Source organism: Somniosus microcephalus, unplaced genomic scaffold, assembly GCF_052327205.1.
Source record: "Somniosus microcephalus isolate GS21.2 unplaced genomic scaffold, FLI_Smic_1.0 unresolved_chr6, whole genome shotgun sequence".
NCBI classification, from domain to species: domain Eukaryota; kingdom Metazoa; phylum Chordata; class Chondrichthyes; order Squaliformes; family Somniosidae; genus Somniosus; species Somniosus microcephalus.
The window spans coordinates 50,631,450-50,703,538 of record NW_028225184.1 but is presented as its reverse complement, the minus strand read 5'-3'; the positions used below and the strand labels follow the sequence as shown (position 1 = coordinate 50,703,538).

At 43.4% G+C, this 72,089-nt stretch overlaps 1 protein-coding gene across 1 annotated transcript; it reads right to left on the bottom strand.

Moving 5' to 3' along the window:
- Positions 1-12,814: 12,814 nt before the first annotated feature.
- On the bottom strand, positions 12,815-47,689 carry LOC147087289 (Fc receptor-like protein 5). The gene is given in 9 exon segments (XM_085978146.1): positions 12,815-12,994; positions 14,776-14,942; positions 18,515-18,730; positions 18,733-18,810; positions 20,270-20,560; positions 23,151-23,444; positions 42,472-42,765; positions 44,667-44,951; positions 47,677-47,689. Coding segments are annotated over 9 exon segments (1,818 nt in total).
- Positions 47,690-72,089: the final 24,400 nt, after the last annotated feature.

Below are 72,089 nucleotides of genomic sequence, written 5' to 3'. Positions count from 1 at the left end.
CATTGAAAATGACGAATATTTTTCAGTGATATTCCTTTGCAATGTGCAATTGCATTGCAAATGACTTTTATATTGCAGAGTGATATTTCATTGCCAAGCTCTATTGCAGTGCAAATGACGATTATATTGCAGTGACATTCCATTGCAATTATCTATTCCATTGCAAATGATGATTATGTTGCAAACTGATATTCCAAAACAATGGCCTAGAAATTCAGTTGCGTGCGCCAGCCGTTAGCGCCTTAAGAGGAGTAGACTTCGAGCGCTAGGCACTTAGCGGCCGGGCGCAGCGTGATCTGTGCCTACGCCCAACTTCAGTAGACATTTAGCGCCGGCGCAAAGTGTTTGCGCACGCTCAGCTGCGCGCGCAGCTTATGACGTCATTTCGTCATGCAACGCCCTTTGTGCACCCCAAACCGGAACTTCAGTCGTGCCCGCCCAATGTGGGCATGGCGGTGCTAAGAACTGTGAAGTGGAACGCAGCAGAGGCCCTGCGGGCCTCAGGGAGCGCTAATTAAAGGGCACTTACACTGAACTGTAAAGGCCAGCCATTTTGCTGCAATGACTTTTGTGCAACGGATTTCTGGACAGAGACCAAGGAAGAGACCTTACTGATTTGTCCCAACATAGGAGAGGTATTTTTGGCTTCTGGCCAGAGCTTGGAAATTTGCCTCATTGTGATTTCATTGTTTGCCAGTATATTATGGGGGCTGCATGGGGTGCCAAACCTCAGTTCCAGCATTATGTGCGAAGGGCTCGCAGACGCTGTGTGAGAGGGGCAGCCATGCCTAGATGCAGAGGGGGCATCAGGCGTCGGCAACATAGGCCTTACCCACTCAGGGAATACCGCCAGCAGGTGTCCTATCTCACCATGACTGCCGCGCAGTGTGTTAAGAGGCTGCGCTTCAGAAGGGAGGTGGTTGCAGAGATCTGCCAGCTGCTTCACAGAGATCTGCATCCACAGCTGATGTGCAGGATGTCTCTGTTTGTGGAAGCGAAGGTCACGGTGGCTCTGAACTTTTATGCAGTGGCTCCTTCCAAGCCGCTGCTGGGGACATAGCTAACATATCCCAGTTCGCGGTGCATCACTGCATCCGGCAGGTCACCGATGCCCTTTTCACAAGGAGACACCAATTCATCTCCTTCCCCATGACCCTGGAGAGGCAGGAGCAGCATGCAGTCGGATTTGCGAGGATCGCAGCCTTCCCCATGGTGCAGGGCGCCATTGACTGCACGCATGTGGCTTTGCGGGCACCTATCGACAATGCCGAGGATTACCGCAACCGGAAGAGCTACCATTCCCTCAATGTACAGCTGGTGTGTGACAACAGGCAGCGCATCCTAGCTGTCAATGCCCACTTTATAGGCAGCAGCCACGATGCATTTATCCTGCGCCAGACTACTGTGGCTGACATGTTCCAGGCACAGCCACCCCCAAGAGGATGGCTTATCGGGGACAAAGGCTATCCTTTGTGTACATGGCTCATGACCCCGCTCTGCGCGCCCAGGACCCCTGCTGAGGAGGCATACAACGAAAGCCATCAAGCCACAAGGAACATCATAGAGCAAACGATTGGCGTCCTCAAGCAATGGTTCCACTGCCTGGAACGCTCCAGTGGATCTCTGCAGTATTCGCCAGATAGAGTCTCCCAGTTCGTCGTCGTTTGCTGCATGCTGCACAACCTGGCTATCCGCAGGACTCAGGCACTGCCACCTCACGTTAGACCACCACCTCAGGAGGAGGAGCAGGAGGACCATGAGGAGGAGGAGGAGGAGGAGTACCAGCCCAGGAGGGAGCCACAAGGTCCAAGGGCCATCCGTCGGTGGCTTATTGAACGACACTTCTAGGCCCCCTGTCAGGGAATGGCTTGTGGCAATGAAGGGACATGAATGCAGCCGCTCCGCAAGCCCTCAGCTGGTTAACGCAACAACCACTTCAAACATCAAACATGGACAAGCTGAATAAAGAAAAAGCTTTATTGAACAAACTCAGGGCCCTTCCCACATGAAACCCAAAAACAGACAACACCCCCAAAAAACAGTGAAACACATGACTCACTCCCACAACCTGGGGAGGAATAACAAAACTTTTCCATCCAAATGGCCTTCATCCTCGGCATTACCAAAACAACCACCCCCATAGACAACACAACCACCCCCATATAAAAAAACATTTGGCAACACCCTCTACTTTGTGTGCCGAGAGGGCGAGTCCTTGTCCAGCCTTTTCCGGCCCCTGGCCGACCTGCTGCTCCGCCTCAACCTGGGCCCTGTGGGTGCTGCAAGGCTGAGGGAAGGCTCCTGAGGGGCACATGGCGTGATGGCAGATGCCCTTGGGGGTCGGCCTAGACGAGCTCTGGCCCTCGAGGGGCCGGCTGCTGACTGCTGCAGCTGTGGCTGGGCAACAATGGTCTCTCCAGCAGCTCGTGGCAGCTTCACTGGGGGAGTGGCAGTGGCGGCTGCAGCAATGTCGGCAAGCTGGCTGATGCCAGGTGCTCGCTGCTCACCTGAGACACTGGCACTCGGCCGGGCTGGCACTGCAGCAAGCGCAGCAATCTGCTGAAGGCCAGACCGCTGTGCTGCTGCAGCGCGGCGGGTGCCCTGGCGATGCCTGGCTGACACAGCGAGTGTGGCAGCAGTGAGTGCCCGTACTGCCCTGGTCTGTGCCCACATCAGACCAACCAGTGACTGCACGGCACCACTGATCAACTGGCCACTCGCTGCCTGTGCTGTCCTGAAGTCGTCCCGACTCGTGTCCTGTGCTGCCCTGAATTTGGCCCGACTCGCGTCCTGCGCTGCCCCGAATTGCTCGAAACCCCTGGCCTGTGCTGCCCCGAGTTGCTCGAAACCCCTGGCCTATGAGTCCCCGAAATCGGACAAACTATGAGCCAGGGACTCGATGGCCTCAGGCAACCGTGCCACAACCCCCATGAACTCAGTGTGCTGGCAATCTGAGTCTACGGACATTTGATCGAGGAGGCGCACCTCCTGGGTTAGGACCGCCTCCAGACTGGAGGCCGGACTCTCCCTCTGGGGAGAAGGCCGCCGCGCTGCCCGACCCTTCCCGCGTGGCTGGACGCCACTGGGCCCAGCAACTACACTCCCCTGCAACACTTCCCCCCTCTGGGGAGAAGGCCGCCGAGCTGCCCGACCCTTCCCGATTGGCTGGACGCCACTGGGCCCAGCAACTACACTCCCCTGCAACACTTCCCCCTGGCTCTCCTCCAGGGAAGACGTATCTCCTCCATTGCCATCCCCTGGCGTGGATGAGGGTTCCCCTGATGGGCCGCCTTCCTCTTGCTCCTCCTCGTCCTCCTCTTCCGATGGACTGTCACTGGCAGCTGCAGGGACCTCCTCCTCACCAGCTGAAAGCAGGAAGGCACAAGAGTAGCTTTAGAGTGAGGACAGGGCGTCAGCAAGGGAGGCATGAGTGGTGGCATTCAGCGCATTGGTCGGACAGTGGCAAAGGATGTAGATCTGAAGCGCAAGGGGAATGAGAGAGGTCCAAAATGTGATGTCCTTACCATTGGGGCCCAGCACAGGGTCGGCATCTCCACATGCAACGGGGCCAATCAGCCGGCCACCCATGAGTCAACCCATGCGCTCCTCCAGGTCACTAAGCTGCTGGAACTGGGGACGGCCTCCCCCGGTGTCAGCCCGGCTCCTCAGATACTGGGCCAGCTTGGCCTGCAAGAGAAAGGACGGCCTCAAAGTACAGTGTGGTGCCCTGTTGTTGTGTGCACTGCCTCCCATGGTCGAAAAGCTTGGCCAGTGTGGTGCCCTGCTGTTGTATGCACTGCCTCCCATGGTCGAATAGCTTGGCCAGTGTGGTGCCCTGTTGCTCTATGCACTGCTTCCCATGGTCGAATAGCTTGGCCAGTGTGGTGCCCTGTTGCTGTATGCACTGCCTCCCATGGTCGAATAGCTGGGCCAGTGTGGTGCCCTGTTGTTGTATGCACTGCCTCCCATGGTCGAATAGCTTGGCCAGTGTGGTGCCCTGTTGCTGTATACACTGCCTCCCATGGTCGAATAGCTTGGCCAGTGTGGTGCCCTGTTGCTGTATGCACTTCCTCCCATGGTCGAATAGTTTGGCCAGTGTGTAAAGTGCAGAAAGTGCAATTGATGTTCATGCCAGTGCCATAGCTGCTGGATGAGGGCTGGCCATTAGGGCTTTGAGGTCCCTTTGCCCATAATGTGAGGTGCACATGCAAGGATGAGGAGGACACTGGAAAGGGTACTCACCCTGACAATCCGAGTGAGGTCGTTAAACTTTTTCCGGCATTGGACACCAGTCCTGGGGACATCGCAGGTGGCTGTGACCCTCTGGGCGACATCCCTCCAGGCTTTCCTGCACACCCTGGTGGCAGCCGTCTTGCCACTGTCTGGGAACAAGATATGGCGTCTCCTCTCCAAAGCCCTAACCAGCACCTTTAAATCATGGGCAGAGAAGCGCTGCGCTCGCTCACGGGCCCTCTGCATCCTTCCTGACGCTATTTCTCTCCAGCAGCAGTGTTTAGGCCTAGCTGGAGGGCTGCAGTATCCAGGGCGTGGCAGCAGACCAAGACGACCCTTCCCCCTTTAAGAGCTGGCCGGCGCCAGGGTGTCTGCTGTCAATCAAGAAATGACCGCACCTGCGCTGCGCCCGGCCTCGGAGGTATCGCTCTGCACCGCCGGCTTAGCGCCTAAAGATAGCCATGCATCGCCAGTTTTAGCGCTCGAGCAAACTCCTTGGCCAAAGCTACTGAATATCGGCGAAGTGGCCTCCACTTTGCGCCGGGCGCAAACTTTAGCGGCCGCCCGACTTTACCGCCCCAAAAGTGGCTATACTGAATTTCTAGGCCAATGTTCCATAGCATTGCAATGACTTTTACGCTGCAAAGTGATATTCCATTGCTATATTCTATTCCATTGAAAATGACGATTATACTGCACCGAAATTGCATTTAAATGTGCAATTGCATTGCAAATTGCGATTAAAATGCAAATGACATTCGGTTGCAATGTTGAATAGCAATGCAAATGACGGATCAAATTGCAAGGCAATATGCCACTGCAATGAAGTATTGCATTGCAACTGATTATTATATTGCAAGGTGATATTATATTGCAATGTTCTATTGCATTGCAGTGATATTCCATTGCAATGTTCTGCGGCATTACAAATGATTAGTATGTTGCAAAGTGATATTCCATTGCAATGGCCTATTGCATTGCAATGATTACTTTATTGAAATGTGATATTCCATTGCAATGTCCTATTGTTTTGCAAATGACGATCAGATTGCAAAGCAATATCCCATTGCAATGTGCAATTGCAGTGGAAATGAATATAATATTGCCAGTTAATAATCCATTGCAATCTCATATCTCCTTGCAGATGACTATTATATTGCAAAGCGATATTCCATTGCAATGTTATATTGCATTGCTAATGACAGTTATATTGCCGTGATATTCCACTGCAATGCGCAATGGCATTGAAAATGAATACTATATTGCAAAGTGACATTCCATTGCAAAGTGCTATTGAATTGCAAATTACTATTATATTGCAAATTGATATTGCAATGCAATGGAATATTTCAAAGTAACATTTCATTGCCATGTTCCATTGCATTGCAATGCCTATTATATTGCAAAGTGATACTCAATTACACTATTCTATTGCATTGAAAATGAGGATTATATTGCAAACTTATAATCTATTGCAATGTCATTTTGCATTGCAAATGATGATCATATTGCAAAGAGATATTCCATTGCAATGTGCTGTTGCATTGCAAATGAATGTAATATTGAGGTGCTCTCTTAGTTTGATGCTTCATATTAGTTTGAGGGGCTGTATTAGTTTGAGGGGCTCTATTAGTTTGAAATGTTGTATCAGTTTGAGGGTCTGGATTACGTTGAGGGGCTGTGTTTGTTTGTGACCTTATATCACTTTGAGCGGCAATCAGTTTGAGGGGCTGCATTAGTTTGGGGGCTGTATTACTTTGTTTGATGTGCTGTATTAGTTTGAGGGGCTGTAATAGTTTGAGATGTTGTATTAGTTTGAGGGGCTGTATTAGTTTGCGGGGCTGTATTAGTTTGAGGGGCTGTATTAGTTTGAAGGGCTGCATTAGTTTGAGATGTTGTATCAGTTTGAGGGGCTGTATTAGTTTGAGGGGCTGTATTAGTTTGATATGTTGTTGTAGTTTGAGGTGCAGTATTAGTTTGAGGTACTGAATTAGTTTGAACAGCTGCGTTATTTTGAGGGACTGCATTACTTTGAAGGGCAGTATTAGTTTGAGGGTCTGTATTAGTTTGTGGCGCTGCATTAGTTTGAGGTGAGGCATTAGTTTGATATGTTGTATTAGTTTGAGGTGCAGTATTAGTTTGAGGTACACTATTAGTTTGAACAGCTGCATTCTTTTGAGGGACTGCAGTACTTTGAGGGGCTGTATTAGTTTCAGGGGCTGTATTATTGGAACGTTTGTATTATTTTGAGTTGCTGTATTAGTTTGACATGTTGTATTAGTTTGATGTACTGTATTAGTTTGAGGGGCTGTAATAGTTTGAGATGTTGTATCAGTTTAAGGGGCTGTATTAGTTTGAGGGTCTGTATTAGTTTGCGGGGCTGTATTAGTTTGAGGGGCTGTATTAGTTTGAAGGACTGTATTAGTTTGAGATGTTGTATCAGTTTGATGGTCTGTATTAGTTTGAGGGGCTGTATTAGTTTGATATGTTGTAGTAGTTTGAGGTGCAGTATTATTTGAGGTACTGTATTAGTTTGAAAAGCTGCGTTATTTTGAGGGACTGCATTACTTTGAGGGGCACTATCAGTTTGAGGGGCTCTACTAGTTTGTGGCGCTGCATTATTTTGAGGTGTGGCATTAGTTCGATATGTTGTATTAGTTTGAGGTGCTGTATTAGTTTGAGGTACTGTATTAGTTTGAGGAGCTGCATCACTTTGAGGGGCTGTATTAGTTTCAGGGGCTGTATTAATGGAGCGTTTGTATTATTTTGCGTTGCTGTATTAGTTTGACATGTTGTATTAGTTTGAGGTGCTGTCTTAGTTTGGGGCTTTATATTAGTTTGAGGGGCTGTATTAGTTTGAGGGGCTGTATTAATTTGAGGTTTTGTATTATTTTGAGCTGCTGTATTAGTTTGAGATGTATCAGTTTGAGGGTCTGGATTAGTTTGAGAGGCTGTGTTTGTTTGTGATCTTGTATCACTTTGAGGGCCAATCAGTTTCAGGGGCTGCATTAGTTTGGGGGCTGTATTACTTTGAGGGTTTGTATTACTTTGAGGTGCTGTATTCGTTTCAGATGTTTTATTAGTTTGATGTGCTGTATTAGTTTGAGGTGCTGTAATAGTTTGAGATGTTGTATCAGTTTAAGGGTCTGTGTTAGTTTGAGCGGCTGTATTAGTTTGCGGGTCTGTATTAGTTTGAGAGGCTGCATTAGTTTGCAATGTTGTATCAGATTAAGGGGCTGTATTAGTTTGAGGGGCTGTATTAGTTTGATGGGCTGTATTAGTTTGATGGGCTGTATTAGTTTGAGGGGCTGTATTAGTTTGAGGGGCTGTATTAGTTTGAGATGTTTTATCAGTTAGAGGGTCAGTATTAGTTTGAGGGGCTGCATTTTTGAAGGGCTGTATCAGTTTGAGGAGCTTTATTAGTTTGAGGGTCTGCAATAGTTTGAGGGTTTGTATTAGTTTGAGGGTCTTTAATAGTTTGTGGGTCTGCATTAGTTTGAGGAGCTTTATTAGTTTGAGGGTCTGTGTTAGTTAGAGTTGGTGCATTAGTTTGAGGGACTCTATTAGATTGAGTTGCTGTATTTGTTTGAATTAGTTGTAATAGTTTGAGGTGCTGTAATATTTTGCAAAACTCTATCAGTTTGAGGGTCTGTGTTAGTTTGAGAAATGTTATTATTCTGAGGGGCTGTATGAGTTTGAGTTACTAGATTAATTTGAGGAGCTATATCAGTTTGATGGTCTGTATTACTTTGATATGTAGAATTAGTTTGAGGGGCTGTATTAGTTTGAGGGGCTGTATTAGTTTGAGGTGCTGTATTAGTTTGAGGTGTTGTATTATTTTGAGGGGCTGTATCAGTTTGAGGTGCTGTATTAGTTTGAGGTAGTATATTAGTTTGAGGAGGTGCATCAATTTGAGGGGCTGTATTCATTTGAGGGGTTGTATTAGTGTGATATGTTGTATTAGTTTGAGGTGCAGTATTAGTTTGAGGTACCGTACTAATTTGAGGAGCTGCATTAGTTTGAGGGACTGTATTAATTTGAGGGGCTGTATTAGTTTGGGGGCTGTACTACTTGGAACGTTTGTATTATTTTGAAGTGCTGTATTCGTTTGAGATGTTGTATTAGTTTGAGGTGCTGTATTAGTTTGAGGTGCTGTATTAGTTTGAGGGGCTGTATAAGTTTGAGGGGCTGTATTAGTTTGAGGTGCTGTATAAGTTTGAGGGGCTGTATTAGTTTGAGGTGCTGTATTAGTTTCAGGTATTGTATTAGTTTGAGGGGCTGCCTTAGTTTTGAGGGGTGGCATATTTTTATGGGACTTTATTAGCTGGAGAGGATATAGGAGTATGAGATGCTGTGACATTTTGATATGCTGCAGTATTTTGACGGTCTTCATTCGTTTGATGTGTTCTAATATTTTAAGGTGCTGTATTAGTTTGAGGTGTTGTATTAGTTTAAGGGGCTGTATTAGCTTGTGTTGCGTGTTTGATTGAGATGCCTTAGGAGTCTGCGCTGCTATTCATTGTGAGTTGCTGTTTTAGTATTAGATGCTTATTTTTCCCGAGCTGCCGCATTAGTGTGCGGGGCTTTACTAATTTGATTGGCTGCATTATTTTGAGGGGCTTTATTACTTTGATGTGCTGTTTTCGTTTGAGGTTATATTTTAATTTGAGGGGCTGTATTAGGCTAAGGTGCTCTCTTGGTTTGAAGCAAAGACTTGCATTTATATAGCGCCTTTCACGATCACCGGACGTCTCAAGCACTCTACAGCCGATGAACTATTTTAAAGTTTAGTCACTGTTGTAATGTGGGAAATTAGTGGGAAATTGCTGTGCGTAATATTTTGAACTGATGCTTTAATTTCGTTATTTTTATTGATGTATTATGTTAATTAGTTTGGGGGCCTAAATTGCTTCCAGGGGCTGTATTACTTTGAGGAGCCATCAAAAGAAAATTCCCACTTTAATTATTAACAGAATGGCTGCAGTTATAGCGATCAGCCCCATCACAGAATGCAGCAGAGCAGCTCTGAGAGGGCATTCAAACATTTGTAATTTAATTACTGACTGGCCAGAGCAGAGTGAAGGACATTGCCGCAACAATATGAGATCTACAGACGGGCCTGATGGTGTTTGAAACAACAATCGCATTGCTGGGAGGCTCCAGCTGGCAATTTCCATTAGTTAATTAATGTAATCAGAATTCTGCAGTCTTTGGGGCTTTCAGTTTCAATCTCAGCACTAAGTATATTGCATCACAACACGGATTTAACTCAGCTGTCGTAATCTGTTTGTGCCATTTTTTTAAAATAACTATTTTGAAAAATGTTGCAACCTCAATGTCCCAGTGGAGAACCCGCAGTGTATAAATTAAATGTTCTGGGAATGTACCGCCACAGAGTATAATTCAGAGTGATTGCCTGCAGCATGAAGGGATACATCGCTGGAAACTAAAAATGCATCGACCAATTCAACATGTCCGGAAAATATACTACCCTATCATTGCCGTCATTGGTGTTCCCGGTAAGTTACTATAACCATTGAGGTTGTGTAAATCTGTGTGTGAGCTTGTCTCTGGTTTTGCTCGGTGACTGATAATGTTATATGCTGATGTACTGAAATGTCATGAATTACCAGTGCGGGATTATTCCAGTGCCTCAACTGAAAAGAAACTTCTGTTGGTAAATTACAGGCTCATGAAATTATCACATTACTGCCTTTAGTGGAATATTGTGTAGTGTTGAATAAGATAATCAGTGCGGGCAAATCTCTCAGAGAAGGTATTAGTGGGAGTATCTGTCACTGTAGGACTGTACTGAATGTGGGTCATTAACCGGATTGGAACATAAGAACATAAAAAGTAAGAGCTGGAATAGGCCATACGGCCCCTCTAGCCTCCTGCACCATTCAATAAGGTCATGGCTGATCATCGACCTCAACTCCACTTTCCCGCCTGATCTCCATATCCCTTGATTCCCCGAGAGTCCAACTATCTATCTATCTCAGACATGAACATTCTCAATGAACCAGCATTCACAGCCCTCTGGTGTGGAGAATTCCAAAGACTCACAACCCTCTGAGTGATGAAATTCTTAATCAGCTCAGTCTTAAATCGCCTACACCTTACCCGGATGTTATGCCCCCTACTTCTGGACACTCCAGCTAGGGGAAACAGCCTCTCAGAATCTACCCTGTCTGTCCCCTTCAGAATCTTGTAAGTTTCAATGAGTTCACCTCTCATTCTTCTAAACTGCAGAGACAATAGACCCATTGTACACAATCTCTCATCATAGGACAGCCCTCTCATCCCAGGATTCAATCTAGTGAAACTTCGTTGCACTGCTCCAAGGCAAACATATCCTTCCTTAGATAAGGATACCAAAACAGTGCACAGTACTCCTGGTGTGGTCTCCCCAAGGCCCTGTACACTTGTAGGAAGACATCCTTACTCTTTTACTCCAACCCCCTTGCAATAAAGGTCAACACGCCATTTGCCTTCCTTGTTGCTTATTGTAATGGCACACTAGATTTCTATGCTTTTTGCACGAGGACACACACATCTCTCGGAACACCAAGATTTGAAAGTTTCTCACCATGTAAAAAATATTCTGTTTTTCTATTCTTCCTATCAAAGTGAGCAACCTCACATTTCCCTACATTATACTCCATCTGGCAACTTACTGCACATTCTTTTAGTCTATCTGTATCCCTTTGTAGACTGTTTGTTTTCTCCTTACAGTTTACTGCCCCACCTAACTTTGTATCATCATCAAACTTGGATACTTTGCAGTCGGTCCCTCCATCTAGGACATGAATATAGATTTTAAATAGCTGAGCCCCAACACTGATCCTTGTGGCACCCCACTACTAACAGCCTGCCAACCTGAAAATGATCCATTTATCCATATTCTCTGTTTTCTGTCCATTAACCAATTCTCTATCCATGCTATTTTATGACCCCCAACCCCATGAGCCGTAATCTTCTGTAATACACATTTATTAAACTGACGCCTTTTGGAAATCCAAATATCCTATATCCGCTGCTGTTCCTTTACCTCCCCTGCTAGTTACATCCTCAATAAACTCTGATAAATTTGTCAAACACGATTTTCCATTCATAAAACCATGTTCCCTCTGTCTAATCATGTTATCATTTCCCAAGTGACTCGATACCACTTTCTTCACAATAAATTCCAGCATATTACCGATGACTGATGTCAGTGGCGATGTATTACTGGGAGTCTCTGTCACTTTTCAATTGTACTGAGTGTGGGTCACTAACAGGAATGGAACAAATTGGTTCTGTTTTAAAATCATTGTTTCAGGTGACTGAGGTCACCCTCCTTTGAACAGCCTTTGTGTTTGGAATCTATGAGAAAGGGGAAGATTTTCACTGTTGCTTGAGGAGGTTTTGAAATTATAACCTCAGACCCGACGCCAACACACCGGATTTTGGTGATAAAATCCCTACCTTAATGTCTGGCCTCAGACATGGAGACTGACTGATCTGTAATTTCCGAACCCTTTTCCCTTTTCTTTTTTACAGTTAATTTATTGGCGATTGTGATCCTGTCTCGGCGAAAGTGCGGACTCTCCACCTGCACCACTCGTTACCTTGTGGCCATGGCAGTGGCGGATCTACTAGTCATTGTTACTCAGGTCATACTGAGGCGGATCAGATGGTATTATTTCCCAGATTCTTTCCTGGACATCACCCCTGTGTGTAGTGTAATCCTTGTGCTGTCCTGTTCGGCCACAGAATGTTCTGTCTGGTTCACCGTCACTTTCACCTTTGATCGATTTGTGGCCATTTGTTGCCAGAAGCTGAAAACAAAATATTGCACTGAGAAAACTGCGGTTGTAGTTCTAGCAACAACCTGCACGCTGATCTGTTTAAAAAACATACCCTTCTACTTTACACGCGAACACAGAATGATAATTGACAGTGTACCGTGGTTCTGCAGAACAATCCCAAGGTATTTTACTGAGCCCGGATGGGTGGTATTTGATTGGTTTGATACGGTTTTAACCCCATTGCTCCCATTCACTTTAATTTTGCTGCTCAATGCTCTGACAGTCAGACACATTTTAGTGGCAAATCGAGTCCGTAAGGGACTGAGGGGTGAGAGCAAGGGAGAGAATCACAATGACCCAGAGATGGAGAGCAGAAGGAAGTCTATGATTTTACTCTTTGCCATATCCGGCAACTTCATACTGCTGTGGTTAGCAAATGTTACAAATTTCTTATCTTATATAACTGCAGGAATAGATAATTCCACCAGCTCTTTATATAACCTTCGACAGGTCGGTTATATGCTGCAGAATTTAAGTTGTTGCACAAACACATTTATTTATGTGGTGACCCAGTCCAAGTTCAGAGAGCAGTTCAAGAGCGTGGTGAAATATCCGGTTACCTCAATTATACAATTAATTAAGAATCAGAACAACTGAGCGCCGCCCAGAGGCGGGTCCCAGTGTTTCCAGCCCAGGAATGTCATATTTAGGCACATAATTCCTTCAACTGAATTACACATAGGATCGCTGGTGATCTGGAAATAAAACCAGCGGCGGGGCAAGCAATGTTTTTAGGACAGGGCACCAATTCTGACTGACAGTTCCAGCATTGTCTTTTGGGACAGGACCACTAGTTTGTTGCATTCTGTCTGAGCTCTTCTGTAAAGAGTCACTTCAGCTATTAAGTGCAGCGATTTACTTGCAGCTTGTGGACTAAGAGCCTCGTCAGTAAGTGGGCAGACGGAGCAGAGCTGCCGACCAGAGGATTACATTACATCGATTATACAGCTAAAAAATCGCCATTCGACACAACTATTCTGTGCTGGTGCTTATGCTCCACACGATTCTCCTCCCATTGCAACTACCTCACCTCAGCATTTCAAGATTTCTTTCTATTCCCTTTTCTCTCATGTGCTCGTCTAATTGTCCTTTCATAACATCGAAGCTATTTGCCTCGACTACTTCCTGTGGTAGTGAAGTCCACATTCTAACCACTCTCTGAGAAATTAAATTGCTCCTTATTTATCTATTGCATTTATTAGTAACTACCTTGTATGTTTGGCCTCTAGGTAAGATTCTCCCACAAGTGGAAACGTTCTCTCCACATCCATTCTTAATTTTCCCACCTATCATTGGATTGTTATGTCCGTGTAATAATAAAAAAGTTACATACATTACATGGATCATCAGTAAATTTGGCCAGATTACACTCGGTCCCTTCATCCAAGTCATTAATATAGATTGTTATCAGCTGAGGCCTCAGCACTGATCCAGGTGGCACCCCACTTGTTTCAGTTAGCCAATCTGAAAATTACCCATTTATCCCGAATCTCTGTTTCTGATTAGTTAGCCAATCCTCTATCCATGCTAACATATCACCCCAAACCCCATGAGCTCTTATCTTGTGCAGTACCTTTTTATGTGGCACCTTATTGAATGCTGTCTGCAAATCTAAATACACGACATCTACTGGTTCCCCTTTATACACCCTGCTCGATACATCCTCAAAGAACTCTAGCAAATTTGTGTAACATGACTTCCCTTTCAAAAAACCATGCTGAAGCTGCTTGACTGTATTATGATATTCTAAATGTCCTGCTACTACTTCCTTAATAATGGACTTCAACATTTTCCCAGTGACAGATGTTAGGCTAACTGGTCTATAGTTTTCTGCTTTCTGTCCCCCTCCTTGCTTGATTAGGGGTGCTACATTTGCGGTTTTCCAATCTGCTGGGATCTCTCTAGAATGCAGGGAATTTTCGTAGATTACAGCCAATGCATCCACTAGCTCTGCAATCACTTCCTTTAAGACCGTAGGATGCAGGCCATCAGTCCAGGTGACTTGTCCACATTTAGTCACATAATTTTGCCTAGTACTTTTTCTCTCGAGTGTAGTGATAGTTTTAATCTCCCCCTCTCCCTATAGTCCTTCATTATTTATTATTATTGGGATGCTTTTAGAGTCTTCTACCTTGAAGACCGATACAACATATTTGTTCAAAGCCTCTGCCATTTCGCTGTTTCCCATTATTAATTATGCTGTCTCATCCTCTAAGGGACCAACTTTTAAATTGGTTAATCACTTCCTTTTTATATACCTGTAGAATCTCTTACTGGCTGTTTCTATATTTCTTGCTAGTTTACTCCCATAATCTATCTTCTCACTCTATTATTTTTTAAGTCGTCCTTTGCTGGTTTCTAAAAATGTCCCAGTCCTCTGGCCTATCACTAACCCTCGCATCATTGCATGCCTTTGTTTTCAATGTGAAACCATCCTTAACTTCCTCAGTAAGACACGGAGTCTTTATTTATCTCTGCAATATATCTTTGCTGAGTTTAATGAAATAGCCACTAAAATGCCTACCACTGCTTATCTACCATCTTACCGTTTAATCTATTTCCCCAGTCCAATTTAGCCGATTTTCAGCAACGGAACAAATTTTTATCACAGCGTCGACATATAATAATGCAAAAATTAATACTTAATTACAGCACGGTGTTAAAAGCAAAATCTCTTCCTTTCTGACCTTACTCTGGAATGAAATATTCGGGCAATCAGCAATTCTTCAAACGGACCTTCACGCTGTTTCTTTGCCTTTATCAGATTGCACTCTATTCCCAGGATAATCACAGTTCCAAGCAAGATAAATACAGCGAGACACAAACGAATTGGGATTGAAGAAGATGTTAAGTAAGATCCTAGAAGATTATAGCAAGAGAGAATTTTAATGGGAAAATCTCCCCTTTTCCACGTCAAACACAAATACAGAGTCACTCTGTAATCATATCTAACCTTCGCCTGGCAAGTATGGAACAATCGTGATATTCTCATTCAGCATAGATTATCAGGGACAGACTTGCTCTGCGATGAATGTAATCGCCCGACTATTGTCTGTGTCTTCGCCATAAAAAAACTTGAGCTCATCCAAAACACTGTTTCCTTTATCCTAACTCAGTCCATGACCCTTTCACCCCTGTGCTCGCTGACCTCCATTGGCTCCGGTTCAGACAACGCCACAATTTTAAAACGTTATTTCTTGATTTCAAGACCCTCCATGGACCTCACCCCCTCCCTATCTCTGTAACCTCCTCCAGTCCTCCAACTCTCATCCTCCTGTTCAAATCCACCGTGGACCTCGCCATGTCCCTATCTCTGTAACCTCCTCCAGCCGTACAATTTGCATCCTCCGTTCAAATCCCTCCATGTCCCTCGCCCTCTCCTCATCTCTAGAACGTCCTCCAGCACTACAATTCTCGTCCTCCTGTTCAAATCTATCCATGGCCCCTCGCCCCCTCCCTATCTCTGTAAACTCCGCCAGCCCTACAATTCTCATCCTCCTGTTCAAATCCCTCCATGGACCTCGCCACCTCTCTATCTCTGTAACCTCCTGCAGCCCTACAATTCGCATCCTCCTGTTCAAATCCGTTCATGTCCCTCGCCCCCTCCCTATCTCTATAACCTCCTCCAGCAGTACAATTCTCATCATCCTGTTCAAATCTCTCCATGGCCCCTCGCCCACTCCCTATCTCTGTAACCTCCTCCAGCCTCTACAATTCTCGTCCTCCTGTTCAAATCCCTCCATGGCCCTCACCCCTCCATATCTCTGTAACCTCCTACAGCCCCAACAATTCGCATCCTCCTGTTCAAATCCCTCCATGTCCCTTGCCCCTACCCTATCTCCATAACCTCCTCCAGCACTACAATTCTCATCCTCCTGTTCAAATCTCTCCATGGCCCCTCGCCACCTACCTATCTCTGTAACCTCCTCCAGCCCTACAATTCTCATCCTCCTGTTCAAAACTCTCCCTGGCCCTCGCCCCCTCCCTATCTCTGTAACCTCCTATGGCCCTACAATACTCATCCTCCTGTTCTAATCCCTCCCTGGCCCTCGCCCCCTCCTCATCTCTATAACCTCCTCCAGCCCCTGCAATTCTCAATCTCGCCTTCAAATCCCTCCATGGACCTCGCGTCACCCTAGCGCTGTAACCACCTCCTTCTTCCCTTCAACTATCCGATATCTGTGCCCAGCTCCAATTCTGACCTCTTTCACATCCTCGATTTTATTTGCTGCACCAATGGGGGGCCGTGCTTTCAGCTGCCTGTGCCCTAAGCTTTGGAATTCCCTCCATAAACCTCTCTGACTCTCTAGCACTCTTTCCTCATTTTAAGACGCTGGTTAAAACCTAGCTCTTTGACCAGGCTTTTGGTCATCTGACCACGTTCTCCTTATGTTGGTCGGTATCATATTTTTTGATCATTGTTCTTGTCAAGCGCCTTTGCAAGTTTTATTAGTTTAAGGCGCTATATCAATACAAGTTGTTGTTGTTGTTGTTGTCCCTGTGGATATCTGAGTTATTGGATTCTTCTTATTTGTACTGGCTACCGCTTAAAATTGATTGATTTATTACTCGTTTGATTTAACCAATTGTTAAAATCAAATGCATGACAATGTACAGAGTGAAAGACTTTCGAGCTAGATTGGCGGATATTTCCAGCAGAACACATCGATGGCACACATTCGGCAAAAAGAGTAATCACGGCATGAGGAAGGGTATGTTCTCAAAAATGCCAGTTTATTAAGCTTGATTGCTACATCTGATGAACTGGAATCTCAGGCGGAATACAGTATGGATTGTGCGGAATGTTGTGTGCGTTTATGTGTAAATTCCTATGTGTGTGAGTGTGAGAGTTTGTGCATGTGCGTGTGTGCGTGCATGTGGGTGTGAGTGTATGCGTATATGTTTGTTTGTGTGTGTCTTTGTGTGTGTGTGTGAGTGTGAGCTTGTGAGTGAGTGCATGTGTGTGAGTGTGTGTGATTGATTGTGTGTGCATTCGTGTCTTTTTATGAAGGTGTTTGTGTGTGTGAGTGCTTGTGTGTGTGAGTGACTAGGTAAGTGAGATTGTGTCTGTGTGTGTGTGGGAGTGTATATGTGCACCTGAGTGTGTTTGAGTATGTGCTTTATAATGTGTGTGAGTGTGTGTGAATCTGACAGTGTGTGAGTGAATGTAGGTGTATTTTGTGTGTTTGTAAAGATGTGTGTGTGAGTGTGTGTGACTGAGTGTCTGTGTGTGCCTGTGTGTGTGTGTGTATTTCTGTGAATGTGTGTGCGTGTGACTGTGTGAGTGAGAGTGTGTCTGAGTGTGTCTGAGTGTGTGTGTATTTGATTGTGTTTGTGTGTCTGTTTTAGAATGTATGTGAGTGTATGTGAATCTGAGTTTGTGTGTGTGAATGTGTGCATTTTTTGTGCGTAAGTGTGTGTGTGTGTGTATATGTGTGAGTGTATAAGTCTTTGTGGGTTTGCGTGTGTGTGTGTGTCTGTGTCCGATTTTCTGTTACAGAGAGCGTGTGTGTGTGCACGGGTGTGTGTGAGTGAGTGTGTGTATTGTGCGTGTGTGTCTAAGAGTGGGGATATGTGTGTGAGTGTGTGATTGTGTTTTGTGTGAGTTTGCCCGTCTCGCCGTCTGCAATGAGAATAAACTGACCTTTACAAGGCAAAGCAGTGCCGTTCTATAATTTACCGTTACGTTGTGGATACTATGGGGTAGGTTGTGAATATGATTGAAACATGCATAGGAGGACTCCAGCGATAACTGTCGAAATAATTGCCTTTTCACTAGATGGTTCTGAGTTAGGAATCATTTAGTGTAAACAGCGAGAGCGAGGAACATCTCAAAGATTGCGTTTAACTGGTGGTAATATTTAACTTGTATAATAACTGTAACATCTCCTTCAATGTTTTCTGTGTTAACTGGCTAACTGCTATTTTGGTTTACGGCAAAATGTCCCAAGAGAAATTGCAGCAACAGCTGTCATAATAAATGCAGAAACAATATCCCCAAATCTCCTATGCCTGATTTTTGCACAGTGGTTCTGTGGGAGGGCGGTTCGCCTACACATACATTTAACAGCAATTTAATACACGCCCCTCTCAAGCACATTAGGAAAAAGCATCAAATAAACAGGAAAAATCTCAGCCCGGTGTGTTACTCGGAAAATCGCAACAACAGGATGAGGGAAATTCTTTCAATCCTGTAACACATCATATCACTAGATACCGCCGAAGGTAGTGGCAACAAAGTAATGTGTGACTGATTGATTCATCAGTTGTTTCATTGATCGATTGCATGTTTAACTACTTTAAACATACATTCATTGATTCAGTGATAGATTCATTTATTCATTTATTCCTTCTTCAATCGATGAATTAAACACCTGATTCAGCCTCAATGGAAAATAAATAACTACAGTGAATGTGTGAATCTCACTCACCTCTTACAGTTATTTTTACCGGGTCACTCAGAGCCGATGATAGCTGTTTTCCCTCCACAATCCCCTTATATAGACAGATGTAATTTCCTCCTTTGGCGTGATCTATATTCCTGATGGTGAAGGTGACAGAATTGCTCCCTATAGCCGCAGGCTGGACATCCAAGTAATTTGCTTCTCCTTGCCTGTATCAGAAGAATGCGAAGCCAGGAATGTCTCGGGATTTGTACAGTTAACGGTAACATTTCCACCATTCACAGCAACACTGGAATCCGCTGATATAGTTGGTTTGGGTAGACCTGTAGTTCGAAAGGAACAAACATTGACAATCGATTCACAATGCAGTGCTGACTTATTTTTGCAATCCAAAGTATTAATGGTCTGCAATTGGGTATACAGAGCATAATTTCAAAGTTTGCAGATCACACAGACATCGCAAATATAGCGAGCAGTGAGAATGATAGTAAAACACATGAGCTGGCATAGTCAGGCTGTTGAAATGGGGAGAAACAATGCTGATTAAATTTAACACAGAGAAGTGTGATGTGAAGAACTTTGGTCGGAAGAATGAGGAGAGACAATATAAACTACAAGGTATAATTTTAACCGGGATGGAGGAAGCAAGAGACCTGACGTCTATGTAAACATGTCTTTGAAGGTGGCGGGAATGATTGAGACGGCTGTTAATAGCTCTATCAATCGATTAACAGAGAACGCAATTAAGGACGTTCTGCTCAACCTTTATACCACACATGTTATGTCCCAGCAGGAGTATTGTGTCTAATTCAGGGCGTCGCACATTAGGAAGGCTTTTAAAGCTAAGGCTAAGGGACTATTTGGACAGTTTTTTCAGAGCCGACACAGGCACGACAGACCGAATGGCCTCCTTCTGTGCTGCATCGTTTTATAATTCTCTGATTAATGGTGTTGCTGACAGTAAGGTGTCAGCTTGTGTGTCCAGGATTAATGGTTACAGAAAAGAGCTGACTGCAGAGACTCTCTCTGTGAAGATTAAACAATGTTATGTTGAAAGATGGGTGATATTTTTATATACCAGTAGAGCTTTGAATATGTCTATTAAAAGTCTCTGCTCCCTTTCACTCACCTAGTAGAGTGACTGTCATTTCGAACCACCCACTATTGACAGAGGCTCTATATTGGCATTGGTAACGCCCTCCGTGGTTTGTGGTATTAACTGATTCGCTCTGATAAGTCGAGATGTAGGGGCAGAATTGGAAATCAGGAACACAGATCGTACAGTAAAAGCCACAGCCTGCAGAACATTGGTTATATTACACGTGGAGTACAGATATTCACTAATAAATTCCAGATGGTGGCGAGATTGTGGATATCACATCTACTTGGCGTGCTTGAGGCAAATAGGGTGCATACTTTTAAGGGGTCACTGGATAAACACATGAGGGAGAAGGGAATGCAGCAATATGCAGATAGGATGAGTTGAAGTAGTGTGGTAGCAGGGTCATGTGGAGTTTAAATACCGGCTTACACCAGCTGGGCCGAATGGTCTGTTTCTGTGAAGTAAATTTTTTTTCATACTGTGTAATGCAATAATGCTTCCTTTCCACAACAGTAAATGTCGAATTTTTAAACCATTCTTCAAATACACTGTCAAGGGCTGAGCGCAGGGAGCCTCGCTGTGAAATATAAAAACTGATCATTGAAACCAGTTAGATTTATTGGTAAAATACAAAGATCATTGAATAGAAATATTAAGAATATGTATTCCTCTTCACTTACCTGCTATAATGATGATCACTGCTTCACTGATCGGGGACCATAACCACCGGCTATTGATGGAGATTCTATATTGGCACTGATAATGCCCTCCTTGGTCTGTACCGGTACCCGGGAGTGTTCCAATGTTGCTCTTTGTGACGATTTGAGGATAGTTCAGCATTTGATTACCTTTGTAAAAATAGATTTGACCGTGATCGTCTCTGTTCACCGTGCAGGTAATGGTGGCCGTCTCTCGCTCTGAGTACACCCCAGTCAGCTGATCAAGTGAGATCCCTGGTGGTGTTAGCGCATCTGTGGTAAAATAAATGGAAAGAATAAATGAAATGGGTTTCTTCATTTTTCTTGTGCCATGAAGTTTGGTAACTCATTAAAGATTGTGATGCATTAAAGGGAAATGTTAGCATCAGCAACTGAGATTCTACAAAAGGGGAATTGACTGTTGCTTAATGAAGTTGGACAGAAAATATACGAGCTGCGGAACCTGTTCCAAAATCTGTGCTGTTCATTGAAATGTCCTTCTGTGATAGCAGGAGAAGAAGGGTTGGTTTGAAATTCATATTTCTGCTAATGTATTCGAGCCATAACCTGATTAAACTGAGTGAACAACTCCAATAAACTGTGTGGATTTTCATTTCATATAAAGGAGTTCAGTGTTGCTGGGCTCTGGATTGTGGGCTTCGCTGTCAAGGCCGGCATTTAGTGCTCAACCCAGTTGCCCTTGAGAACTGGTGGTCGGCCTTCTTCTTAAACCCACTTGTGTTCCCACAATGCTGTTTGTTACGTACTTTGAGCACTTTGACCCAGTGACGATGAAGGATCGCCACATATATTTCCAAGTCAGCATGATGCGTGACTTGCAGGTGGAACTAGGAGATGATGCTCTTCAGATGCAACTGCTGCCATCGTCCCTTTTGATGATGGTGGTCGAGGGTTTTCGTGCTGCATTCGAAATGCAATCCATTCAGGGATATGGAATCCTAAAATGTACTTAAGTGAAAATATTTCGCATATCAGGATGATTTTGTAAATCGCGTTCTGCAATTTCGGTTATCTGACTGAGAATCTGTAATATGACATGACCAGCCAGTCTGGTGGTGCCTCGTGAGGTGAATATACACTCAGTGGAGTTAACAGTCCGCCAGATGAAATCATTTGCCACTAAATATTCCACTGTGGTAGTTCCAGAGGTTTAGGGAGTAAAATTGGAAATCAGGGACATAGATTGCGTGATGATAACAGACAGTCTGCAGTTCCCCTGTCAGAAGACCTGGTCTTCACATCACAAATTATCGGGTCTCTCAGCTCCATAACACAGCATTCCCTCAGTACTGAGATACAGGGGCAATCATAATCTATCATCATAGTGCACTCTATTCAATTCAATGGAGGGTATAATTGGGCGAAGTTTAAAACGGGAGGCTGATCCCTATCCACTTCTTTACCACCTGGAGGGTGTGGTTAGATTTATCCTCCATGTTTCGCCGTGGACTGTGAGCTCATGTTTTTCCTCGTGGTTGAATTCACAAAATTCAGATGCAATGGAGTATAAATTCGTCTTGTATAGTAACCCAAAACAGGCGACATCGTCAGCCCGTTTTACACATGGCCAGATTTCCATTCCCATTGCCTACAATGGAATCAGAAATCCGGTGGGTATGAATCGCGCGGACGATTTGCTTTATCTCATTTTGCGCTACCTCCCGTGATGAATTACATCCCCTTATCTCCAGTAACGCGCTTTGCTGCTAATAGGTTCACAAAGGGTGATTGCAGGGTCCAGTTTTACAGGGATCCTGTCAAGAGTTGAGAAATAAGATTAAAACCTAACCCCACTATTTATGAAAGGAGGGAGAGAGAAAGCGGGGAACTGGAGGCCTGTGAACCTGACATCAGTAGTAGGGAAAATGTTAGAATCTATTATTGAAGAATTGACAACTGAACACTTAGAAAATAATAATAGGATTGGGCAGAATCAACACGGATTCATGAAAGGGAAATCAGGTTTGACAAATCTGTTAGAGTTTATTGAGGTTTTAACTAACAGTATAGATAAGGGGGAATCAGTGTATGTGGTATATTTGGACTTTCCGAAGGCATTCGATAATGTGCCACACACTAAACAAAATTAAGGCTCATGGGATTGGGGATAATAAAATAGCATGGATTTCGGTTTGGTTAACGGACATAAAACAGAGTGTAGGAAGAAATGGATCATTTTCGGGTTGACAGGCTCCAACTAATGGGGTAACGTAAGAATCAGTGCTTTAGTCTCAGCTATTCACAATCTACAGCAATGACTTGGATGAGGAGACCAAATGTAACAAAGCCAAGTTTGCTGATGTTACAAAGCTGGTGCAACATAAGTTGTGAGGAGGATGCACGATGGTTGGATGGGGATATAGACAAGCAAAGTGAGTGGGCAGGAATGTGGAGAAATGTAAGTCTGGAACCAGGGTCCACAGTCTCAGGTTAAGGGTTTGGCCATTTCGAAATGAAATGAGGAGAAATTTCTCCACTGAGTGGATGGTGATTCTTTGGAATTCAATACCCCAGGGGGCTGTGAAGGCTCAGTCGTTGAGTATATTCAAGACAGAGGTAGATGGATTTTTGAGCATTAAGGGAATCAATGTAGATAGTGCAGGAAAGTGGAGGTGCTGTAGATGATTGCGAATGATCTTACTGAATGGTGGAGCAGGCTGGAAGGTGCAAATAGCATTTTCTGCTCCTGTCTCTTATTTTCTTATGCTTTAAAACCAATTCTGTTGTATTCCTCAGTCCTAATATTAAGCCATTAATTCAGTTACAGTGATTAAAGCATGATTTTATAAACATACCAAGTGTGCTGGAAAAAAATTACAAACCTCTGTCCCTTGTCATTCACCTGCTACAGTGACTGTCACAGACTCGCTGAGATGAGATTCTAACAACCTTTCCTTGATGAAGGTTCCATACTGGCACTGGTACCGCCCTCTTTGTTCTTTAATGGTAATCGAGATATATCCAATATTGCACTTTTTGGCAATTTGATCGGAGTACAGCCATTGAGTATCTTTGTAAAAGAAGAAGGCATAATAGCGATCATCTCCGGACATGGTGCAGGAATTGGTGACCGTCTCTCCTACTACATACACACCAGTCGGTTGATCAAGAGATATCACTGGTGTTGTTAGCGGATCTGTGGTAAAATAAATAGAAAGTACAATTAGAAATGGATCTGCGGATTTTCAGGTGCAGTGCCAGGTTGGGAACTCAATGATGATTACATTGTGTTGAAGCGCAGTTTCACATCGGATACAGAGATTCCACAAAAAGGGAGTTCGGGATTTGGTTACAAAGAAACAAAAGAAGACTTGCATTTCTATAGCGCCTTTCATGACCTCGGGACGATCCAAAGCACTTTACAGACAATTTATCAATGCCGAAGTGTAGTTGATGTTATCAGGTAGGAAATCGAATGTCGGAGCCAAAGAACCTAAATCAGCTGGAGTCCAAAGTCCGGTTTTGGGCAGGAGATTTTACTCTGGGATACCAGCGGTACAAGGAAATGGATGCTTTGAAATCCCGTGGTCAGCTGTTTTAGACCAGGTGCAGATGTGATCAGTAACAGTGAAATTCTCCATTATACCCGCACCACGACCGGTACCAGTGCAAGTATGAAACCTCCACCAAGGGAAGGCAGTTAGGAACTAATCTCAGCGCGGCTGTGACGGTCACACATTTCAAATATTTGGCCTGTTCTCTCACACTCCTGGCTTGTGCCATGTAGATGGTGGAAAGCATTTGCTGAGTAAGGACGTGAGCCATTCGCTGCAGAATTCTACGTCTCCGATCTTCTCAAGTAACGACAGTCTTTCTGTGGATGGGAAATTGGAGTTGATATTTTTGTTGGCGAATTTGGAGGTGATTTTGTGAAGGTGAATTTTAAGTTGATGCTGTTCCCATGCGGTTGCTGCCCTTGTCTTTCTGGGTGTTGGAGCTCGCTCGCCTGTTTGTGAAGTGCTGCTGAAATGCAATGCAGATAGATATATGAACCTTGCTTTGTAGTTAGATTAAAATATCGTGCATAACAAAAACATATTGAATACCTCTGCACGCAGATTCTGTTCCCTGAAAGAGAAACCTCTAATGTGTCAAGGCCAGTCAATCTGGAGAGCTTCTTGAGGCGACGCTAGAGTCAGTTGAGTTTAATCCCTGGTGCCCTGCTGTCATTGTGGCACTAAACTTTGATAGTTGAGACATGTAGGGGAGGCGGATCCTTGGAACAGGTGGTCACGATTCGATTTTACACACATAATTAAATGGAAAACAAAATCAGGTGGGTCACAAAATGCGTGGTCAATCGCCATCGCCAGTTTTGTTCTACCGCAGGAGACACATTTTATTCACTTATATTGTCAGTATGTGAGAGACAAGCAAAGATATCTGATTTTCTTAGAGTGTAAGAAATTGAATCTTACCCACCACCATTCCCTTAACGGTATCACTTGGCTCTGAGGTTATCTGCCTCTCTTACACTGTTTCCTATACATACAGGAGTAATCTTCTGAACCGGTCCCCACCCTGTCCGTGATGCCAAAGCTGACCGCAGACTGTGTCTGTTTTGATTGGTTCATTTTGGCCTCTATACAATTAGAAAGAGCTCCCTGAATTTGGAGACCAGGCTCCACAGGTAACTCTGACCATCTCCCTCTTCACAAATAATTTCTCTTGACGGTTTAGAGATATTGATGGTTTGTGAGGATAATCTGTGAGGATAACAAGGAATTGCTTTAATGTTAAAACCATGAACCCAGTGGGAGGGATTGGGTCCGCCGTCCGCTTTTCACCCAGGGCTATTTTAATCTCCACGAAATTAAATGAAAGTAAATTCCGACAGGTTGTGAAACGATCAGCCGGCCTGATTTTAGGCTGCACTAAAATCAATGGCGGGTAAAATCGGGCGGAGTGTAAAACGAAAGACCGGCCCAAAACCAGCGCTTTCCCACTTGGTGGATTTGGTCACAATTACTCACAAAGTTAAATGTCTCTGAACTAATTCTAACAAATAGGTATTATAATATTATATCTTAATTACTGTGAAGAAGTAAAACCCTCGATGCAATCATTTCATTTCCGCACTAATTATTTCACGATTCATTATCACTTCTCGCTGTCGAGTGTATGTGATTCGGTCTGCAATACAAATTACAATGGTGAACGGATGTATTTCAGACTAGAGATGAATGCTGTAGAGTCCGCCTGGGGCGGTATTAGGAACATTGCTTTCATGGTTACATATATAGGAGATGGACTTTGTTACATAAAGCATAATTTCAAATTTTATGGATGATACAAAACTTGTGAAAGTAGTAAATACTGAGCAGGATAGTAGCAGTCTTCAGGAGGACATAAACAGACTGGTGAAATGTGCAGCACATGGATGATGCAATTTATAGCAGGTAAGTGTGAAGGGATGCAATTTGTGAGGAGTGGCATTGAGAGGCAGAATAATCCAAGTGGTAATATTTTGAGAGTGGTTTTAGCGCAGAGACCCCTGGGAGTGAATATTCACATGTCTTTGAAGGTGACAGAGTAGGCTATTAAGGCCGTTAAGAAAGCAGAAGTAATACCGGCTTTTTCAATAGGGGCATTGAATATAAAAACGAGAAAATCATGCTAAACATTTAGAAAGCACTGACTTGCTCTCATCTGGAGTATTGTGCAATGTTCTGGGCACCAAACTTTAAGAAGGATGTGAAGGAGTTGCACAGGCTAAAGTGGAGGTTTACCAGGATGATACGGGGTGAGGGGTTTCAGTTATGTGGAGAGATTGGAGAAGCTGCGATTATGCAGAGAAGGTTAAGGGGGAACCTAATTGGTTTATTGTAAATTAAGAGGGGTATGATAGAGCAAATAGGGAGAATCTGTTTCGTCTGGCAACTGCGTCCATAACCAGAGGTCAGAGACTTAAAATAATTGGGAAAGGAACAAGCAGGGACCTGCGGAGAGTTTCTTCGCACAGATGATTTTAATTTTGGAAAAGCACTATGTGAAAAGGTGCTGCTAACAGCTTCCACTGGAATACACAAGATTCACTTGGACATGAACTTGAAGGGCACTAACTTTCAGCTTTAGATTAAGACGCTGGGGTGTGGGATTGAATTGTACAGCTCTTTCAAGCAGCCTTCACAGACACGACGAGTGAAGTGGCCTACTTCTGTTTCTGAGAGATTGTATCATGCTATGAATTTATGCTCTACCGAAGTAGAAAGGGAGTAATGTTCGTCGTCTGCTTTTGTGATGGCATTGTTCACCCAGAGAAGGCGCTAATGCACGTTTCCGGGCATCTAAAGTCGCAACCAAATGGTGGGATAACACATCGAAACTAGTGGAGAAACATTTCAGTATTTTGTGTCTTTGTGATATGCTAAGTTCAGGGCAGTAAAGTGAAAGGGAAGCGATTGGCTATGATCAGTGTGTATCACTCCCTCATCTCTCAGTCAAATGATTGTGGGTTCGAGCCCCATTCCAAACACTGGAGCTCAGAATCTGGGCCGACACGCCCAGTGCAGCTCTGAGGGAATGATGCACTCTGGAGATAGCGAACCTTGGATGAGACTTTAAACCGAGGTCCTTAACTTCCCCGCAGGTAAATGGTAAATATTCCCTGACTCTTTCGGAAGAGCAGGGAGGCACCTGTGTTCTCTTTTGTCCAGGGAGCAGGAGGTCGTGTTCGTGCACAAGAGGGCATGAGAGGAGATGGGAGATAAATAAAATGCAATTCAAGTCTAGGGCAGGGTGAGCGGGCTAAGGGGATGCTTTCTGCTGCAGGGCACGGGAAGAAGTTGAAGGAGCAGAGGCAGCTGAGTGAATGACCTTAGGAATAGAGGAGTGTGCTGAGATGACAAGTTTTAGGGGAGGTTGGTGAGTTTGGGTATTAGAGGAGGGAGAAGTTTAGGAACACAGCCGAGTTCCGAACACACGGGGTGGAGAGAGAAGCTAACATGGGAATTGAAACCACTGAGGACAAGGAGTCGCTCAATGAACAGGCACTGGGATGAAAGAGTGAAAGCATATCTTAGTAAGTGACTTGGATGGAACTGGCGTTTGGTAGTCAACTATGTCTTGTGGAGAGAAAGGAAGAGTGGATCATGTTGAGGCAGTGAAAGTAAGTGTAGGTAACAGAGGAGCAAGAGCAGAGTCTGTGTTGAGATTTGGTGATTAGGGCCACAGTGCTACCACAGGTGGTAGAATGTGTAAGCACGTAGGGAAGCTTCAGCGAGGTTGAAGATGTTGCCATTGTGAGCCAAGTCTCAGGCAAAGCCAATAGATAAAAGCAATCCCACAATCACCCACATGGATGGCAAGTGCATTCTTTGTGAGTAATGCATAATACTGCAGCACAGAAACAGGTCAGTCGACCCAATAAGTCCATGTCTGTGGCTGTGCTCCACACGAACCTCCTCCCGCCCTCTTCTTCTGACCCAATCAACATATCCTTCTCCTCAACTAGCGAGTTCCATATTCTAACTACTCTCTGGCTAAAGAGGTTTTTCCTGGATTCCCTATTACATTAATCAATAACGATCCCATATTGAAGGACCTTAGATCTGGTCTCCCGCAGAAGTGGAAACATTTTCTCTACAACTGCCCTATCGAACCCTTTCATAATCCTAAAGACCTCTATCACATCATCCCTCAGTCTTCACATACCTAGAGAAAAGATCCCGAGCCTTTTCAAACTTTTCTTATAGTTACAGTAATTCAGTTCTGACATCATCATAGTAAATATACATTGCACCTTCTCCAGTTCCTCTATTTCCAGTTTATAATATGGAGACCAGAACTGTTGAAAATATTCCAAGTGTGCTCTGCCTTCACAAATGAATCGCATGGTATTCTTTGTTTTGTTATGTCTTTATTAACTTGCATCTCAAATTTTAGCGATTTGTGCCCTGTACCCCCACATTCCTCTGCTCTTCTCCGCCATTGAGACAATTCGTTTCTAAGTAGTTAGTGGTATCCTGATTTCACTTACATATGTTGGTCCACTTATATCCTTCCACTTCACACTTTGTACATATATATACATAATAGTGAATAATCAATCCGGATGGAAACTTGTAGTGGCGCTGGTTCACACATTGAAGAATCCAAGGGGATAGCGGAGAATTACTTGACTGGGAAGGATAAATAGATTGTGAGATTAGGCTTCAACAAGAGTGATGGGTGTGGAGATCAGCAACACAGAAGGTGCGAGAGTTGGTGTGGCTGCTCGTATCAAAAGATTGACAGAGCTCTCGATGGACCTTTCAGATAATGCTAGGAGAGGCACAGAAGGTCGCTGTGGATTGTTCACCAATAATTCAATCGTACAAATTAAGGAGAGTGGAATGTCAGGGAAGCTGGATAAAAGGGACTTGGGTTGTTAAAAGTATACACAGGTTAGATCAAAATAAGTCATCGTAATATTAAGTAAAGCATTTTTCCGGTAAAGTGCATGGAGTTGAAGACAACTTAGTGACATTGGTTGTGCATTGATTAGCAGTTAGGAAACATAGAGCGGCGATAATGGATCTGTAATCTAATTGGCAGGAAGTGACACGTGGTGTTCCCAGGATTCAGTAATGCGGTCTCAGATTCTAACTGCATTGATCTATGAGTTACAGGAATGAATAAAGTTCCATATATCCAACTTCACTGATGGCACTAAGCTGGGAGGCACTGTAAATTCTGGAGATAGCAGCATAATGTTGTAAAGGGACATTGCAAGATTAATGAGTGGGCACAACTCTGGGCAAAGTAGTTCAGTGTCAGGGACTGTTTGGTCAACCAACTTGGAGCTAAGCAAGATATATATTCCACCTCGAATGCTGTGAGCACTTTAGCAAACCACACCAGAATTAAGTTGTGGAGATGCCGGTGGTGGACTGGGGTGAACAAATGTAAGAAGTCACACAACACCAGGTTATAGTCCAACAGCTTTATTTGAAATCACAAGCTTTCGGAGCGCTGCTACTTCGTCAGGTGAAGTGGAGAGGTGCATAAAGACACAGCTTATATAGTCTCTGACTACATTTGTTCACACCAGAATTAAGATATAGAAATATAGGATTTGAACTAGGCCATTCAGCCTCTCGAGCCTGTTTCTGCCATTCAGTTCGATCATTGCTGATCGGTACCGTAACTCCATCTACCCACCTTGGTTTTGTAACTGTTATTATCCTTCCTTATTAAAAATCTATCAATTTCAGTTTTGAAGTTTTCAATTGACCTATCCTCAACAGAATTTTGGGTGAGAGTTCAAGGTTTTCACTACCCTTTGTGTGAAGACGTGCTTCCTGGCATCACCTTTGAAGGGCCTAACACTAATTTAATGTTATGCACCCTTGTTCTGTACTCTCCCACCAGACGAAATAGGTCATTTCTTTCTATCAGATTAATTCATGTAATCATCTTAAACAACTCAATTAGATCACATCTTAACCTTCTGTACTAGAAGAAAAGCAAGTCAAGATTATAGAACCGCTCATGATAATTGAAGCCTTTCTGACCCAGTTTAATTCTGGTGAATCAGCACTTCAACCCCTCCAAAGCCAATGGGGCAAACTTTGCGGTGTGAATGACGGCGCACTCTGAGAGCACTCCATCATACCGCCTTTGAAATTTACCGCAAGTTCGGGATTTCCACATGTGCTTGCGCATGCGCTAAATCCCAAACTAGTGATCTGTCAAGTTTTGCCTTAACAGTTGATCGACACCAACGGGGAAATATTAATTACTGGTGCAGATTTGGGCTAATTACCAACTGCCCAGCCATTGCTTCCAAAAATGTTACGGTCAGTGAAAGCAGGCGCAGGAGCGTGTGTCACATCTTAAAAGATCTGTTTGTGTACATTGTGATGTTTTGGTAGAGGAGACCTTTTTGTCGGTCGCGTGTCATTTTACTTTTTTGGGAAGTTGTTTAAGAAAGTTAAACAAAGTGAACTTCTATCAGATTTCATTGACCAATTCTGTTCTTTGAAATGAAAAAAGAACATAACAACCAATATAATGCCTCTATAACGTGCAGAGCTGATTTATTTAATACCAGTCTAAAAAAGTTCTGAAAAATATATTTTAATCCTGAAAATTAACATTGGAAATCTGGCTGGGAATCTCTTTCTGAAAATCAACAGCACTACCTGTGGGAGATATAAAACATTGTTATACTTCTTCTGCGTGTCAAAACAGGAGGTTATATAGATAGGGACTAATAGATTGTGTTTTCGATGAAAAAAAGTAAAACAAACGGCTGATATATAAAATAGTCCAAGCACCAGTTAGTTAAATGTTTTCAGAAGTTTTAGATGTTTGGAAACTTTTTTGTAAATGTAATTACAATGGAAGAGACTGGAAGAGGTTAATGTGGGCGTGGCTTTGTTTTCACTGCTTTTGTGGGCGTGTCTTCCCTTACTCTTTGGCTGTCGGCTGCACTCCTGGCCTTAGTGATGTCATATGCTGCGCACATGTCTCCATTCTCTGCAGCTCCATCAATTCTGACCGCAATTTTTGGCCATCATATCTTTGCTATGGTGCGATACGCAGAACTGAATAATGTTCCACTAGACGGGGTCTATCATAGAAACATAGAAAAATGGAAGCAGGAGTAGGCCATTCGTTCCTTCGAGGCTGCTCCGCCATTCAATCTGATCATGTCTGATCTTCTAACTCCATACCATATTCCTGCTCTCTACCCATACCCATTGATGCCTTTTGTGTCTAGAGATCTATCTACTTCTTAAATACATTCAGTGACTGGGCCTCCACAGCCTTCTGTGGTAGAGAATTCCAGAGGTTCACCACCCTCTGAGTAAAGATATTTCTCCTTATCCCAGTTCTAATTGTCCTACCCGTATCCTCAGACTTTGACCCCTCGTTCTAGACCACCCAGCCAATGGAAACATCCTCCCTGCACCCAGTCTGTCTAAGCCTGTCAGAATTTTATACGTTTCAGTGAGATTCCCTTACATTCTTCTAAGCTCTAGTGAATACACGCTTAGTCGACCCAATCTCTCGTCATACGACAGTTCTACCATGCCAGAAATCAGTGTGCTGAACCTTCGCTGCCCTCCCGCTGGGGAAAATATATCTTTTCTTAGGTAAGGAGACCAAAACTGCACGCAGTACTCCAGGTGTGGTCTCACCAAGGCCCTGTATAACTGTAGTAAGACATCCTTGCTCCTGTAATCGAACCTCTTGCAATGAATGTCAACATGCCATTTGCCTTCCTAACTGCTAGCTGCACCTGCATGTTTTCTTTCAGTCACTGGTGTACAAGGACACCCAGGTCCCTTCGTACATCAACATTTCCCAATCTATTACCATTTAAGTAATACTCTGCCTTTCTGTTTTTCATACCGAAGTGGATAACTTCACATGTATCAACGTTATACTGCACCTGCCATGTATTTGCCCACTCACTCAACTTTTCTGAATCGCCTTGAAGCCTCTTTGCATTCTCCTGACAACTCACAGTCCAATCTAGCTTTGTGTCGTCAGCAAACTTAGAAGGGGAAAACTCTGCATTGGTTGGAATCATACCTAGCTCAAAGGAAGTTGGCTGTGGTTGTTGGAGATAATTCATCTCAATCACATGACATCACTGTAGGAGTTCCTCAGGGCAGTGTCCTAGGCCCAACCATCTTCAGCTGTTTCATCATTCACCTTCCCTCCATCATAAGGTCAGAAGTGTGGATGTTCGCTGATGATTGCACACTGTTCAGCACCATTCGAGACTCGTCAGATACTGACGCAGTCCGTGTCCATATCCAGCAAGACCTGGACAACATTCAGACTTGGGCTGACCAGTGGCAAGTAACATTCGCACCACACAAGTGCCAGGCAATGACCATCTCCAACAAGCGAGACTCTAACCATCTCCCCTTGACATTCAATGGCATTACCATCGCTGAATTCCCTACTATCAACATCCTGGGGGTTACCATTGATCAGAAACTGAACTGGACCAGCCATATAAATACTGTGGCTACAAGAGCAGGCCAGAGGCTGGGAATTCTTCGGCGAGTGTCTCACCTCCTGGCTCCCCAAAGACTTTCCACCATCTACAAGGCACAAGTCAGGAGTGTGATGGAATACTCTCCACTTGCCTGGATGAGTGCAGCTCCAACAACACTCAAGAAGCTCGACACCGTTCAGGATAAAGCAACCCGCTTGATTGGCACTCCATACACCTTCAATATTCACTACCTCCACCACTGGCACACTGTGGCTGCAGTGTGTACCATCTAGAAGATGCACTGCAGCAACTCGCCAAAGCTCCTTCAACAGCGCCTTCCAAACCCGCGACCTCTACCATTTAGAAGGACAAGGGCAGCAGATGCATGGGAACATCACCACCTACTCGTTACCCACCAAGCCACACACCACCCTGATCTGGACCTGTACCGCCGTTCCTTCACTGTCTCTTGGCCAAAAACCTGGAACTCCCTCCCTAACAGCATTGTGGGTGTACCTGCACCATATGGACTGCAGTGTTTCAAGAAGTCGGCTCAACACCACCTTCTCAAGGGCAATTAGGGATGGGCACTAATTGCAGGCCTAGCCAGCCAGCGATGCCCACATCCCATCAATGAATAAAAAAAAAATGTGGGAAAATGCGAGGTGATCCACTTTGGCAGGAAAAATAAAGTGTCCTGATATCAAATCCACCATAATAACGAGATAAGTGCATTTAAAAAAAAATGATTTATTAAATATACTAATCAAACTGAAAGATGATAAAACCCCTGATCTGGATGGGTTGAATACACACATTTTAGTAGAATCTAGGGAAAAGATAGCAGAGGTATTACAACAAACATTTAATAATTCGGTTGAAAACGGTGTTGTGCCAGAGAATTTGTGGATAGCGAACGTAATACCAATATTAAAGAAGGGTCATAGAACATGTCCAGGAAATTGTAGACCAGTCAGCTTAACATTGATATTCGAAAAAAATGGAATCCTTCCAAAGGAGAAAACAGAAGAACTTCAAGAAACAAAAGATGTAGAAATGAATAGTCAGCATGGAATTCAAAAGGGAAAGTATTGGCTTGAACAACATCATTGAAATTTTTGAAGAGGTAACAGAGTGTCATTTATCTAGATTTTTAAAAGGCCTTCGATTATGTAACACATCATAGTCAGATAAAAAAGATCAGAAAATGTGGAGTCAGGGAACAAGCATCAGAATGGATAGGTAGCTGGCTTCAACACAGAACGCAGAGAGTGGGATTAAATGGAAGCTGTTCACAGTGGCAGAATTGGGTAGTGGTTTTCCACAAGGATCAATGCTGGGAGAACTGTTGTTCTCAATTTATATTTTCGATATAGATTTGAAATCAAAAACACAATTTTTAAATTTGTGGATGACACCAAATTGGTTGGGGGATAGTCAATACTGAGGAGGACTACAACAAATTACAGGATGATATTAATAAACTTGCAGAATGGGCATATAAGTGACAAGTGAACATAAACACATATAAATCTGATGTATTACGTCTTGGTAGGAAGAATAGAGAAGTCAATTATTACTTGGATGATGCGAGAATAGATGGGGTAGAAGAGCAAAGGGATCTCGGAGTACAACTACACAAATCACTAAAAGTTGCGTCACAGGTTAACAAAAAGATCAAAAAGCAAACCAAGATTAGGGTTTATTTCTAGCTGTTTAGAGTTGAAAAGTAGGGAAGTTTTGCTAAACCTGTATCGAAACTTGGATACACCACACTAACTGCGGTCAGTTCTGGTATTAAGAATATAGAGTCACTGGAGATGGTGCAAAGAAGATTTCCAATGATGATCCCAGAAATGCGAGTGTATACATAACAGGAAAGGGTGAACAGGCTGGGTCTCTTTTCTCTTGAAAAGCGAAGGTGGAGGGGTGACCAGAAAGAGGTCTTTAAATTATGAAAGATTTTGATAGATTGGATAAAGAGAGAAAGTTTCCAATTGTGGGGAAGATCATGAATAGAGGCCATTAGTAAGAGATAGCCATCAAGAAATGCAATAGCGAATTCATAAGAAACGTCGTTACCCAGCGAGTGATGAGAATGTGGAACTCGCTACCACAGGGACTGTTTGAAGCTAAAAGTATAGATGATTTAAGTGGAGGCGAGGTTAGCATATGAGGGAAAAGGGAGTAGTTGGTTAAGCTGATTGATTTTAATGAGCTAAGACGGGAGTAATCTCGAGTGAAGCATAAACGTCAGCATGGACTGGTTGGGCTGAATGGCCTGTTTCTGTGTCGTATATCGTACGTAATCCTATGTAAAGTACATCTCCTCTCAACCTTCTCTGCTCTCAACTGAACAACTCCTGCTTCTCTCATCTATCCACGTAACTGATGTCACTCACCCCTTGAATTATTCTCGTAAATCTTTTATGCACCCTCCCTAAGGCCTTCACATCCTTTCTAAACTGCGGTGCCGAAAATGAGAAATAATCGTGTTGAGGTTGAACCAGTGTTTTGTAAAGGTTCATCATAACTTCCTTGCTTTTGTACTCTATGCCACTATTTATGAAGTTTAGGGTCCAATATGAGTTTTTAACCGCTTTCTCAACCTACCCTGACACCTTCAACGATCTGTGGACATATACCCCCAGGTCTCTCTGTTTATGCACACATTTAGAATTTTTCCCTTTATTGTCTCTCATCATTCTTCCTGCCGGAATGTATGACCTCGCACTCTTCTGCATTAATATATTTGCTGCTGGTAGCGAATCTGCGGTAAAATAAATGAAAAGAACAACAGAAATGGATTTCCGCATGTTCTTGTGCCGTGAAAGGTTGGTAACTCAATTACCATTGTGGCGTGAAAAACTGAAAGGTTCGCATTGGCGATTGAGATTCTACAAAAGGGGAACTGACGGTTTCAAACAGAAGTGGGACCTAAAATAAACCAGCTAGGGATCCAGTTCCATAACTTGGGCTTATCGCTGAAATGTCCCTCTTTGATACCAAGAGAAGAAGGATTGGTTTGAAATTCACATTTCTACTAATTTTGTGGAGCCATAACCTGATTAACCGGAGTGAACAACTCCCATGAACCGTGGGGATTTCAATTTCATATGAATTGTGGTGTATGTACCTTTAAGAGCCCCAGTGTTCTGTAATGCCGGTAGTGGCCACTCGGACTATATAAGCCTGTATAGTGTCTTGTATCTTTTAGTTCAGTAAACACCTGTAAACCAACTCCTGCATTCCGTGTCTCCATCAACACACGGATACAACAGTGGCAACGAATTGGAAACCGACTTCCCTGCAATTCAGCAGCACATCAAGGAGATCGATTCCTCAGATGAAGGGCGAATAAAAAAAAAGAAGAAAAAAGCTGTGGTTTCACCAGCTAGCCGGGCTGGTGGCAGGTACTGCACTAATCCTTCCTGGGTGGCGGGCTGGGGCTTGATCAGGTGGCTCTGCAGTGGGGCCAAGCAGCGAGTCGGAAGGCGGAGGCAAACAGAGACGGAGGGAGGAGCACTCGGGAGACAGCCGGCGCTGCAAAGCAGCTCGGCGTTCGGAACAAGCAGAGGGAGGGAAAAGTCCCAGAGAGTCCGGCGGGAACGAGTCTCCAACTATTAAAAATATCTGTGTAAATAAAAACCGCAGAGAACAGCGTTGACAGCAGTGGCAGCGGCGGGAAAGCGTGGGAGGCGCCATTTTTTCTCGGCAGGGAAGAAAGGAAAGCGCGGGAGGCGCCATTTTTGATTTTCAGGATGCCTAAGACTGGCAATATTACTGCTTTCGATAGTGACATAGAGGATTGGACCACATGTGTGGAAAGAGTGGAGCTATATTGCACAGCGAATGAAGTAGAGGATGATTGAAAGGCATCGGTACTTCTAAATCTGATGGGCGCAAGGACATACGGGCTGTTACGAAACTTAATCACGCCAGCCAAACCGATGGACAAGAATTTTAAGGAGATTGTTGATACCCTACAGGAGCACTTAAACCCAACACCGCTGCTGCTAGCGGAACGATTCAAATTCTTCAGGAGGAATCAGCACAAGAATGAAAGTAACGCTGATTACCTCACCGAATTACGAAAGCTGTCAAAGCACTGCCAATTCGGGGCAGCACTGGCAGATTCTCTACGAGACAAATTCGTGTGCGGTCTCCTAAGTGAAGGAACACAAAAAAGGCTACTTTCTGAGATAGATTTGACACTGGACAAGGCTTTCAGTGTGGCTGTATCATACGAAGCAGCAGCAAGAGCAGCTGCAGAGATACAGCAAAAACCACAGGACTCCGGCACCCATGACATGACACGGGGTTTCGAGTGATGTTATCGCTGCGGCAGATCCACCCATGACCAGAGGGACTGCTGGTTCAAGGACAAAGCATGCAGGCAATGCGTAAAGATGGGCCACATTGCACGTGTATGCCGATCTGGAAACAAAAAATCCACTGACAGAAAAAAAATCAATAAGGAAGAGTACAGAAAGGTACAAATGATGACGACAGTAGCTCTGAAGACCAGAAGAGTGATAGCGACTCCGGAAACAAGAGAATAAACTGTCTCAAATTACATAATGTAATTGCCAAAGAAGATTACCAGACCATTTGGGTTACCCTCACGATAGCGGGGTCCCCAGTTAAAATGGAGCTAGATACAGGATCAGCTCTGACCGTCATAAGTCGACGGGATTACGAGCGCCTATTTCCGCATATAACTTTGAAAGACACATCCATTATCTTGAAGACATAAATGGGGCAGAAAGTATACCCCAGAGGGAAAATAAGGGTGCCTGCTATATACAACGGCAAGGAAATACAGAAGTTGTATTTATACGTTCTGCAAGATGGTGGTCCACCGCTGTTGAGACGTGAATGTATCAGGAAGATACGTTTAGACTGGCACTCCATTCAGGCACTGACGGTGGTCAGTAAGAAAAAAATTGATGATGACATCATACCTGAACGATTAAAAGACATCTTGGCCAACGCCGAAGAAGTGTTTCAACAGGAACTAGGAACCTTGAAAGGCGTCACCGCCTCAATAAAAGTGGAAGATGCTTCAATTCCCAAGTTTTTTACGGCAAGGCCGGAGCCATACGCAATTCGTCCAGCAGTCGCGGCAGAGCTGGAGAAATTGAAAAAGGCAGGCGTGTTATCCAAGACAGATTGAAGCGAATGGGCAACACCCATCATCCCGGTCATGAAGAAAACGTTGAATAATGATAAATCTGCAGGAGAGAGAAAATTCGCATCTGTGGTGACTTCAAGGTGACTGTAAAACCGATCCTTCACACGGTACAGTATCCTCTTCCGAGGATAGAAGATATTTTCGGCTCACTATCCGGAGGGAAACGTTTCACCAAAATTGACTTGGCACAGGCATAACTACAGATGAAGGTTGAGGAGGCCTCTAAAATGTATCTCACAATAAACACACACAAGGCCTGTACCAGTACAATCGACTGATTTTCGGAGTAGCATCAGCTACAGCTATCTGGCAAAGAGTTATGGAGCAAATCCTGCAAGGGATACCGGGGACTCAATGCTACTTAGACGACATCCTTCTAACAGGAGAAAACGACAACGAGCACCTTGCCAATTTGGAGCAGATGCTCACTAGGCTGTGAGAACGGGGCCTACGAGCAAATCGCCCCAAGTGCGAATTTTTCCAGTAACAAATATCATATTGTGGCCATATAATTAACGAAGAAGGGTTGCATAAGTCACCTGAACAAATTGAAGCGGTCATAAAAGCCCCAGCACCTGAAAATGTCTCACAATTAAGGTCGTTCCTGGGATTGATAAATTACTATCATAAATTTTTACCGAACTTGTCAACTGTTCTGCACCCTCTTAACGCACTGCTACAAACGGGAGTAATTTGGAAATGGAGCGAAGACTGTAAACGTGCCTTCCATAAATGCAAAGGCTTGATCACGTCCAAGGAAGTGTTGGCTCATTGCAACCCATCACTGCCAATCAGACTGGCGTGCAATGCATCCCCTTACGGCGTAGGAGCGGTATTATCGCATAGATTCCCTGATGGCTTGGAGCGGCCGATAGCTTTTGCGTCACGCTCATTGAACTCAGCTGAGCGTAACTATGCCCAGATCGACAGGGAAGCACTCAGCCTGGTATGGGGAGTGAAGAAATTGAACCATTACGTACACAGACAAAAACTTATCGTGTTGACTGACCATCAACCCCTCATCTCCATATTCAACCCTTAAAAGGGCGTTCCCATTATGACAGCGTAAAGGCTACAGAGGTGGTCCCTTTTCCTAGGGGCACACCAGTATGACATAGAATACAAAGGATCAAAACAGCATGGGAATGCTGATGGGTCATCGCGGCTACCGTTGCCAATGGTAGAAGAGGCACCCACAGTAGACCCAGTGGAGATGTTCCACTCAACCATAGTGGAATGTCTACCAGTAACAAATTCTACCATTGAAGAGGAAACGAGAAATGACTGGACTCTCTCACGAGTCTATGATTTTACGGTGAAGGGATGGCCAGCACATGGCGAACCACTGTTCCCAGCATTCTCGCAAAGAAGAGAACAGCTGTCAGTGTGCCGAGGAACCTTGATGTGTGGATCCAGAGTGATGATTCCACCCAAACTCCAGGATGACGTGCTAAAGGAGCTTCATGAGGGGCATCTGGGTGGAGTGAAAATGAAGAACCTAGCCAGAGCGTTTGTGTGGTGGCCAGGTATCGATGGAGACATCGAGTAAATGACCAAGAGCTGTCTAGGATTCCAGAAGGTCCAAAACGCCCCACCACAAGCCCCTCTACATCCATGGCAGTGACCCTCATCTCCATGGCAAAGGGTGCACATCGACCTTGCTGGTCCATTTATGGACTCAATGTTCTTAATCGCGGTTGATGCACACTCCAAGTGGCCGGAGGTAATAAAGATGTCCTCCACCAGCACGGAAAAAACCATCACAGTATTAAGGACCATATTTGCCAGGAATGGGCTGCCTGAACAGCTCTGTTCTGACAATGGACCGCAATTTGTGTCTGAAGAATTCAGGAAGTTCATAAGAAACAATGGGGTTAAGCACTACACGTCTGCCCCATACCATCCCGCCACCAATGGATTAGCTGAAAGGTTTGTCCAGACCTTCAAGAAGGCCATAAAGGCCATGGGTAATAAAGACATAAATCTACAACATAAGATAGATAACTTCTTGTTTGCATACAGGAATGCAACACATGTGGTTACAAGCCAAACTCCCGCCATGATGATTTTCAATAGAAGACTAAGATGCTGGCTGGATTTGATCAAGCCAAACATCAGAAGGGACGTAGAGAACAGGCAATTTCAAGGCATGAATGAAAGGCCAACTAGAACCTTCCAGATAGGTCAACAAGTTTTGGCCCGGGACTACCGTACCGAGAACTGGCAGCCTGGAACTATTTGCACATGACTAGGGCCGCTGATGTATACCGTGGACATTGGAGCAAGCATAATAAGGCGCCATGCTGACCAGATCATAGAGTCATCCGAAAAGGGACAACATACACCACAACTCTATACGCCTAATGACGAAGCAGAGATAGCCATAGTATCTACCTCCGATCCGGTGATACTGGAACCAGATGAACCCAACACTGGCATTCAAGCCGAATCGACCTTGCCAAAAGAACCTACTACACCACCGAGGCGTTATCCTGACCGAGTCAGGAAGTCTCCAGAGAGACTGACTTTTAATTGATTAACTGCAACAAATGTGTAGATTATTGTTCTTGTAAACATGTTAATTAATGATTATTTAAAATATTATGTACTGGTTGTCTAAAAGGGGAGGAATTGTGGTGTATGTACCTTTAAGAGCCCCCTGTGTACTGCAATGCCGGTAGTGGCCACTCGGGATATATAAGCCTGTATAGTGTCTTGTAACTTATAGTTCACCTCCAGACTTTGTTCAGTAAACACCTGTAAACTAACTCCTGCATTCTGTGTCTCCATTAACACACGGATACAACACAAATGAGTTAATTTTTGCTGGTCTCTAGGACGTGGGCGTCGGTGGCAAGGCCAGCATTTAGTGCCCAACCCCAGTTGCACTTGAGATGATTGTCAGCCCTCGTCTTGAATCGAATTGTGCTCGCACAATGCTGTTCGGTATGGAGATCAAGGACTTTGAGTGAGTGACGCTGAAGGAACGCCAGATATATTTCCCAGTCAGGATGGTGTGTGACTTGGATGTGGAACTGGGAGATGATGCTCTTCCCATGCAACATGCTGCCATCGTTCTTTCTGATGATGGAGGTTGCGGGTGTGCAGACTGCAGTCAAAATGCATCCATTGAGGGACGTGGAATCCTACAAAATGCTTAATTTAAAATATTTCACCTATCAGGATGATTTTGAAAATCTCGTTCTGCAGTTTCGGTTATCTGACTGAGAATCTGCCTGGCGGTTTCTCGAGAGGTGACCATACATTCAGTGGCATAAAATTTTGTCAGGATGATGCCATTTGGCATTAAACATTTCGCTGTGGTAGGCCCAGACATTTAGGGGGTAAAATTGTAAATCAGGGACATAGATTGTGTGATGAAAACAGACAGCTTGCAGTCCCCCTGTCAGAAGATCTGGTCTTCACATTTCAAATGATCGGGTCTCTTAGCTCCACAACGCAGCATTCCATCAGTACTCAGTCACAGGGGTAATTGTAAACCAGCACGATACTTCACTCCATTCAAGTCAATGGAGGGTATAATTGGGCGGAGAGTAAAACGGGAGGCCGATAGCTATCCGCCTCTTTCCCTCCTGGACAATGTGGTTACATTTACCCTCCAAGTTTTGCCACGGGCTGCGCTCTCATGTTTTTTCGGCGGGGTTGAATTTACAAAATTCTGACGCAATGGGGTAATCGCAAGTGCTGTACAGAAGCCTAAAACAAATGATAGCCCATCAGCAGCACGTTTTACACATCAACGGATTTTTGTTCCCATTGCCTACAGTGGAATCTGATTTCGGTGGGGTGTGAAACGGGAGGCTGATTCGCGTTCGCCCGTTTTGCGCTTCCGCCCGTGATGATTTTCATTCCCTTATCTCCAGAAACAAACTTTGCCGCTAATAGATTCACAGCGTCTGAATGCAGGGTCAGTGTTACAGGGATCCTGTCAAGGGCTGAGCAATAAGAAGAGAATGTAACCCCACTATTTAAGAAAGAAGGGAGAGAGCAAACGGTGAACTACAGACCAGTTGACCTGACATCAGTAATAGGGAATCTGCTAGAATCTATATTTAAGGACGTGGTAGAAGGGCACTTCGAAAATATTAATAGGATTGGGCAGAGTCAACACGGATTTATGAAACGGTAAATGTGTTTGACTAATCAGTTAGAGGTTTTTGAGGTTGTAACTAGCAGAATAGATAAGGGGGAACCAGTGGATGTGGTGTATTTGGAATTTCAGAAGGCATTTTACAAGGTGCCACACAAGAGGACATTAAACAAAATTAAGGCTCATGTGATTGGGGGTAATATTCTCGCATGTATTGAAGATCGGTTAACGGACAGAAAACAGAGAGTAGGAATAAACGGGTCATTTTTGGGCTGGCAGGCTGTATCTAATGGGACACCGCAAGGATCATTGCTTGGGCCTTAGCTATTCACAATCTGCATCAATGATTTGGATGAGGGGACCCAATGTATTATATCTAAGTTTGCTGATGATACAAAGCTGGGTTGATACATAAGTTGTGAGCAGGATGCAAGGAGGCTTCAAGGGGATATAGGCAGGCTATGTGAGTGGGCAACAACATGGCAAATGGAATATAATGTGGAGAAATGTGTGTCTAGATCCATTGTTCACAGTCTCAGATTACGGGGTCGGCCATTTAGGAATGAGATGAGGAGGAATCTTTGTAATTCACAAAGCCAGAGGGTTGAGAAGGCTCAGTCGTTGAGTATATTCAAGACATATTTTTGAATATTAAAGGAATATGGGGATAGTGCAGGAAAGTAGAGATGACGTAGAACATTAGCAATGATCTGATTGAATGGTGGAGCAGACTTGAAGGGCCAAATAGCCTACTCTTACTCCTATTTCTTAAGTTCTTATATTCATAAAACCAATTCTGTTGTATTACTCTCTCCTAATATTGAACCATTAATTCTGTTACAGTGATTAAAGCATGATTTGGTAAACATACCAAGAGTGATGAAAAAACGTATGAAAAACCTCTGCTCCCTGTCACTCACCTGCTACAGTGACCGTCACAGACTCGCTGCGATGAGATTCTAACCACCTCTTATTCACGGAGATCCCATATTGGCATTGGTACCGCCCTCCTTGGTCTTTACTGGTAACCGGGATTGTTCCAATGTTGTTCTTTGTGACAAATTGTTCGGATTGCAGATATTGATCATCTTTGTAAAAGTAGAAGGTATTATCACGATAATATCTGGTCACGTTGCAGGTAATGGTGACCGTCTCTCCAACTACATACACCCCAGTCGGTTGATCAAGAGGCATCACTGGTGTTGTTAGCAGAACTGTGGAAAATAAATAGAAAGTACAATGAGAAATTGATCTGCAGATTTTATTGTGCAGTGTCAGGTTGGGAACTCAATAATGATTGTGTGGTGTTGAAGTGCAGTTTCCCATCGGATACAGAGATTCCACAAAAGGGAAGTTAGGAATTTACTTAAAATAAAAGAATGACTTGCATTTCTCGAGCGCCTTTCATGACCTCGGGACGTCCGAACATGCTTTACAGCCAATTTAGTACTTTTGAACTGTAGTCGCTGTTGTAATGTGTGAAATCATATGGGGGAGCCAAAGAACCTAAAACAACAAGAGTTCTCGGTCCAAAGTCCAGTTTTAGGCTGGAGATTTTACTCTGGGATACGAGCGGAACAAGGAATTGATTGTTATTAAAAGCCCAGTGCATCTAATTTAGCCCAGGTGAAGTTGCGACCTGAATGAGTGAGAGGCTCCTTTACCCCGCACCGGGACCGGTACCAGTGCAAGTATGAAACCCCCTCCGAGGGAAGTCAGTTAGAAACCAATCTCAGCGAGGCTGTGAACATCACACATTTTAAATAACTGAACTGTTTTGGTGGGCCCGATATTATTGTTATCATTACTTTTGTAGTGTCCGCTGGCATATCCGGCAACTACTGTCCATCACAAGTTTCCCCTTCAGGATGTGGTGGGTGGACTTCTAATTGAACAGCAGCGAGTCTGATGAGGTCAAAGTGCACAACATCGTGGTGAGTTCTAAGATTTGAACCTAGCGACGATGAAGGAACAGCGGGATGGTGTGTGACGTGGAGGCGATTTGGAGGTGTTCATGCATCCGTGCGCCTGCTACCCCTGTCATTCTAGGTGGGAGAGGCCGCGGGTGGGGGAGGTGCTGCCCAAGAAGTCTTCAGGAGTTGCTGCAGTGCATCTTGATGATGGTACACACTGTAGCCACGTTGCACTGGTGGTGGTTGGAGTGAATGTTTAAGGTGGTGGATGGCGTGCCAATCAAGCGGGCTGCTTTGTCCTGGTTGGTGCCAAGGTTCCTGACTTGGAGCTGCACTCATCCAGGCAAGTGGATAGTATTACATCACATTCCTTACTTCTGCATGTAGTTGGTCGAATGGCTTTGCCGAGTCAGGAGGTGAGTCATTCACTGCAGAATTTCTCACCTCAGACCTGCTCTAGCAGACGCAGTGTTTCTATGGAGGGAAATTTGCAACTGATGTTTTTGGTGGTAATGTGGTGTTGATGGCGTTCCCATGCGCCTGCTACACTTGTCCTTCTGGGTGGAGAACGTCACGTGTTTGTGATGTGCTGCCGAAATGCAATGCAGAGAGAGATATGGAACTCCACAATATAATTACATTAAGATATCACGCATTACAGGATGATTTTCAAGTCTCGGCACTCAGATTCTGTTCTCTGACAGAAAAACCTGTAATGTGTCAAGGCCAGTCAGTTTGGAGAGCTTCTTCAGGTGATGCTAAACTCAGTGGAGTTAAGTCCCTGACGCCGTGCTGTCATTGTGGCACTAAACTTTGATACTTCAAACCTGTAGGGGAATTTTTTTTCTTCGGTGGATCCTTGAAACAAGTGCTTACGATTCGATTTTACACACATAAATAAATACAACCCGTTATCAGGCGGTGCATAAAACGGACGAATCCCTATCACCCGTTTTGAGCTACCGCCCATGACGATTTTCACCACCTTACCTCCAGTAGCGCCCTTAGCCGGTAATAGATTCACAGCGGGTGAATACAGGGCCCAGTGCTACATGAGCTAAGCATTGAGATCAAAACCCATTCGATTATCTTCCTCTCCCCTAATATTAAACCATCTTTTTTCAAATGATTGAAGCATGATTTTATAAAGATACAAAGAGCATGAAAAGTAATACGAAATACCTCTGTTCACTGTCACTCACCTGCTACAGTGAGCATCACAGACACGCTGAGCTGAGATTCTGACAAACTTCCATTGACGGAGGTTCTGTACTGGCACTGGTACCGCCCTCCTTGGTCTTTACTGGTAACCAGGAATGTTCCAATGTTTTCCTTTGTGACGATTTGATCGGAGTACAGCCATTGAGTATCTTTGTTATAGTAGAAGGTTTTATCGCGATAATCTCCGGTCACAGTGCAAGTAATGGTGACCGTCTCTCCTACTACATACAGTTGATCAAGAGTTATCACTGGTGTCGTTAGCGGATCTGTGGTAAAATACATAGAAATAGCTTTTAGACTTGGGTCTGCAGATTTTCATGTGCAGTGCAAGGTTCGGAAATCGATGTTGATTCTGCTGTGTTAAAGTGCAGTTTCACATCTGATACAGAGATTCCACTAAAGGGATTTCGGGATTTGATTACAAAGAAACACATAAAGACTTGCATTTCTATAGCGCATTTCATGTCCCAATGTGCTTTACAGACAATTTACTACTTCTGAAGTGTAGTCGCTGTTATAAGTTAGGAAGTCAAACAGCGGTGCCAAAGAACCTAAATCAGCTCGAGTTCGCTGCCCAAAGTCCGGTTTCAGGCTGGAGACTTTACTCTGGGATATGAGTGGAACAAAGAAAAGGTTGCTTTGAAAAGCCCAGTGGTGCTAATTTAGCCCAGGTGAAGATGTGATCAGAAAGAGTGAATATCGCTATTATACCCACAACGTGACTGGTACCAGTGCAACTATGAAACCTCTGCCAAGGGAAGATCATTAGAAACCAATCTCAGCGAGGCTGTGACGGTCACACATTTCAAATAATTGACTTGTTTTGGTGGGCCCGCAATTATTGTTATCATTACCACTGAGATAGTCGCTGGCATGGCCGGCAACTACTGTCCATCACTAGTTTCCCCTTCTGAAGGTCGGTGGTCTTCTAATTGAACCCATTCAGGATGGTGTGTAATGTGCAGGGGAACTTGGAGGTGACGGTGTTCCCATGCGCCTGCTGCCCTTAATTCGATAAAAAGGATTAAACATCTACGTTAACCACTGTGGATTCGTATTTGATGCTGTGGTCCCGCAAAAAGCTCTTTGAAAGAGATTTTCAATTAGTCTAACCTGCTGCCCTTTTCCCAGAGCCGTGCAGTTATTACCTTTTCAAGTATTCATTCGATTCCATTTGGAGTTTAATATTCAATCTGTTTCCATCAGACAATGCATTCCAGATCATAACAACTCGCTCTGTAAAGCAATTCTCTTTATATCCCACCTGGTTCCGTTGCAAAATCATTGTCCTTTTGTTGCAGTTTCTATTTATTCACTCTATCGATACGCGCCATAACTTTGAAAAACTCTATTGATTCTCCACTTACCATTTTCTGCTCTAAGTGTATAACCCCACCTTATCTAGTCTCTCCACATCAAACTACCCGGGGTTATAAGGCACAGAGCTACGTGATGGCTAGAAGAGAGAAAAGAGACAGAGAGGGAGAGAGATAGAGGCAGAAACAGACAGGCACAGAGTGAGAGACGGAGATAGAGCGAGCGACAAAGCGAGAAATAGCATCCAGATAGAGGAAGGAAAAATGAACGCATTAAAGGGATTCGCAAAAGACTACGAAGAGAGTGCACGATAGAAAGAGAATGCAACAGAAAGATGAATAACATCCGGGAGAGAAAAAGAAAGAGAAGGACTGCGAGAATCATTCAGCAATGGAACGAGGGGGTATCAGTGAGACTGGAGAAGGGAGGCAAGAGGAGAGCGAAGCCAGAAGGAAGGATAAGTCTAAGATCTGGAGCGTAGTCTCTGAAATTGTCATGGAAGCAGATTCGATAGGAAATCTCGAAAGGCAATTGCGCATGTACTTGAAGATGACTAACTGTCAGGAATAAGGGAAAAGCTGAGAGTGGGACTAATTTTGAAATGTCTTTCAAAAAGCCGACACAGGCACGTCGGGCCAAATTGCCTCCTTCTGTACTGTAAATCTTCAAGATTCCATGATTGTATGATCTACCGAAATATTAAAGGGATATAAATTACTGATCTGCATTTACACTGGCGTTGCTAGCCGACAGATGGAGCCAGTTTCACAGAAAGAGGCCCTTCGGCCCATCGTGTCCGGGCCGGCCATCAAGCCCTGTCTATTCTAATCCCATTATCCAGCACTTGGTCCATAGCCTTGTATGCTATGGCGTTTCAAGTGCTCATCTAAATGCTTCTTGAACGTTGAGGGTGCCTGACTCTACCAGCATTGCAGGCAGTGATTTCCAGATTCCAAACAAGCTCTGGGTGACTTTCTTCCCATCAAATCGCCCTAATCCTCCTGCCCCTTACAATGAACAAATGTCCATTGGTTGTTGATCCCTCTACTAAGAGGAAAAGTTCCTTTCTATCTAATCTATCTATGGCCCTCATAATTTTGTACACCTCAATCAAGTCCCCACTCAGCCTTCACTGCTCTAAGGAAAACAACCCCAGCCTGTCCAGGCTTTCCTCACAGCTGAAGCGCTCCAGCCCGTGTAATGTCCCAGTGAATCTCCTCTGCACCCTCTCCAAGGCAATCACATCCCTCCTAAAGTGTGGGGAGCAGAACTGCACACAGTATTCCAGCTGTGGCCTAACTAGCGTTTTGTACAGCTCCATCATAACCTCCCTGCTCTAATATTCTATGCCTCGGCTAGTGAAGGCGTATATCACATATGCCCTTTTAACTACCTTATCTACATGTGCAGCTGCCTTCAGGGATCTATGAACATGCACACCAATGTCCCTCTGATCCTCTGTCCTTCCTATGGTCCTACCATTCATTGTTTATTCCCTTGCCTTGTTAGTCCTCCCAAAATGCATCGCCTCACAATTTTCAGCGTTAAATTCCATATGCCACTGTTCTGCCAATCTAATCAACCCGCCTATATCGTCCTGTAGACTAAGACTTCCCTCCTCGCTACTTAATCTTCCAACATTTTTCGTGTCATCTGCGAACTTACTGATCATACCTCCTAAATTCATTTCTAATTCATTAATGTACACTACAAACAGCAAATGACCCAGCATCGATCCCTGTGGTACACCTCTGGACAGAGGCTTCCAGTCACAAAAACAACCTTCGACCGTCACCCTCTGCCTCCTGCCAATAAGCCAGTTTCGGATCCAATGAGACAAGTCGCCCTGGATGCCATGGGCTCTTACCTTCTTGACCAGTCTCCCATGCGGTACTTTGTCAAAAGTCTTACTGAAGTCCATCTAAACTACATGAACTGTACTACTCTCATCCACACACCTAGTCACCCCCTCGAAAAATTCAATTAATTTGGTTAGGCATGATCTCCCCCTGACAAAGCCATGCTGACTATTCTTGATCTCTCCTTGCCTCTCCAAGTGGAGATTAATTCTGTCCCTCAGAAATGTTTCCAATAAGTTCCCTTCCACTGATGTTAGGCTCACTGGCCTGTAATTACCTGGTTTATCCCTGCTACGGTTATTGAATAATGGTACAACGTTAGCTGTTCTCCAGTCCTCTGACCCCTCCCCTGTGGCCAGAGAGTTTCTGAAATTGTGTGTCAGAGCCCATGCAATCTCCTCCCTTGCCTCACACAGCAGCTTGGGATACATCTGGTCAGGGTCCGGTAATCAATCCACTTTTAAGCCCGATAAAACAGCTAGTACCTCCTTCCAATATTAATTTGTTCAAGTATGTCACAATCCCACTGCCTGATTTATTTGCCTACATCTTCCCTCCCCATAGTGAACACAGATGCAAGATATTCATTTAAAACCTCACCTGCATCTTCCGGCTCTACACACAGATTGCCAATTTCTTCCCTAATCGGCACTACTCTTTCCCTGGTTATCCTCTTGCCCTTTTACTAATTATAAAACACCTTGAGATTTTCCTTTATTTTGCCCATCAGTAATTTTTATGACCCCGCTTTGCTCTCCTATTCTCATTTTTAAATAACCCCCTGCACTTTCTATACTCCTCCAGGCCTTCAACTGTTTTTAGTACTTTGTATCTGCCAAAACCCCCCTTTTTTCATAATCCATTCTTGGGTATCCCTTGACAACCAGGGTTCCCTGCGTTTTTTGGTCCCACCCTTGCCCCTTACGGGAACATGTTGTTGTTGTACTCTCTATTTCCTTTCTGAAAGACTCACACTGCTCTCATGTGGATTTTCCTACAAGTAGCTAATCCCAATACACTTTGGCCAGATGCTGCCTTATCATATTAAAATCGGCTTGCCCCCAATTTGGAACCTTATTTCCCGTCCATCTTTGTCCTTTTCCATGTCTACCATAAATCTCACCGAAGTATAGTCACTGTCACCAAAATGCTCTCGTACTGACACTTCAACCACTTGCCCGGCCACATTCCCTAGAATTATGTCCAGTACCGCCCACTCTCTTGTATGACTTTCTACAGGCTGGCTCAAAAAGCTCTCCCGGATGCACTTTATGAATTCCACACCCTCTAAGCCTTTCACACTCTGACTTTCCCAGATAATATTCGGGAAGTTCAAATCCCCTACTACTATTACACTATTACTTCTACACTTCTCTGAGATTTGCCACAATATCTGTTTCTCTATCTCTCCGTGACTGCTTGGCGGCTTATAATACATTCCCAGCAAAGTGATTGCTCCCTTTCTGTTTTTAAGTTCTACCCATACGGCCTCGTTAGAGGAAGTTGCTGACGTCTTCCATCGTTACAGCAGTAATTGACTCGTAGATTAATATTGCGACAACCCCTCCTCTTTTACACCCCTCTGTCCGGCCTGCAGATTCTATACACCAGAATATTGAGCAGCCAATCCTACCCCTCCCTCAACCATGTCTCTGTGATAGCAGCAATATCAAACTCCCATGTGTTCATCAACACCTTCAAATCATCTGCCTTACTCGCAAGAATCCTTGCATTAAAATAGATTCCATCCAGGCTTGCCATACGCCCTTGTCCTGTTACATAAATGCTCAGTCTTCCAGGATGATTTGTTTTTTCTCCATATCTGGCTGTTCATCAACACCTTCTATAGCTCCACTCCGTATCCTATCCTCCTTTCAAGTTATTTTAACCACCCCCACCCCAACCAACAATTCTAGCAAACCTCCCCGCAAGAATGTTGGTCCTGTTCTGGTTCAGGTGCAACCCGTCTGACTGGTACAGGTCCCACCTTCCCCAGATGCAGACCCAGTGATCCAGGAAACGAAAGCCCTCCCTCCTGCACCAACTCTTCAGCCACGCATTCATCTACTCTATCATTCTATTCCTATACTCACTAGCACGTGGCACTGGGATTAATCCAGGGATTGCAACCTTTGAGGTCCTGCTTTTTAATCTGCTACCTAGCTCTCTAAGATGTTGTTGTAGGACCTCATCCCTCTTTCTAGCCATGTCGTTGGTACCAATGTGAAACACGACCTCAGACTGTTCGTCCTCCCCCTTCAGAATGACCTGCAGCCGTTCAATGACATCCTTGACCCTGGCAACAGGGAGGCAAAATACCATCCTGGATTCACGTCTGCGGCCACAGAAACGCCTATCTGTTCCCCTTAAGATTGAATACCGTATCACCATTGCTCTCCCACTCATTTTCCTCCCCTACTGTGCAGCTGAGCCACGCATAATGCCACGGATCTGGCTCTAATGCTCCTTTTACTGGTATCGAATTTTGTAACCAAAATGCGGGATAACAGATAATAGTGATTGGGGAGACATCTCCACATTCTCACTCTTTGTGATCAGCGAAATTCAGTGCGTTAAAGGATAAGAGATGTGTTTGCATTGGCTAAGTGTGTATCACGCTCACGTCTCTGAGACAGACAATTATGGATTCGAGCATCATTCCAAACATTTGAGCTCATAATCTGGACCGGCACTCCCAGTGCAGTACTGCGGGAGTGCTGCTTTCTGGGAGATACCAACTCTATGACGAGACGTTAAACAGAGGTGCTTTCGGCCCTCCCCGATGAAAGGAAATATCACATGGTATATCGGAACGGTAGAGTGGTCTCAGTGTTCTCTTTGAACAACTGTGCAAGAGGTGGGGTTTGCACACAAGACGAGTGCAGAGCGTGCATAAGGAGAGATATGAGAGATATTATATGCAATTCATGAAAAGAGCAGCGGGAGCAGTTTATAGGTAGGGAGATCAAACAGCAGAGGCTGCAGAATGGAGGGATAGAGGTAAGCTTAGCATCTTGGGTGGAGTGGGGTTGGGGTGGTGGGAGGGCTCAGCGGTCGTGAATTTGGGGAGAAGGTCTTATATGGAGGGAGAAGTTTAGGAAATACAGTCGGGCTGCAATCACCGACGGTTGGGGTAGTGAAGCTGTCATGGAGATTGAAATCACTGTGGGCGAGGGTCGCTCAATAAGATGCTGTGCTGTGAAAGGAGAAAAGTGATTGGGGTAAGATATCCGGATATGACTGGGGTTCGGTACACAACTATGACTTCTGGAGAGGCCAGAAGAGTAGATGATGGTCAGGAAGTGAATGGAAGAGAAGGTAACAGAGGAGCAAGAGTAGAGTCAACAGTGAGATTTAGTGATTCTGGGTAAAGAATTTCTCCTGGATTCCTTATTAACTTCATTAGTGACGGTCTTACATTTATTGAACTTATTTGTGGTCTCCCCTGCAAGAGGAAACATCTTTGCTACGTCTGCCCTGTCTAAACTTGTCTAAGCCTAAAGACCTCCATCAGATCCCCATCTCCAATCCTCTCTTTTCTAGAGAAAATGCACAAACCTGTTCAATCTTTCCAGAAAGTTATAACCTTTCAGTTTTGATATTCTCCATGACAATATACATTGCACCTTCTCCAGAGCTTCGATATCCATTTTATAAAGTGGATACCAGGACTCTGCACAATGCTCAAAGACTAGTAAAACACTGGTCTATACAAGGTTAACTTAGAAACATAGAAAATTGAAAAACAGGAGAAGGATTAGGCCATTCGGCCCTTCGAGTCTGCTCCACCATTCAATGTGATCATGGCTGATCCTCTACCTCAATAACATATTCCCGCTCTCTTCCTATACCGCTTGATGCCTTTTGTGTCTGGAAATCTATCTATCTCCTTCTTAATTACATTCAGTGACTTGGCCTCTATAGCCTTCTCTGGTAGAGAATTCCACAGGTTCACCACCATCTGAATGAAGAAATTTTTCCTCATCTCAGTCGTAAATGTCTTATCGCAAACCCTGAGACTGTGACCCCTCATTGTATACACCCAAGCCAGGGAAATCATCCTCCCTGCATCCAGCCTGACGAGCCCTATCAGAAAGTTATATATTTCAATGAGGCCCCCTCTCATTCTACGAAACTCTAGTGAATACATGCCTAATCGAGCAAATCTCTCCTCATACGACAGTCCTGCCATCCGAGGAATCTATCTGGTAAACCTTCGCTGCACTCCCTCTGTATCAAGTACATCATATCTTATGTAAGGAGACCAGAACTGCACACAGTACTAGAGGTATGGTCTCACCAAGGCCCTGTAGAACTGTTGTAAGTACATCCTTATGCCTTTACTCAAATCCTTTTGCAATTAAGACCAACACAACATTTGCCTTCCTAACTGCTTGATGCACCTGCATTTTTCTTTCAGTGGCTGGTGTACAAGGACACCCATGTCCCTTTGTACATCAGCATTTCCCAATTCATTAACATTTAAGTAGTACTCTGCCTTTCTGTTTTTCCTACCGAAGTGGATTATTTCACATTTATCCACGTTATACTGCATCTACCATGTATTCGCCAACTCAATCAACTTGGCTAAATCGCCTTGAAGCCTCTTTGCATCATCCACACAACTCACAATCCCACCTAGTTTTGTGTCGTCAGCAAACTTGGACATATTACATTTGGTTCCCTCATCGAAATCATTATATATATTGTGAATATATGGGGCCCAAGCACTGATCCCTGCAGTACCCCACTACTCAACGCCTGCCTCCCCGAAAAAGACCCATTTATTCCTACTCTCTGTTTCCTGTTTGTTAACCAATTTTCAATTCATACCAGCATATTTCCCCCAATCTCTTGTGCTTTAATTTTGCACACTAACCTCTTATGTGGGACTTAAACAAAGGCCTTCTGAAAATCCAAATACAACACATTGACTGGTTCTCCCTTATATATTCTTTTTTTGAATTTGTCTAATCGCATTGATATTTTCTTAGTGTCCTGTTATCACATTCTTTATAATACACTCCAGCATTTTCCCTACTACTGATGTTAGGCTGAAAGATATTTAGTTCCCTGTTTACACTCTCCCCACTTTTTTAAATAGTTGTGTTACATTTGCTACCCTCTATTCGGCATAACTGTTCCATAATCTATTGAATTTTGGATAATGACAAGCAATGCATCCATTATTTCCATGGTTACCTGTTTTAGTACTCTGGGATGCAAATTATGCCATGGGGATTTTTCAACTTTCAGTCACATTAATTACTCCAGCCCTATTTTTTTACTAATCGTAATTTGATTTAATTCCCCCTTCTCACTAGACCCTTGGTTCCCTTGCATTTCTGGGAATTTATTTGCGACCTCTTCCGTGAAGACAGAACCAAATTATTTGTTTAATTGCTCAGCCGTTTCCTTGTTCCCCATTATAATTTCTCCCGTTTCTGACTGTAAGTGACCTACATTCGTCTTCGCTAATCATTTTTCTTTTTACATGCTTTTTGAAGCTTTTACAATCTGCTTTTATGTTATTGCACGTTTACTCTCATACGTTATTTTTCCTCTATTAATCAGTCCCTTGGTACTTTTTTGCTGAATACTCAACTGCTCCCAATCCTCTGGCTTGTGACTTTTTCTGGCAACTTTATATGACTCCTCTTTGGATCTAATGCTGTCCTTAATTTATTTTGTTAGCAATGGTTGGGCCGCTTTTCCTTTTGTGTATTTGTGCCCGAAAGGAATGTATAGCTGTTGCAATTCATGCATTCGTTCCTTAAATGTTAGCCTTTGCCTGTCCACCATCAGGCCTTTTAATGAAGCTCCCCAATCTGTCTTCTCTGCTTTCCAATTCTCGGCCTCTAGAAATGAATGCCAGCGTATTCGTTGCTTTCCTAGAATCATAGCATCATAGAAATTTACAACACCAAAGGTGTCCATTCGACCCATCTGCTCTGTGTCTACCGATAAAGAGCCATCTAGTTTCATCCCACTTTCCAGCTCTTGGTCCGTAGCCTTGTAGGTTATGGAACTTTAAGTGAATATCCAAGTACGATTTAAATGTGATGAGGGATTCTAGCTCTAGCACCCTTTCAGGCAGTGGGTTCCAATCCCACACTACCCTCTGGGGGAAAAAAGTTCTCCTCAACTCCCATCTAATTCTTTTACAAATTAGTTTAAATCTATGCCTCCTGTACATTGACCTCTATGCTAGGCGATTTAGTTGCTTCCTGTCCACTGAATCTGGGCCCCTCAACATCTTATACACCTTAATCAAGTCTCCACTCAGCCTCCTCTGTTCCAAAGTAAACATCCCGAGCATACGCAGCTTAGTTATGGCCTTATTAAGCTGCGTCTCAACTATAAGTCATTTGTGTGCCTGTACCCCCAGTTTCCTGTTCATCTCTACACCATTTAGGTACTTAATTTCCAAGGAGTAAATGCCATCCGTTTTGCACGTATATAGGTTAGTCCACTTATATACCTCCACATCCGACTTTATATATAAATACATATATAACAGTGAACCATCATTCTGGATGTAAACTGATAGGGGCGCTGGGTGATCCATTGAAGAGTCCAAGGGGATAGTGGAAGGTTACTTGACTGGGACGGATAATACATCGATAGTGGGTCTGCTCTCTCTGAAGGCTCCACGAGGACCGCCATTGGGGGATCACGTGACTAACGGCATGATGTCATCACGTTAAAATCGCATTGTGAAGCTAACTAGACATAGTACAGTAAAACAGTGTAATTAAAGGTACAGACGCACGCTGTACCTACAATGCTGTTAAAGGAATTATGTACAACTGCTCTGAGTCCTTTGGTGGCTCCGCCACAACGCCATACCTAGAGTACTGTGTCCAGTTTCAGTCTCCTTACCTAAGGAAGGATATACTTGCCTTGGAGTGGTTGCAACAAAAGTTCACGAGAATGATCCCTGGGATGAGAGGGCTTTCCTATGAGAAGAGATTGAGTAGAATGAGACTAAATTCTCTGGAGGTTTAGAAGAATTAGAGGTGAACTTATTGAAACAGATGAAACTCATAGAGATCTTGACAGAGGAGATTCTGAGATTCTAGAACAAGGAGTAACAGACTCAGGATCAGGAGGCGGCTTTTACGAATTGATGAGGAGAAATTTCTTCACTCAGAGGGTTTTGATTCTTTGGAATTCTCGACCACAGAGGAAGGTGGATGCTCAGTCGTTGGGTATATTTAAGACTGAAATCGAAAGATTGCTGAATATTAAGGGAATCAAGGGATATGGGACGGAAAGTGGATTTAATGTAGAAGATCAGCCATGGTCTTACTGAAGGGCGGAGCAGTCACTGGGCGCTTTATGTTCTATGACTGTTCCTATTTCTTATGTTATTATGTTCTTAGAGACAAAAGAAGACAATCAAAGGAACTAGAGACACAAGGAAACAGTGCAGGTGAGCGACACATAGCAAACAAAACAAAGTGAGACAATAAGAAAGACGTGGATATTTTCCACTCTATAAATGTATGAGGTAATTAATGATCACTTGTATTGTGCCTTTTATATTGATAAAACTCAAAGCAATTTAAAGAATGAATTTCTTCTGAAGTGTGGAGAAGATAATGTAGTCAACACAAGCAAAAGACCGGGACAAAGAGACAGAAAGAGATGAAGAGAAATTCAATACAAGGCAGAGAGAGAAGAAAATATGATGAGATATAGCAAGAGAGATAAAAGTATTAATTAAAGGAAAGTTACTGTCAAAGCAGAGGAACAAAATGGAATACCAGCAGCTTGGCACAGAAACACGGATATAAAATGGCAACCAGAAAGATGGAGAAAATGTAAGAGATACACACAGATTCTCGCAGATAGTTGGAGGTAAGTAGAAAGAGAGAGAGAGAGAGTAGTAGACCAGGTGGAAAGGTTAAAAAAGAAAAGCACAGAGAGATAGAGAGGTGAGAATGAGCCAGACTGAGAGTGCGATTAATGGAAAGAGGTGACAATGAAGTCAGGGACAAAGAGGAGAACATTAAGGTCATTGGCAAATGAAACAGAGATGAGATGAGTGGGTTTGTTACAAAGCAAGGGATTATGATCTGGAACTCACTGTCTGACAGCATGGTGGAAGCAGATTCTCAGACATTTCTAAATGGAATTGGCCAAACCTGGAAGCAGAGAACACTGCAGGGCTGTGGGAAAATTGATGGGGATTGGGACGAGTTGTTGAGCTTTTTGGATGAGCTGGCACAGGCATGAGGGGGTTAATGGAATTAAACAATGCTGCAAGATCATAGGAAGAGATGCAGCAACAGAGATATACAGAGTGAGACGGAGAGAGACAGAAAGCAAAGGTTACAAAAAGAGAGATAAAATAGACAGAAATTAAAAGAGACTTGAAGTAAAAAGAGAAAAGCACAGAAAAAGATTGAGATTGATGGATATACACAGAGAGACAGAGACAATGGGGCAGTAATTACTCCCCAAACACGTGAGTACGGAAGGGGTAATCACGCGTCTGGCCGGAGGAAATGCCGGTTTTCAGCATGCACAGCGCATGCGCTGAAAACCGGCATTTCCTCTCCTCTAACCCAAGAGTTGAAGAGGCTGGCGTGTGCGCTGTGGGGGCAGTGCGTGCATCTTGGATTTCCTCTGTTTTGGTTGATTTGCGCATGTGTAAAGGCCTCCGTTCTTTACGCTTGTAAAAAGCAAACGTAAGTATTCATAATTACAGGTAAGTGGTGTTTTGGTGCACATTCGAATTTTTTTTCCGCAGGTTTATTATTTTCAAGAATCTACAATAAGGTAAGTTTAGTTTTAAACCATTTTTAACTTATTTATACTTAACTTAAGGATTGGGATGTTTTTTAAATTTTTATTTATTTTTATTTAAAGTTTAAATAGTGTTTTGGCAGCCCATACTTTTCATGAGTTTGACAGCTCTTACTGTCAAACTCATGAATGAGTTTCCCCTCCCCTGATTGGCTGCACAGTGCTCACCTGATCCCAGCCAGCACATCGCACTAACTACGCCGCTGGATCAGGTTAGCACAGCACGCCGACAGCTGAACTGGGCCTGTGAGAGGAAATGCATGCAGGCCTGGGCTTCAGATGTCAGCGCGCAGGGTGAGTGCAGATCAGGGGCCAATGAACGATAGACAGATACACATACCAACAGGGCGGTAGAGACAGAAGTGAGATTACCACAATTAATGCACTAGATAATAATTTTCAAACTCTCATTGTATTGCGCCTGGAGTGTGGGAGTGCAGACTAGCAGAACAGCAGCAGACGAAGCAGGCAGGCCATTTAATGCCGGCTCTGCGGTAATATACACTTGGGTCTAAATCTAAAGGTGACGGCTGGATGCTGCAAAATAAAGTCATTCAGTCTTGTGTCAGCTTTGGCTCAATGTGTCGACACAATCCCCTCTGAGCTAAAAGGCTGTGAGCTCAAATCCTACTCCATGGGACTCAAGCAGATGAATCTAGGCTGACATTGCAGTGCAGTTCTGAGGGAGTGCTGCAATGTTAGAGGTGCCGTCTTTCAGATGAGACGCTTAACTGAAGTCCCATCTGCTTTCGAACATGGACGTAAAAGATCCCCAGAACTATGTCGAAGATCAGGAGAGGAGTTATGCCCGAAGACCTATCTAATATTTATCCCTCAAACACCATTATAAATGCAGATTAGATGGTCATTATCACATTGCTGTTTGTGGGGTTTACTGTGCGAAAATTAGCTGCCACGTTTCCCATGTTACAACAGTGACAACACTCCAAAAGTACTTGATTGTCTGTGAAGCATTTTGAGACGTCTGGTGCTCGTGAAAGGCGCTTTATAAATATAAGTCTTTCTTTTATCTCTTACTGCAGAGGTTTTCCCAGGGGCTCTGTGCAATGTATAACTTTCCCAGTGACTAGCTGTATTCTGTAATAAATCAAAATGTACTCTTAACCGTTTTGCTGCCTTTGCTAAATTGGACATGGTCCCGCAATACTAAAACAAGAAGCAAAACACTGTCAGCCTGAAATAAAACCCAGAGAATGGTGAGAAAATCACAGCAGGTCAGGTTTCATAACAATTGTTTCGGGTTGGGACGATCGTCCTCCTAAGTGAAAGATAAAGACCCAGACAGGTCAGTTAATCAATGCATGCATGTGTGTGTATGTGTGCGTGTTTGTGTACGTGTTTGTCTGTGTGTGTGTGTGAAAGAGTGTGTATGTGTATGTCCGTGCATGTGTGTGTCTGTATGTGTGTGTGTATGTATGTATGTTTGCCTGTATGTGTGAGTGTGTATGTTTATGTGTGTTTGGGTATGTATATTTGTGTGTATGTGTGTGTGTATGTGTGTGTATGTGTGTAAGTGTATATGTGTGTGGATGTGTGTGTGCGTGTGCATGTGTGTGTGCGTGTGTATGTGTGTATATGTGTTTATGTGTGTGTATGTGTGCATATGTGTGTATGTGCGTGTGTTTGTGCATATGTGTGCGTCTGTGTGTGTATGTGTAGGTGTATATTTGTATGTGTGTGTATGTATGGGTGTATTTGTATGTGTATGTTTGTATGTGTGTCTGTATGAGTGTGCGTGTGTATATGTGTATGTGTGTATATGTGTGTGTGTGTATGTGTGCATGTGTGTGTATATGTGCGTGTGTGTTTGTGTGTGTGTGTGCATGTGGGTGCATCTGTGTCTGTATGAGTTTATGTGTGAATGTTTGTGTATGTATGTGTGTGTAAGTGTCTGTGTATGTGTGTGTATGTTTGTGTGTGTGCATGTATCTGTGTATGTATGGCTATGTGTGTATGTTTGTGTGTTTGTGTGTGTGTGTGTGTGTGCATGTGTGCATGTGTGTCTGTATGTGTGTGTATGTGTGTGTTTATGTGTGTTTGTATGAGTGTCTGTATGTGTGTTTATGTGTGTGTGTTTGTGTATGTGTGCATGTGTGTGTATGTGTGTGTGTGTTTGTGTGTATGTGTGTGCATGTGTGTGCGTCTGTCTGTGTATGTGTGTTAATGTGTGTGTGTGAGTGTCTGTTTGTGTGTGTGTATGTGTGTATATGTGTGTGCATATGTGTGTGTATGTATGTGTGTAGGCATATGTGTGTTTGCTTGTGTGTGTCTATGTATGTGTGTCTGTATGTGTATGTGTGTATATGTGTGTGTATATGTGTATGTGTGTGAAAGTGTGTGTGTGTCAGTGTGTGTGTATGTGTGTGTATCTGTGTTTGTGTATATTTGTGTGTTTGTTTATGTTTTTGTGTGTTTGTGTGTGTTTATGTGCATGTGTGCGTGTGTGTCTATATGTGTGAGTGTGTGTATGTGTGTGTTTAGTTGTGTGTGTGTATGTGTGTGTATTCTTTTATGTTTGTGTGTGTGTGTTTCTTTGTGCGTGTGTGTATGTGTGTGTGTATGAATGTGTGTGTTAGTCTGTGTGAGTGTATGTTAGTGTGAGGTTGTGTATGTTGGTGTGTGTGTGGTGTGTGTGTGTCTGTGTGTGTGCGTGTGCATGTGAGTGTATGTTTCTGTGTTTGTGTGAGGATGTGTATGTCAGTTTGTTTGTGGAGTGTATGTGCGTCTGTGTATGTGTGTGTATATGTGCTTGTCTGTGTGTGTGTGTGTGTATATGTGTGTGCTACTGTGTATGTGTGTGTGTGTGTCTGCGTGTTTGTCTGTGTGTGTATTTGTGTGTATTGATATATGCAAACATTACAAACCCAGGAGGAACCATGAGTAGAGGGTGTAACAGATTATCTCATTCAATGACACCATACACAAACAAAAGTAAAAGAGGTGCATCCAAAGCTCACCATCTTTGGATGACTAAACATATAGAGATTAAAATGACACAGAGGAAGGAAGGTTTTGAAAAACATCAGGTTCATAATTCAGTCGAGAACCAAGCTGAATACATAACGTAGTAGGAGAAATGGAAAAGGAAATAAGAGGGGCAAATTGCATGTCTGAGATTTGATTAGTGGTTAAAATAAAAGGGGACCTCAGATTTTAAATAATCATATAAAGTCAAACTCCCAGCACTGCACTGTAAGCACATAGACCTGTACAACTCCAGAACGATTGTATAATCTCACAGACCTTTACATCACCAAGCACTGTATTGTAAGGTCACAGACCTCTACAACACCAAGCACGATACTGTAATATTACAGACCTTTACATCACCCAGCACTGTCCTGCAGGGTCACAGACCTCTACAAAACCAGCACCATACTGTAATATCACAGACCTTTACATCACCCAGCACTGTAGTGCACGGTCACAGACCTCTACAACCCCAGCACCATAGAGTACTATCACAGATATTTACATCACCCAGCACTGTACTGCACGGTCACAGACCTATACAACCCCAGCACGGTACTGTAATATCACAGACCTTTACATCACCCAGCACTGTACTGCACGGTCACAGACCTCTACAACCCCAGCACCATAGATTAATATCACAGACCTTTACATCACCCAGCACTGTACTGCAAGGTCACAGACCTATACAACCCCAGCACGGTACTGTAATATCACAGAACTTTACATCACCCGGCACTGTACTGTAAAGTCACAGACCTGCACAATTCCAGCACCATACTGTAATATCACAGAGCTTTACATCACCCAGCACTGTACTGTAAAGTCACAGACCTGTACAATCCCAGCACCATACTGTAATATCACAGAGCTTTACATCACCCAGCACTGTACAGCATGGACACAGACCTCTATAACCCGAGCACCATACTGTAATATCACAGAGCTTTACATCACCCAGCACTGTACAGCAAGGTCATAGACCTCTACACCCCAGCTCGATGCTGTAATTTCACAGACCTTTGCATCACACAGCACTGCACTGTAAGGTCACAGACCTGTACAACCCCAGCACCATACTGTAATATCACATACCTTTACATCACCCAGCACTGTACAGCAAGGTCACAGACCTGTACAACCCCAGCACCATACTGTAATATCACAGACCTTTACATCACCCAGCACTGCACTGTAAGGTCACAGACCTGTACAACCCCAGCACCATACTGTAATATCACAGAGCTTTACATCACCCAGCACTGTACAACATGGTCACAGGCCTCTATAACCCGAGCACCATACTGTAATATCACAGATCTTTACATCACCCAGCACTGTACAGCATGGACACAGACCTCTACAACCCCAGCACCATACTGTAATATCATAGAGCATTACATCACCCAGCACTGTACAACAAGTTCACAGACCTCTACAACCCCAGCACCACACTGTAATATCACAGACCTTTACATCACCCAGCACTGTACAGCACGGTCACAGACCTCTACAACCCCAGCACCATACTGTAATATCACAGACCTTTACATCACCCAGCACTGTACTGCAGGGTCACAGACCTCTACAACCACAGCACGGTACTGTAATATCACAGACCTTTACATCACCCAGCACTGTACTGCAGGGTCACAGACCTCTACAACCCGAGCACCATACTGTAATATCACAGACCTTTACATCACCCAGCACTGTACTGCAAGGTCACAGACCTGTACAACCCCAGCACCATACTGTATTATCACAGGCCTTTACATCACCCAGCACTGTACTGCAAGGTCACAGACCTCAACAGCCCCAGCACCATAATATAATATCACAGACCTTTACAGCGCCCAGCACTGTACTGCAGGGTCACTGACCTCTACATCAGCAGCACGATACTTTATGGACACATACCTGCACAACAACAGCACTGCTCCATAAGGAGACAGACCGGTACAACTCCAGGAAGATACTGTATTATCAGAGACTTTTACATCAAGCTGGACTGCACTGTAAGTAGATAGAGCAGAACTGAAGGTGTTAAAATGAACCCTCTAAGAATTCAGACAGCCGAGGTGATCACTAATTAAGTGATGGCAGCAAAATTAAAATAAGAACTAAGGTGTGGGATCATGTGCAAATGAACAAGAACTAAAAGAAACCAGGTTGAGGTAAGAAGGATCACAATAAAAATTGACTTACGTAAAAAGGCAAAACTAAACAAAGGACAGACTGAAAAGTGCTATGTGAAAAACCAAGATAAGACGCAGTTGTGGGTGAAGACAGAATATGTGTGTTTTGCGTAAGCGAGAAGGAATATGCTGCTTTAGCTAAAAATTGTAGACACAGCAGAATATAGGGGTCATGGGAATTTGACCTGTGACCAAAGGCATAGTAAGATGTAATTAACCTTTACTAATACTGAAAAGAATAAATAAGCCATATGTGATCAGGTGATTATTGTACTACAATTTGATCAGGTGATTATTGTAATACAATGTGATTGGATGAAAATAGAATAAAAAGCTGTACCAACCAAGAGAGAATGAGACGGGTGTCACTATAACACGTGGTCTATGACCTTCTCCCAGAATGTTCTGTTAATAAACTGCATACTTTTACTTTTACTTTAAGACAGTCTCGAGTGAATTTATTTTTCACCTACAAATTGGCACTGTGAGCAGGGTGCTATGGAACTGAAAGACTGCCCGTGCCAGTGAACCCGGACGAGAAGTCAAATTTTGACTGTCCAGAAATTGAGTCATCTGGGAAGGCAGAGGTACAGTGCCGTAAGTGGTGTAGCAACACAAATCAAGTGAAAATCTGTAAGTGGTGAGAGAACACAATTGTGTGAGTGTGGATCGCACGAACTAAGGGAACACTTTGTAGCAATAGAGGTCACGAAGGAATGATTGATTGACTGATCGACAAGGACAAGGAGGGTGCCTGTCTCATCGACCCTAGCCTGAGCGGGAATTAAGAGGGCGATTGGGCCCCACTTGATGGCCAGGATCTAGTAGGCTGAGAGACGCTAATGTACCCTGGGATTGTGAAGTCAATGAATGTATGTGTGCTTAATTGGATTAATTAACCACTTAAATAGACTTTTACGACCACCGGGGGTGTAACTAGAGGTAAGCCGGAGGGAAGACATCCCAGGTCACGGACGTACCATGAATAAAGACAGGGTCACGGCAAACCCGCACAGAGAAATGCAGCAGAGTAGGTAAGACTAACGAAGGACTGGATATGGTGTCGGGGATAGAGATGAAATGAGGACCCTCTGGGTCCCGTAACAGGCTCTATGCTGACGATCGACGTATTGTATTAATATATTAACGGCTGCAAGTGAAATAATCACCTCTGACAGCGAGATAGTTACAATTCAGGACCGCCATCACTGGTGGTGGTTGATAGGTAGACCTCTGAGAACGAGTTACTAGGGAGGACTGGAGCGCGGTAAACTAGTACCAAAAAATAATACATTATGGCAGAAGGCGGTGGCCCAAATTGGGGACCGCCAGGATCATTGAGTCGGCTTTATGCTGATGATCAGAAGGGTTTGGTAGATAAGATGAAAAAGGATGGATGGGATCCGTCTAAGGTACCAATGTACCAATGAGAATGGTGGGAGACACAAAAGGGAAATAAGACAAAGAAAGCGGGAGTTATATTGGTACACCTATTAGTAATGGTCATTCAAAAGAGTGAGGATATTAAAACGAAAATCTACAGGAGCAGGTGACAAAATTTGAGAAAACAAATTGGCAAAACTAAAGGATAAGCAAGGAGAAAGAAGATGGGGACAACGATGGAAAAAAGAGGGAAAAAAAGAGATACTTAAAGTGTTACCGACATGGAAGTTATTAACAGCTGTGCTGAGAGAAATAAAACACAAGATTTGCTGAGCGAAAGGAACCTTAAAAAAATGCTGGAATTTCAGTTTGTGTGAAAGTTTTCCTGACTATGAATGTTTAAGAAGTTACAGCATTTCTTTTGTCTGAAAGTCTGTCTTTAAAAGAAAGACTCTGTTGTATTTGTTTTAGCTCCAACCACTTCTCTGTGTTAAAAGCGTTTAAAAACTTTTGTCTTGTCTTGGATTTGGGAAGTTTTAAGAATGTGCGAATAAGATTGTGCCCCAAGAATTGAAAAAAACCTTTGAACTAATTTAAGTTAAGCTGGTGTGTAAAAACTGAGAAGAGCAACAAAACGTTTGTTTAACAAAAGATTAAGCTTTGTCTAAGATTGAACCTTGGAGTCGCGGTTGCTATGGTGAAATCTTCTAAAGCAGTTTGATTTGATAAGAAAATATGACGTAATTTACTGTTTTCCGCAAGAATGTGCTGTTTTGTTTTGTTTGTCTGTTCATAGTTTTACAAAAGATAAGTTTCTGCCTTAAAGTTACAGTTGCCAATGTGCTTGGAAGAAAATTAATTTGAATGTTTACAAGATCTGGATTAAATTGGAGCTATGAGGTTAATTAACCTATTAAAGCCAGACTTTCATTGTGGCCATGGTGACATTTTGGTTGGTGTATGTTTGGGTAGACCGCATTGAATAAGAAAAATCCGCTCCGCAAGAACATCCGATAGTTGCAGAGTTCCTTACAAAGACTTGCTTAGCTTGTGAACTTTGCTCAATGCCATCTTTCTTCACTGACAATATTACCTCCGTTTTCGTGTTCAGTTAAAGTGTGAAAACACAACTGTCTTTTGATCAGGAAAGTTCTTTTTTTTGATTTACGTGAATTGACGCAGTTGCGTGCATTTGATAATGTTTTGCTCCACCTTCTTAAAAACCTGCAAAGGAGTTAACCCTTTCCACTGACAGCTGTTTAAGTTCACCAAGCAACAACTTTAATACGAAATCTAAAGATATTGGATTTTATTAAATTGATAGAGCTGAAATTGAACATTGACAAAACCTGTCAGTTCAATTGTACTAGTATTTGGATTTTGGGATAATTTTGAAATGACAAAATGGACTCAGCCACTATATATTTGGTTACTTTTATGAAAATAAAAGATCCTCTAAAAATAATGATAATAAAATGTGTTAATAACTTGGATCAAGTGAGAACGTTTGATCTATGTTTTCTTTCTTAAATATTGTACTGGACAGTAAAGTTTTTCCAGGACTCATGAATGAAATGGTAATGAAAGGAAAGTGATTGAGAGTGTAAGATTGAAATAGGAGAATTACACGACTGAATGGGAATTTTCAAAATCTTCTACTGAAAGTCAGGAAAATGTAGTTAAGAATAGTAAATTGATAGTTTTCTCTTGGAGCCATTTGTGTCCCTGCCTTTAATGAACTTTTAAGACAACTGAATTTGATAGTCTGGCCACTACCCAAGACATTGGGACCATGCAGAGGAAGATGAGCAAAGTTCTCCAGGCGACTACAATCTTTCGATAAGATACATGAATTCCCGAGAAAGGCTTGTATCGGATGGCACATGTGGCACGATATTGAGATACTGATATGAGTGTGCAAATGTGACGTATGAGGTAATTATCATGCAGGAATGTATGTTGAGTTTGCACTGAAGAAAGTGTCTCAGACATGCTCAGTTGCTTGACAACAGCAAGACATGAAATGGTTAATGTGGCTCAGGAGAGCAAGACAACTTTTAAAGCATACTCCATCGATAAACTATCGAATTAATGAAACAATCAGAATAGAGTTAAATACACGGGTACCTGTTAGACGGATTGAAGTTGAAGTGGAGAGTTACATGGAATCTGGATTTGGACAATTGAGGGCCAAGCAGAAATCATGTTTAGTGAGAATTATGCACAAGATGGATATAAGTAAAAGAGATCTGGAGAAGCTTTTAAATCCATGATTTGTTGATTAGATCTTAAACTGTAATGTATTTGATATGATTGTAAAACTGAATTTAGCTGTGACTGTAATAATTGTGTTTTGTAGGTAACAGAGCGTGGGAAAAACCAGTACAAATCCAGTCTGAGGTGATTTTAGTGGTGCCTCCTCTGTCACTACTATTGCAATTACCATGCTTTATGGGTCTAACAGGACCTGTCCCATCAACCAACACGTTTTTAAGTATGAGCTACACAATTATATGGCACAATTTTGATAATCGAATATGACATTCCCCTGTTGTTTGTGGGTTTCAGTGAGCTCATGATGCGACTGAACTCCTCCCTAAAGCATTTTTATCTTTTGGAGCAAGACAACTCGAGAATAGATATTGAAATTGACAGCATAGGGGACAACTCACATTGATGTGATATTGGGCTTAATACATCAGCACACCCTTAGGTTTGTATTATTTCACATGCCCTGGTAGTTATCCAACTTGTAATGATAGTGTATTTGATATATGTAACGTGTGTATTAAGACTTTGATGCATAAGCCAATTGGGTACTCATGCCCATGACTGACAAGCACTAACAAATTAATTGAGCACACCAAAAGAGAAGGTCCGAAGTATTATATTTGTAGTATTATTTTGTGTTATGATGATGGTTCTGAAAGCATGCCGTAGGGCAGCTGTGTCCCAAAAAGTGCCGGTTGCTACATTTGAACTAATCAATATTGAGCCACAAACCGAACAGTTAATGCAGGATAATGAACTGATAGCGATAGTAACATACATGTAAAGGTCTTTGGTCATTTGCACAGACTACCACGCCTTGCACAACAAGATAGACAAAGTTGAAAGACGAACTTGGGTACTAAGTTTAAGCCATCAGTATAAGAGTAATCCCAGGGATGGTAAAAGTGGAAAAAGAGTTGGTATCCCTAGCCAAAGTCTAAATTTGGTGCGGGACCAACAGGAGGGACTGAAGGGGTTAAAATGAACCCTCTCAGAATGCAGAAAGCCGAGGTGACCACTAATTAAGTGATGCCAGCAAAATTAAAATCAGAACAAAGGAGTGGGGTCATGTGTAAATGAACAAGAACTAAAAGAAGCCAGGTTGAGATAAGAAATATCAAAATAAACATTGACTTACGTAAAAAGGCAAAAGTAAACAAAGGACAGACTGAAAAGTGGTATGTGAAAAACCAAGAAAAGATGCAGTTTTGGGACAAGACAAAATATGTGCGTTTTGCGTAAGCGATAACGAATATGCTGCTTTAGCTAACAATTGTAGGCACAGCAAAATATAGGGGTCAAGGGAATTTGACCTGTGACCAAAGGCATAGTAAGATGTAACTAACCTTTACTAATACTGCAAAGAATAAATAAGCCATATGTGATCAGGTGATTATTGTAATACAATGTGATCAGGTGATTATTGTAATACAATGTGATTGGATGAATATAGAATAAAAAGCTGTACCAACCAAGAGAGAACGAAAATGGTGTCACTAGACCGCGGGGTCTATGACCTTCTCCCAGAACGTTCTGTTAATAAACTGTGTACCTTTACTTTTACTTTAAGACAGACTCGAGTGAATTTCTTGTTAACCTACAAGAACAACTCCAGATCAACAGCAATGTGGTTCAAGCTTAATTGCCCTCTGAAATGGCCTAGCAAGCCACTTAGTTTTAAAATACCATTACAAAAAACAATAAGAACGAAACCAGACGGACTGGCTGCGGATATGGCAACAGCACATACAGCCATTCTACACTGCAAATTGCTCCTCTCCAATATCTGGGCAACTGTGCCAAAAATGGGAGAGCTGTCACACAGATTAGTGAAGCAATGCCCAGACATAGTCATAATCACAGAATCATACCTTTCAGTCAATGTTGCAAACCTCTCCATTACCATCCCTGGATATGTCTTGTTCCACCGACAGGACATATCCAGGTTCAAGGGTACACTGTTGGGAAGGAATGGCCCTGTGAGTTCTCAATATTGACTCCGGACCCCATGATGTCTCATGGCTTCTGGTCAAGCATGGGAAAGGAAAACCTGCTGATTACCATCTATTGCCCTCCCTCAGCTGATGAGTCAGTTCTCCTCCATGTTGAAAACAACTTGGAAGGAGTACTGAAAGTAGCAAGGGCACAAAATATACTCAGAGTGGGAGACTGCAATGTCCATCACCAAGTGTGGCTCGGTAGTTACTCTATTGACCGAGCTGGTCGAGTCCTGAAGGGTTTAGCTGCCATTCTGGGCTTGCGACAGATGGGGAGAGAACCTGCTAGAGGGAAAAACGTACCTGACCTCGTCCTCGCCAATCAACCTGTCGCAGATGAATCTGCCCATGACAGCGTTTGCATCAGTGACAACCGCACCATCATTGTGGAGACGAATTCCTGTCTTCATACTGAGGACACACTCCACCGTATTGTGGGGCACTACCACCGTGCTAACTGGGATAGATTCAGAACAGATCTAGCAGCTCAAATCTGGCCATGAAGGGGTAGCTGTGGACCATGAGCAGAAGCAGAATTTTAGTCCACCAAAATCAGTAACCTCTTGGTCTGGCAGATCCCTCGCTCTACCATTACCATCAAGGCAGTGGGCCAACCTGGTTCAATAAGGAGTGTAGAAGACCATGCCCCGGGCCGTCCAGGCATACTAAAAATGCAGTGCCAACCTGGGCCAATTGCAACACAGGACTACAATCAAGCTGAAAAGTGGAAGCAGCATGCTATAGACAGATTTAAGCGATCCCACAATCAACGGATCTGGTCAAAGCTCTGTAGTCCTGCCATATCCAGACGTGAATGGTGATGGACCATTAAGGAACTATCCGGTATGAGTAGGTTCCATAAATATCCCCACCCTCAATGATGGTGGAGGCCAGCACGTGAGTGCAAAAGACAAGGCTGATGCGTTTCCATCCATAGTTATTATGGAGATATAACGGCATAGAAGGAGTCCATTCGGCCCATCGAGTCCATTCCGGCTCACTGTAGAGCAATCCAGTTAGTCCCATTCTCGTGCCCTACCCCCGTATCCATGCAAGTTTACTTCCCTCATGTGCCTATCCAGTCTCCCCTTGAAAACATTGAGAGTCTCCGCTTCCATCGGCAGTGAATCCCACGTCATCACCACTCGCTGCGTAAAAAAGTTGTTCCTCACAAACCCCCTGTATCTCTTGCCCAAAACCTTATATATGTGTCCCCTAGTCCTTGTACCATCAAATAGTGGCTTCAGCCTTTCGCCCTCTAGCCTACCCAAACCCATCATAATCTTGTACACCTCTATCAAATCCCCCCTCAACCTCCTTTGCTCTTATTAAAATAAATCCAGCTTCTCAACCTGACCTTGTAGCTAAAATCTTCCATCCCCGGAACAATTGTGGTAAATCTCCTCTGCACCCTCTCACGGTTCATCACATCCTTCCCACAATTTGGTGACGAAAACTGGACGCAATACCCCAGTTCTGACCTAAGCAGCGCTTTATAAATGTTCAGCATAACCTCTCTATTTTTCTACTCAATACCTCTATTTAGGAAGTCCAAGATCCCATATGCTTTGTTAACCACTTTCTCAATATGTCCTGCAAACTTCAGTGACCTATGCACATTAACTCCCAGGTCCTTCTGTCCCTGCACACTCTTTAAAACTGTGCCTTTAATTTTTTATTGCCTCTCCCTATTCCTTCTGCCAAAATGCATCACCTCACACTTCTCTGTATTAATTTCCATCTGCCACTTCTCTGCCCATTCTGCTAACCCTTCTATGACCTGTTGCAGTCTTTTGATATCATCATCACTGTTTGCCACACCCCCAAGTTTGGTGTCATCGGAAAATGTAGATATTCCATTAACAATTGCTTCATTTGCTGGCTCGGACATGTAGAGATGTTTAGTGAGGTGGGACGTCTTTTTTTTGGTCCCACATACGTTCTAATGTTATGATCATCACTATCAGCGTTCGTACTTGGCAAATCAAGAGCTAATATTAGTTATCCACTTAAGACATTTCTTACTGTAAAATAAGCATCTGTCTTTACTTTTTAAGTTTGTATTGACGTGTTTTACAATCTTCTTGAATTACTTTTTATCCTAGTGTGATACAAACTCCCTGTCTGAACTCTATTAATTCCGTGACCAATTTAGTTTTTGGTGTCAGGTGTGTCCCATCCCACGTGCTTCATGGGCGTCTTCCTGTTCTCCCACATACGGGAGTCCCAATCTTACCAAGGAGCCAGCTTTAAGGTTTTTCTCCATTGCCGCCGAAATTATCCTTTTTAGGTGCAATACATCGGTTTATCACTCATACCAAACCTAACCCTATTGAAGTCCTCTGCTTCTTTACGGAGGTCACTTCTCACTTGGACCCATGTTTTGTTATGGAACCTTTAAGATGTGGCCTCCTTGACTCCCACCTTCAGCTTCTAGCTGATTTGTATACAGCCATGGCATCCTTGTCCAGACAGAGACAGGCATCGGCCTCTCTGATTTTGCTGCTTTTAGATTCCTTACAAGATTTCTTTGTTAAGTACTTAGTGGACTCCTTGACACTCACGTGCATTCTAGCTGTAATAAAATCCTAATTTGATCAGGATTCTCTTTACTTTTAAGTTGAATGACTCTGACACATTGCAATGTGTTTAACTCTATCTTGATTATTTCAATTTCCGTGTCTCTATGGAGAATGTGTCATGGCTATGATGATTTAAATATTTGTCTCACTCTCCTGAGCCATATTAGTCATATCATGTAGTGCTATTATCGATAACTGACCAGTTCTTCAGTGCAAATTCAAAATTTATTCCCTCGTGCTAGTTAATTTACATGTAAAATATTTACAGTTGCACACAAATACACACACACACCGGTATCCCAATATCATGCAACACGTGATATCAGATCCAGGCCACTCGTGTGCCTTCTGGTGATCGTATCAAAAACTCGCGGGGAGTCTGCAGATCTTTGCAGATCTCCATGTGCTTGTTCCCAGCATCTCGGGTAGTGACCAGACTGTCAAATGCAGTCTTCCTTTTGTTCAGTATAGGCTACGACACAGGCATCTCCAAGAGAAAGATTATCAATTTACCACACCTGCCTGCCATTCCCAAGAATGTATATTTATACTAAATTTCATCCACTTCAGTTATGCCAATTCCCCTAAGAACAACATTTTTAGAAAAAATTGGAAAAATTCCCATTTGGTGGTGTAAACTTGCCGTTTTGATCTTAGATCCTCACTCACTTCTTCACATTCAATTCTATACAGTATTCACCAGTTCTTTCATGAGCCCCGGAGAAACTTTACTGTCTAATATAATATTATCCTAATACCTTTAAATCATATAACAAACTTTCTCACTTGGTCCAAATTTTAACACATTTCTTGTGTTTAATTTTATTTAACTGAACCTTTTCTTTAACCTTTTTTTACTAAAGAATATGCCAGAAAGTAATTCAATCTGCACGATTAGGGATGTTAGATAGTTTTAACGCAAAAGTCTCCCCGCAAAAACCTATTTCTGAATGCATAGTTAGGATGGAACCAGATAGTCTGACCATTTTCACAAATAAAGCTTGAATATTTACTAAAATGTAACTAAATTTCTCTTCCCAAGGGCTTGAACAGCAAATCTTCACAGTTTTTCTCCTCAATTTTAATTTCACAAAGAAATTTTACCTAGACTGTGTGATTTTAAAAAGAAGTCTAAAGTAACAATTGCGTTTGGATGAAAGTCGTTTATCTTCCTCATCGAACAATATATCTTGGAAGTAACACTCGGTCCGAATCATTTGACCCAATAGGTTAAAGTCTGAAGCCTTATTGTCACCACCCCATGACATTCGATGTCTGCCGATGCTGCAGGTATGTATTCAAACTGCTGGATCTCTTGTTGTGCCATCAGCCGCCACAAAGTCCGGGAAACCGTTGTTCCCTGTTTATGGAAACAATGAAACAGAATCTATTGTAGCTCTGTTTAAAAACCCAATGGGTTAATTTGACAATTCATAATCTCCTTCTATCACGGTAGGGAAATATCCGCTCTGATTATGTAACTTAAATTTAATAATGCCCCTGTAGATTTACATCCAACAATACAAATGTGGGTCCTTGCTGAATGAGGAAAACAGCAGTCAGCGGAAAGGGTTGACTGCTTTGTAGGTTGAAAAGAAGTTGGGGCAAAACATTGTCTAATGTCATCACGTCACTTCAGTTAAATTTAGGAAATCTTTCCCATGAAACAAACAGCTTTAATTTTTTTATTTCTACAGCGTAAACCGTTGCCAACATCCCAATTATATTGAAACATTCTGTGAACTAATTCTGCTCCAATATAGCATGTCTTCCGCTTTCTTCAATGTGAAAGACTCGTGTCCGGAACTGGAGGCTCGCTTATAATGTAAAATAACCAGATTTTCACGGCGGCCACACTGAAGGTCAACTTTTCACCATTTATTAGGTTAGTTAAACCTCAATAGTGACACTTCAATTAGACCAATATTTTGTTGATTAAACACAATACAGAACAGATAAAATAAAACAACTTATCTTTTGCTCTCAATA